Raw genomic sequence first — 72089 nt, 5'->3', positions numbered from 1 at the left:
AATTTTTTTTTGAATAAAAAAACCCAAGAAATCGGATAAACCTTACATTTTAACCATTTTTTACCTTTTCAGCCGGTAATCCCTTATGTGGCATGTCAAGTTGGAAGGTGATGCTGATGTGTCATCTGATTTGGCATGCCTTGTCAGCATAAATCAATTTTCTTTAAAAATGATGAATTTTTTATTTTTGTAAGGAATAAAGGGAAGACAGCAGAGAGGTTTCAAACTCGGGACCTCTCCTACCAAACAAACGCATCTAACCAATTAAGCGATGTCACATATATTTTATATTCTTTACATGAATATATAATCTTTATTTATTTTCATTAAAGTTCTACAAAAGATTTTTTCTAGGAGAAAAAGAAGCCAAGGGGAATAGAACCAAGGACCTACCCCTCACAAATAGACCTGACAATTCGTGTTATGAAAACGTGTCAGCCATAAATTTGACACGATACGATTACACAATGAAAAATAAGTTTTATCTCAATTTTCTAAATGTATTCATGTCGTGTATTCGTGTCTCTCACAGATTCGTGTATTCGTGTCTGAATTGTCAGGTTTACTCACAAAGCACGTCTGCAACCAACTAAGCTAGAACCATTTTGTAATTTACTCTCTTCATAGTGGTATATATTAGGGATGAGCAAAAGGACCCCCGGCCGGAACCGGCCCGAACCGGACCGGACCGGGGAACCGGCTTCGGCCAAAATCAAGAACTGAACCGGCCCGGCGGTTCTCCCGGTTCCGATTCTATCGGTTCCCGGTTCCTACCGGTTCTTGTCATGTCTTCAAATGTTGGAAGTGCTCCTTGAAAAATAGCATCATACGGTTCCGGTTTTTGCCGGTTCTACCGGTTCCGGTTAAATCGGTTCCGGTTCCCACCGGTTCCCGGTTCCAAAAATCCACAAAAATAACGTACCGGTCCCGGCCCGACCGGTTCCATCGGGTTCCGGTTCCGGTGCCGGTTCCGGTTCCGGTACCAGTTCCGGCCAGTTCCCCGGTCCATATGCTCATCCCTAGTATATATCTATAAAACTCTGAAGAAAATAACTACATTTATTTATTATTATTATTATTATTATTATTATTATTATTATAACGCAAACATATATATAGTGATTATATGTATTTTGTAAAACTAAAAACGTGTATATATATATATATATATATATATATATATATATATATATATATATATATATAATTGTACAAATACACATAGGTATGTATATATACATTTTTAAGTACGTTATTATACATCTAAAATATATTTATATGTAAAAAGTTTATAAATGTGTGCATTTTTAATAAAAATAATTATAATATATTCATTAATAATAATAGAAAATAAAAATAATAAATGTAATTGTTTTTTCGAAGTTTTGATATATATAACTGTTATGGAAACAAAGACACGAGTGGGTTTCAGACTAGTTGGTTGCGGTGGGATTTTGTTAGAGAAATGACTTGAGTTCGAATCTTCTAATCCTCAGTTTCCTTCAATAATTAAGATTTTTCTTAGAATGCTAAGGGAAAAGATAAAGAATGTATACATTTCTGAAGGATATAGAGCAGATAAAATATCTAGCTTTAGTGGTTAGGTGCGTGTGTTTAGAGTGGGAGTGCTCGTGTTTGAACCATCGGACCCCCATTTCTTGCAAAAAATTCTATTTTTTAAGTGTGATGAATTCCGCTGACGTGGCATGCCACCATTTGCCACGTCGGATTTTTCTTCCAGCTTAACATGCCACGTAAGCGATTACCGGCTGAAAAGGTAAAAAAGGGTTAAAATATAAGGTTTATCCGGTTTCTTGGGTTTTTTTATTCAAAAAAAAATATATTTAGGACTTGAATGTAATTTTTTCCAAAATAATGGGACTTTTCTGAATTTTTTTTCATTATTTATTTGCTACTGAACTATTGAAACTATTCACATTTTACCCTTATGACCGGTAACAACTGCTCATAAGGGTAAAATGTGAACAGTTTTAATAGTTCAATGGAAAATAAATAATGAAAAAAAAGTTTAGTGACTAAATGTCAACAAAGTTGAAATTTCATTTCCCTCTCAAATTATCCTAGTATTATTCCCCGAAAAAGGTATAAGAAAACGAATATTTTCATCACGCTCCTTAAGTTGTTCATAACTATTTCTAGTTATTAAGAGCTACTCAAAAAACTACTTTATTTTTAGTTCGTAAAGTTATATCAGTTTAGTTTGACCTTAGACACCTAATCTAACATTATTGGCTACCAATATGGTGTTTTGATTCTATCTGAATATCGATGGTCAACTTTATGTTTGAGCCAACGCAAGTTAGCTTAAAATATTTATGAAGGCAACATCCTTAATGTAAATCCAATAGTTATTGATAATAGATTTAAAATCGATTGTAACACCCAGAATCAGAAAGACCAAGAAAAGAAAGGAAATGCTCTAAGTCAATAGTCAACTCGTCGAGTCCAGGGAGGAACTCGACGAGTCGGAGCGGGATCTGTGGCATAAAGTAAGTGACCGACTCGGTAAGTCGGCTAATAGACTCGGCGAGTCTGGTCTGGATGAGGAAAACCATAATCCCGAGGGTTATGCCCTATTTAAAGAACATCACATCCCTTCCATAGCCTCTCTACTTCCCTTTTGAGATCCAGAAACCCTAAATCGTGAGTGAGAGTCCTTGGGAGCAATTTGGAGCTTAGATAAGGGAGTTTTGTGAAGAGATATTGAAGATCAAGAAGCTTGGAGCAAGGGGCTTTGTAGAGAGTTGGATTATTCTTCAGTGGGAGGTTATCCTTGAGGTAATAAGTTGTTGCTTTGGCTTTATTGCAATTAGATCTATTCTTGAATGAGATTTTGGGGCTATTTTGGTAAGATTGAGATCTATTTTGGGTTTGGGACTTAGATCTGAGGTTGCTACTTCAGATCTAGGGTTGTGATGGTCCAGAATGTCTTAAAGCTGAAGTCAATAAGTTATTGGTGAAGCCCCTTTGTCTTAAACCCTAGCCCTACAGTGTTTTGGGCCTTTAGCTCCTTGGTTTCACGTAAAGGTTGCAACTTTATGTGGGGGATAGACTGTAGAAGAGTGGATCTATGGATTGGAGCCCCTGCATGGCTCAAAAAGCCATTGTATGGACTGAGAACTGGAGAGACTCGGCGAGTCACATGGGTGTACTCGACGAGTTGTATGAACTTGTGCATGGACTCGGCGAGTCTGTTGAAGATTTCCTAGGACACGACGAGTCTGTTCTTGGACTCGACGAGTCAGATCGCAGAACCCCCAACTACTTCTGGATAAGATGCAGATCAGTGAGTTGTGTAACACTCGTGTTTCTAGCCTAGGCATTTATATTGATTTGATAGTCTAGGTTAACCTTTGTAACTCATTTTGAAGAAATGAAAAAGAATTATGTGAATATTATGTGAATTATGTGTTTATGCTTAATTATTAGCGTTTAATTAATTAAGAATAAAAATAAGCGTCAAAATTAAAGTATGAGATAAGCCCGATATCTTTACATAAAGTTGTAGTGGTCAAAACAAGGATTTCGGAGATATAAAGAATACCAAAATCCGAGTTATAACGAAGAAGTTATGACATGTCGAAGTTTTGCGACAAAACCGACACGGTGCTGAATGTCGTAAAAAGTGAGTTTTTGATAAACTACTTTGTAGCCTTAGTGATCTAAAAGAAAGTCGTAGTATTCGTAGAACCGAGAAGTTCGATAAAAAGAACGCCCAAATCTGACTTCGTATGAGGAAGTTATGATTTTTCGAAGTTTCAGCTTAGCAGTAGACAGCTAAAAACTCGAATTTTAGATCGAGCGATTTTTAGCCGACACAACCTAAACGAGAATTGCAGGTATCGTCATTAGAGCACAACGGTAAAAAGTCTGACGAAAATGGACGTCGGATGAAGAAGTTATGAATTTTTAACGGATTTCCTGTCCCGGTCTGTTAAAAATAAAAATATAAAATTTAAAGTCAAATTTAGCCGACGAAGTCTAAACGGAAGTTGTAGAGCATAATTTTAGCTACGCGTGCATATAAAGAACGTTAAAAATAGAGCTCGTATGCGAAAGTTATGGATTTTAGAAGTTTTGGCGCGAAAATCGAGAAAATTCGCATAGTCACACTTTGCCACGTCACCTTCGTTGAAAGAGTGTCATGTGTCCTGCTGGGTCACCAAGCTGCTAACTCACCGAGCTGCTGAGTCATGCGAAGCCACGCGTCGGATCCTGATTCGACTAAGGAGGAGGCGCAATCCGAAGCAGCCAACTCTCCGGCCGAAGCTTCGCCCTGCTGCCGCGTGTTCCGAGCCTTGCATAGCCTAGCTCCGAACCTCGCATCTGCACCAGTAGACCGCGGTCCAATCAGAAGCTGCCACCGAGCCTCTCGCACGCGCAACCCTCGTGCGAGCCACCCCCCCTGCGAAGCCTCTCAGCCGTCGGATCAGAAGCCTCTCAGCCCTTGGATCAGGACTTCGGACCCTATAAATAGAAGGGTACCTGCGAAGGCTCTCGGTTACTTTTGGAATTTTGCCATATTTAGCCCCTTTCTTCATATTTTCTTCATCTTAAAATCCCCCAAAGCCCCGGTATCGATTGTAAAGCCCAAAATACTCCACGAAGTGCCCGAGAAGCCCGAAAAATTTATCTTTTCGGTTTCGAAGCCCGACTTTTACAAAGCCCGGTTTCTCAATAAAACTCTCAGTTTTATTAGAAGCGATCGTTTTAGGAAACGAATTGCTGCTCGATTATCACCAAATCAAGTGAGTGTATAGTCACTTTCATTTTACACATAGATATGAAGTATTTACCTTATAATACATGCTATGTGTAAGTATATTAATTGTTTATTTAAGGTGACTGTTGAGTTGATATTTTATTCAAGTTTTAAACTGTATAGGTATTTTTATCTACAAATATGTTAGGTAGAACATGGGTAGATAGTGATGTGTGATAAAATAAAATTGATGAGAGGCCTCAATGTGTTTTGAGATCCAGTCGTCTAGCGGAGTTTGGATGACGACCACGGACTTTCTAGACAGTCCAGTGGGAAACATTAGCAGGTCTGCAACCTGTAGGTGTTAATGAACTGAGAGTGTTCATTCGTTGTACTCCATCCCCTTCATGGTTGCCTTTAGGACATGTATGGCTGAGGAAACCCCTTAGCAGTAGTGTCCATCCCGATGATATTCTTTAGGCTAGGTCCCTTGTGAAAAGTGTTTAGGGACGTAAAGTGAGGATAACGGGAATGAGTAATTAGGGTTATTGTTGATTGGTGAACTTAATAAGTTTATTATTATTGTGGGTTGAAAACCCTATATGCTCACCAGGCTCCCAGGCCTGACCCATTCAGCTTTCTATGTTACAGGTAGTGGACCCTGAGCATAGTCGGAGGACGATGAGAGATTTTTGGATTATAGGCCAATAGTTGTAAATAACTGTTGAAAGGCTTATAATGTCTTGTTTATGCTTTTGATCTGTATCGGAACATGACATCCCGAGGTTTTGATATATATATGGAAAAGATATACCTTCTTAATGAAGGGTTTTGATAAGCTTTTATCATATTTTGTTTGGGGACCAATTCCGCAACATCTTTTAAAAAGATTTCTCTGATTTTATTTTAGAAAGCATAAATTAAATCGGTCTTTTTTGGCCGAGAAATTAGGGGATGTCACAGTTGGTATCAGAGCATTAGTTTAAGCGAACTAAGAAATTATAGAATTTCTAGACTTGAACTTAGAATGCTAAGTGATGATTGTGAGATGAGTGTCTACCATATTTTAGTCACAAGCACTAGTTTATTTTAGGGAAGATGCCTAAATGCTCTTATGTGCTAAATGCTATGTGTTTGCCATGTGTGCCATTATTTGTTCAGATCTATGGTCTGTTGCCGACCGGATCTGGAATGTAACGACCGAAAAATTCCAACCAATTTAGATTTTTCAGAAACAACCCAATTTCATTAAATTATTACAAAAAGGTTTTCAGTACAATTTATTTAGAGTATTCCCAGAATCACATCACAACATAAACATGAGGAGCGGTACGATCACGCCTTCGCCTTGCCACGGTCTCCTGAAGAACCTGAAAAACATTAAACCACAATTGTAAGCCCGAAAGCTTAGTGAGATATCCCCAAAATACAAACCACATATACCATACACGCATAACATGTTGTATCATATCCGATCACAGAACAGCCATGCACTTCGGGTCTACTGTGTGACTGGTCCACCGCACCGGCCAACAGTCCACCTGGTCCACCCTCCGAGTCTAGCCATATACATCGAGTCTACAGTGTGATTGGTCCGCCCGCACCGGGCCTTCAATCCACCTGGTCCAATCTCTGAGTCTACAGTATGACTGGTCCGCCCGCATCGGGGCTTCAGTCGGCCTGGTCCACTCTCCGAGCCTCGGCACGTCTGGTCCGCCCTCTTGGGGCCTATAGCCTATCCGGACCGCTCGCTGGGCTATCGGGACAACCGGCGCGCCCTGGGTATCTTGGCCTACAGCACAAAGCAGGACCCGCCTCAACCCAACCCCAGTCCAACAACCATGTGCACATAAACATACAATCATATAACAATTCACAGTCAACGAGCCGATCTAACAGATCACATAACATATCATCATCCTAACCAGGATACCGACCTAACCGGTCACTAGCATAACATCACCCTACATAACAGGATACCGACCTTAACCAGGTCTCTAACATATACCATCCTAGCTACCAGGATGCAACATATCAAAGCAATAACATAACAACAAATACCCGGATCTTAATCCGATAAAAGGCCGGCCTTGGTGCCTTAGACCCTGTTGATATAGTGAGGATAACTCACCTCGAAATTGTCGACTGAACAGATAAACCCAAGCTGCTCTAACCACTGATACCATCTCCAACACTGGCCAACACCAAGACTCTGAACTCAAAACAAAAGCTAACAATTACCAAAATGCCCCTGGAATCCACTGGTTAACCCTTGGTCAAAGACAAGTCAAAGTCAACCCATGACTGACTCTACTCGCCGAGTCAACCCGATGACTCGCCGAGTCCCCATGCTCAGAACTTCCCCCATCTGCGACTTAACTCGCCGAGTCACCCCAAGACTCGCCGAGTCCAGCAACTCTGAGTCCTTTCTCACTCGACTCACCGAGTCATCCCTTAACTCACCGAGTCACAGCTCAACCAGAAGAAACTTGGACCTCACGACCAGACTCTTCGAGTCCAAGAACAGACTCGCCGAGTCTAAGGCTATCTTCAACCTACTCGCCGAATTGTTCTTCCAACTCGCCGAGTTCCAGTCCATCTTCAAGCAACTCGCCGAGTGCCTCTAGATCTCATCCCATACAGAAGCCTTCCAGGCCATGCAATTGATCCAAAACGTAGATCTACCCTCCTACAACCCATCCATCACGTAAAGAGGCAAACTATACGTGAATCCAAGGAGATCTAGGCATTTTACACTCTAGGGCTAGGGTTTGGGACAAGATGGCTTCACCAAATACTCAAGAATAGGGACTTTAATGCACTCTAGACCTTCTCCATTCCAGATCCGAGGTACCAACCTCAGATCTATCCTTCAAACTCAAAATACCACAAGCTAAACCTCCCATACATCCCAAAAATGATGAATCTAGAAGAATAATAGCCCAAGAACGAGATTATACCTCAAAAGGAAGCCCCAACAGCAAAGAAATCCGAATCTTAGCAAAGCCCCTTGCTCCAAGCCTCCTAACTCCCAAGATCTTTCTCCAAAATATCTTTTCCAAGGCTCAAATGCACACAAAACCTTCACAATCGTGCTTCTAGGGTTTTCTAGACTTCAAGGGAGGGTAGAGAGCCTGGGGAGAGGGTATAATGTCCTTTATATAGGGCTCATCCTCCGAAATTAGGATTTTCTCCACCTAGCACCAACTCGCCGAGTCCAACCGCCGACTCGCCGAGTTGGCCACTTAACACGCGACCAAAATCGCGACCCTACTCGCCGAGTCCACTCGTGGACTCGCCGAGTTGCCCTTTCCAATTTACAATTTTATCCCTTCAACTTTACTCTTGATATTCCGGGATGTTACAATTCTCCCCCACTTAAATTAGGCTTCGTCCTCGAAGCCTGCGGCAACTCAACTCCAGAAATACTCTCGCATTGCATCACCTGGCATTAACCAGACCAAGTTCCTCAAAGCACAACCATCGAAACCCGAAACTCACTTTCTCCTTTCTTGCGGTGTCCTGACCACCGTCTCAAGTCGGCCACCGGCTTTACGCTCTGATAATCACACCCATCATGCTCCACACTTATCAACCGAGTACCACTCCATGGCACTTTTCTCGATCCTGATCACAACAATCACTTGACTCTTACGAGCTAGATATAACCCTGAACCACCGGGTTCCCGATCCGAGTCCAACTTTATCCACACCCTGCTGACAGAATGACACATTCTTCAGCCTCAGAGCAACTCCCATGAGTTCTCCTCTTGTAATCGCATGCACATGCTGAACTAGCCCTAGCACTCTCGGGTTGGGAAAACCCATCACACTGACGACACCTCCAAACATCCCCCAGGATGAACCACCACTACATACACAATTCCTTGATCAGAATCAAACTGGGAGTCCAAGACTCCATCCCTGCATCCCTTCTGAGCCTCTTGGCTCTACACCCGCGGAACTCCTTCCGCGACCTCAGCAGACATCCAATCCGGATGTGATCCCATACCACTGCCGCAATCACGCTGCTCAATGACCATAATCGGACCACTCCAATCATAACTTTGCGCTGCTGCTTTCACTTCTGTGAATTTACACTCCCTCTTGGAGCTACATTCCTCTCTCTTTCCTTACCAAGGAAATCCACTTGGCCGCCTTGTCACTACGACAAGTGCCACGGTACTCGCCCAACGCTACACCACTCCTTTATAGCATAACCGCTATTCATGCAACACACATGTTCTGAATCTGCTAGCAAGGACTCTCGAGTCCATGCACTATCTCCATTAATCAAGATCAATACCCGGAGCCAGACCTTCTAATGCTAACACATCGCAACATATTCAATCCACTTCCTCGAACCGATCTAACAATACCTGCAGAGTCTTCAGCATGACCGGACCGCCTTACCAGGCCTTCAATCAATCTGGACCACTCTCAGAACCTTCAGCCAATCTGGACCGCCCTCCAGGGCCTTCAGTCTGGTTGGACCGTCCTCCGAGCCTTCGGTCTGACTGGTACGCCTACCGGCCTTCAGTTTATCCGGACTGCTCAACTAGCATTCATCATCCCGGGTTATCTCTTCGGGAAATCCTCCCATGCATACTATTCTAGCCCTCTAAGGGTTCCGAACTCTATCTCCATCATACATACTCGATCTCGGCCTGCTCCCAGGCCCTCCACAATCGAATGCCCTAGGTCTATATCCTGCCCCCCACGCCTGCCACTTACTCATACCAGCCTATACGCTTGACTGACAGAACCACTGCTGAAACCCAAGCAGCTAAACAACCTCTCATGTCCATCGACCTTCCGGAGAATTTCTAATTCTCCCCCACTTAGAGAACTGACTATCAACCACCGTTCGCTATCACCGACCTCCCAAAACAACCCTGCACAAAACCAACACCTACACGCGGACTGATTCCCACTCGCACTAGCAACCTTCACGAAAATCACATTTCCACACTGATCATCCCGCTCGAAAGAAACTCAATCTTCAGCTAACCACTCCTCAGACTGCAGATGCTACCCGACATTCAGACCAACGCTAGATTTTCCACTAATAATCCCCATGAATGATAACCAACGAAATTCCCATCACTAACCCATAACCATACCATAACCCTCAAAGAACAACGAATACCACACCGAAAACCACACAATGAGACTAGAAGATAAACAATACTCCACGAATATCACAAGATAACAAGACATCAAGAAAGAAACATACCCGCAGCTGCATCCGGCACTGTTCTGACCTCCTCTGCTGTAAGCTGAAAAGCACGACCCTGAGCCCTTGGGGGCTCCGCTCCACCCTGACCTCCACCCGTGATCCTCAAAGTGGCCGGTGCTGGAGCCTGCACCGGTCCTGCAGCAAGCTGTGGACAGTTGACCCTCAAGTGCCCAACCTGATGACAATGATAACAAATCCTCAGATCCCGAACCGGCGCTGACTGCCGACAATCCCTCGCATAGTACCCCTCCGTCCCGCACTTGCGGCATGCACCACCGGACCTACAAACTCCGGTGTGACCCCTTCCACACTTTCCACAACCGTGGCTGCTCTGATCTCCCACCCTAGAATCAACGGTCTTGGACCGTTTCGGCGCCGTCTGCGACTGCACCGGGGCCTGCCTCAGCTCACGCAACTGCAACGCAATCTCTAACTCACGCCGCCTGGCGGCCTCCTGCAACTCCAACAAAGTCTCGCACCTCTGCGTAGACACAAACTGTCTGATATCTCTCTTGAGCATACTCAGATATCGGGACATCTGAGCCTACTCCGAAGCGAATTCAGGGCAAAACATCGCCCTCTCAGTGAACAGCCCGGTGATCTCCGTCACCGACTCCGAATCCTGCTTTAGTTCAAGGAATTCCTGAGCCAATCTCTCCCTCTCAACCCGTGAAACATAACGAGTGCTAAACATCTCTCTGAACCGATCCCATGAAACCGCATCCCTCTACGCATCCGAATATGACCACGTGGTCAATCTCCACCAATCCTTCGCCCCGAGCCTCAACAGGTTCAGAGCACACCTCACCCTCTGATCAGCAGGGCATGAACACGTGAAGAAACACCCCTCCACGTCCGACAACCATCTCATAGCAACGATCGGGTCCTAAAATCCATCAAAGGTAGGAGGCTTCGTATTATCGAAGTCCCGATACTGAAAACCCCGACCAGCTCCTCCCCCTGCCGCTGCTACAGCCGCTGTAGCCGCCGCGGCAGCCGTCTCAGTGAGAGCCGCATAGCGCTCATCAAAATACTCAACCATGGCGGTCTTGATCGACCCAAACAGTTCCGGCAACTCAGCCCGGAACAACGCAGCAACCTCATCATGCAGGATCTCACGAATCCTCGCAGCCAACTCGCACGTGCTCATCTGACCAATAACCTCGGGCGGTACTGACCCGCCCGGAACTCCCTCTCCTGCTACTGATCCTGGCCCGGATCCACTCCCAACATGCCTCGGAATCTCCATACTGAAAAACCCCACACAATCTCAGACACTTCCCACTAACCCGGGAACCAACTCTCAACCCAACCCTAGAGGTCATGGTTTCCCTGATACGCGTATGGGTCCTGTGCTTTCAGTAGTACGGGCCCATACTATCTTCCACACTTACCCATATTTGTACGAAGTACTACCACAACACCCTAGTGTAAAATATACAAAACAAGTGCTCAACCCTCACTACTAGAGGAACACTGGAAATCTCTCACAAGGAAACCCTAGACTAACAGGCATCATAAATCAGACAACATTATCATGAAATCCTAAAGATCCCTAGCATAGCACTAGCATGCTGTTCTATCAAAGCTCAAAAACAAATATCATGTATGGTATTTTGGGGTTACTTACTGGCTCCGGCTGATCGTACCTCCGCGTCCTCCTTTACTCATTTTGAAAACCATTTTAAATTCTCTTTTGAAAACCCTCCTCGATTTGAGACCGGAGTCACACGAGTGTTCCTCCAATTCACTCAAACCAAGGCTCTGATACCAACTTGTAACGACCGAAAAATTCCAACCAATTTAAATTTTTCAAAAACAACCCGATTTCATTAAATTATTACAAAAAGGTTTTCAGTACAATTTATTTAGAGTATTCCCAGAATCACATCACAACATAAACATGAGGAGCGGTACGATCACGCCTTCGCCTTGCCACGGTCTCTTGAAGAACCTGAAAAACATTAAACCACAACTGTAAGACCGAAAGCTTAGTGAGATATCCCTAAAATACCAACCACATATACCATACATGCATAACATGCCATATCATATCCAATCAAAGAACAGCCATGCACTTCGGGTCTACTGTGTGACTGGTCCACCGCACCGGCCAACAGTCCACCTGGTCCACTCTCCGAGTCTAGCCATATACATCGAGTCCACAGTGTGATTAGTCCGTCTGCACCGGGCCTTCAATCCACCTGGTCCACTCTCTGAGTCTACAGTATGACTGGTCCACCCGCAACGGGCCTTCAGTCGGCCTAGTCCACTCTCCGAGCCTCGGCACGTCTGGTCCGCCCTCTTGGGGCCTACAGCCTATCCGGACCGCCCGCTGGGACTTCGGGACAACCGGTCCGCCCTGGGTATCTTGGCCTACAACACAAAGTAGGACCCGCCTCAACCCAACCCCAGTCCAACAACCATGTGCACATAAACATACAATCATATAACAATTCACAGTCAACAAGCCGATCTAACAGATCACATAACATATCATCACCCTACATAACAGGATACCGACCTTAACCAGGTCTCTAACATATACCATCCTAGCAACCAGGATGCAACATATCAAAGCAATAACATAACAACAAATACCCGGATCTTAATCCGATAAAGGGCCGACCTTGGTGCCTTAGACCCCGTTGATATAGTGAGGATAACTCACCTCGAAATTGTCGACTGAACAGATAAACCCAAGCTGCTCCAACCACTGATACCATCTCCAACACTGGCCAACACCAAGACTCTGAACTCAAAACAAAAGCTAACAATTACCAAAATGCCCCTGGAATCCACTGGTTAACCCTTGGTCAAAGACAAGTCAAAGTCAACCCGTGACTGACTCTACTCGCCGAGTTAACCCGATGACTCGCCGAGTCCCCATGCTCAGAACTTCCCCCATCCGCGACTTAACTCGCCGAGTCACCCCAAGACTCGTCAAGTCCAGCAACTCTGAGTCCTTTCTCACTCGACTCACCGAGTCATCCCTTGACTCACCGAGTCACAACTCAACCAGAAGAAACTTGGACCTCACGACCAGACTCGCCGAGTCCAAGAACAAACTCGCCGAGTCTAAGGCTATCTTCAACCTACTCGCTGAATTGTTCTTCCAACTCTCCGAGTTCCAGTCCATCTTCAAGCAACTCACCGAGTGCCTCTAGATCTCATCCCATACAGAAGCCTTCCAGGCCATGCAATTGATCCAAAACGTAGATCTACCATCCTACAACTCATCCATCACGTAAAGTGGCAAACTTTACGTGAATCCAAGGAGATCTAGGCATTTTACACTCTAGGGGCTAGGGTTTGGGACAAGATGGCTTTACCGAATACTCAAGAACAGGGACTTTAATGCACTCTAGACCTTCTCCATTCCAGATCTGAGGTACCAACCTCAGATCTATCCTTCAAACTCAAAATACCACAAGCTAAACCTCCCACACATCCCAAAAATGATGAATCTAGAAGAATAACAGCCCAAGAACGAGATTATACATCAAAAGGAAGCCCCAACAGCAAAGAAATCTGAATCTTAGCAAAGCCCCTTGCTCCAAGCCTCCTAACTCCCAAGATCTTTCTCCAAAATCTCTTTTCCAAGGATCAAATGCACACAAAACCTTCACAATCATGCTTCTAGGGTTTTCTGGACTTCAAGGGAGGGTAGAGAGGCTGGGGAGAGGGTATAATGTCCTTTATATAGGGCTCATCCTCCGAAATTAGGGTTTTCTCCACCCAGAACCAACTCGCCGAGTCCAGCCGTCGACTCGCCGAGTTGGCCACTTAACACGCAACCAAAATCGCGACCCTACTCACCGAGTCCACTCGTGGACTCACCGAGTTGCCCTTTCCAATTTACACTTTTAGCCCTTCAACTTTACTCTTGTTATTCCGGGATGTTACATGGAAACCTTATGTGTGTAGGATTCTAAGCGTATGATTACGAGATTAGAACTAACATGTAAACGTTTCGGAGTGATAAGGGAATTGACATGTCTAACAAGGATAAAGACCTAAATTCGCCTTATTCGTTATATAGATTGTAATGGCAAGATCTCGTATTGGAGCTGCAAATGCAAACGGAAACAGGGATCAACAGCCTCAACCTCAAGTAGTTGAGCAAGTACCTGTTGTAGGAGCGGCACCTGAGCCAATGACGATGGTTGGGGTACAAGCAATGATACATATGATGTTAGATCGCCAAATGGAGGAGACAAGGCGATTACTATAACAACATAAGGAAGAGACTACGATGCCTGTTGAACAGCCCGTATTGAATGAAGGGCAATCAGCAGCAGGAGCCAACCCACCAATAGTTAGACAAAACAACCAGGATGGAGGAGTTGATGGACGCGGATGCAAATACAAGGATTTCATGGCATCTAAACCGCCGTGTCTATCTGGAAGTCCGACACCGGTCAAAGTCATGAATTGGACCTCCGAAATGGAGACGATGTTTGAAAGTTGCGAGTGCAACAACAAACAAAAGACCGCACTTGCAATCCCTCTGTTAAAGTCTGGTGTGTTGAGCTGGTGGAAGTTACTAGCTGATTCGATGCCCAAGGGTGAATCTAGTAAGATGTCTTGGGAAGGTTTTGTGGTACAATTGAAATTGCAGTACTGCTCTGAGCAGGATCTTCTGGAAATCAACAATGAGTTCCAGAATTTAAAGAAAGGAAAGATGAGCGTTACTGAATACGCTGCTAGTTTTATGGAAAAGATGAAGCTTGTTCCTCATCTAGTTCCAACTGAACTCTCTAAGGTCAACAAGTTTGCCCTCGGATTACCAGCGGACTTTGGTCCGATGGTTAAGCAAGCAACCACTTTGAAAGCCGCCATCTGGGCTGCTAAGAATGTCGAGGTTCAGATCAAAGAGAAGGGTCTGGAGAGGGCATAAGCAGGTGAAAAGAGAAATTTTGAAGGAACTTCGGGTTCCAATAAGAAAAGCAAATTTTCTAAGTCCAAGAAGTTTGGAGGAGGAGGAGGTGAAGTGAAATGGTGTGAGAAGTGCAAGAAAAAGCACTCTGGGAGACGTAGTGAGGAGGTGACTTGCTTCAAATGTGGAAAGACTGGGCATTATGCCAACGTGTGTATGTCCGACAAGAGGGTATGTTTTGAGTGCCATGAAGTAGGGCATGTTCTTAAAGACTGTCCAAAGAGGAAGGATGACGCAAAGCCCAATCTACCACCAAAGCCGAAGGCGAGAGACTTTTAGACGACACTTGAAGCTGCAAAAGAAGAAGTCGATGTCGCGTCAGGTACCTTTCTCGTAAACGAATTTCCTGCCCAAATTTTGTTTGATTCTGGAGCCAATTACTCCTTTATATCGCATGAATTTGGTAGAAAGCTAGCTTTGTCTGTAGATAGGCTAGTTAATGCCTTATTAGTCGAGATTGCTAGTGGCAAGTTTGTACCTGTTAGCCATTGTATGAAAAACATCCTCATTGACTTGGATGGGAATAAGTTCCACGAGGAATTATTGCCTATCGAGTTAAATGGATTCGACATAGTTTTAGGAATGGATTGGCTTAGCGCCAACGATGCAGAAATATTATGTAGAAAGAAGATAGTAAAAGTAAACCCGCCAGGGAAAGAGTCGTTTATGGTGTATGGAGACAAACGCAGCGTAAATTCTGGAATCATTTCCCTAATGAAAGCCAGAAAGTGTTTGGCCAAAGGATGTACATCATATCTACCGTTCGTGATCGATGCTAAGATGGAAAAGAAGGAGGACTGTGAGATACTTTACCACCCTGGTAAAGCAAATGTTGTTGCTGATGCTCTTAGTTGGAAGGTAAACCTTGAAAAGAAAAGGCCAAGAGCGTTGAGAGTTGAAGTTGTCTCGACAATTGTGGAAAGTATAAAGAAAGCTCAAGAGGAAGCTTTGGTGAAAAATGACCGAAAGGAAGAACGTTTGGGCAAAACGTTAGTGTTCGGTACAAACAACCAAGAATTGAAGATACTCCAAGATAGGATTTGGGTACCTAAGACAGGCGGAGTAAGAGATCTTCTGATGAAAGAAGCTCACAAGACCATGTACTCAATTCATCCCGGCAGTACAAAAATGTATAGGGATCTAAAACCCTATTATTGGTGGCCGACGATGAAGCTCGATGTTGCTAAGTATGTGGCCGAGTGTGTAACTTGTGCTAGGGTTAAGGCACAACATCAGAAACCGTATGGGAGTTTAGAACCTTTACCCGTACCCATGGGTAAATGAGAAGACATCACCATGGATTTTGTGACTAAACTGCCCAGAACAAGGAACGGTCACGACATGATTTGGGTGGTCGTTGATCACTTCACTAAGAGTGCGCATTTCATAGCAGCCAAAGAGAAGTGGTCTATGGATAAACTTGCGAATTCTTACGTGAAGGAAATTATGAGGCTTCACGGTGTTCCGTTAATGATTGTGTCTGATCGTGATAGCTGTTTTACCTCGAGATTTTGGAGGAGTCTACAAGAGGAATTGGGTACCAAGTTGTGTTTGAGTACAACTTACCATCCGCAAACCGATGGTCAGAGCGAGCGAACGATTCAAACATTGGAGGATATGCTGAGAGCATGTACCCAAGAATTCCAAGGTAACTGGGATGAACACTTACCTCTAGTAGAATTTTCCTATAATAATAGTTTTCACTCAAGCATTAAGATGGCACCTTATCACGCTTTTTATGGGGAAAAGTGTCGAATGCCATCATGTTGGTTTGAAGCTGGGGAAAAGCAGTTTATGGGACCTGAAATAGTCCATCAGACTGCCGAAAAGTTGAAAGTGATAAGGGAAAGAATGTTAGCCGCTCAAGATCGACAAAAGAGTTATGCTGACACGAAAAGACAACCGATAACCTTTGAAGTTGGAGATTCGGTTTTACTTAAAGTCTCGCCGTGGAAGGGACTTATAAGATTTGGGAAACGAGGAAAGTTGAGTCCAAGGTTTATTGGACCGTTTAAAGTTCTTCAGAAGATCGGGAATCAAGCTTATAAGCTAGAGTTACCGGAAGAACTGGAGGGTATTCATAACACCTTCCATGTGTGTTACTTGAGAAAGTTCACGGGAGATGTACCTGACATAATTCCGATTTCTGATTTAAGGTTGGATGAAAACAAGAGGTTGATCGAAGAACCTGAGGCAATCGTTGACCGTAAGACTATGAAGTTACGACGCAAGATGGTCGATTTAGTGCTTGTGCGCTGGAAACATACGAATGGACCAAATATCACTTGGGAAACGGAGAGTGACATGATGAGTTGCTACCCGCATTTGTTTGGTGATATGTGATTCTAGGGACGGAATCATCCTAAGGGGGAGAGAATTGTAACACTCGTGTTTCTAGCCTAGGCATTTATTGAGTTGATAGTCTAGGTTAACCTTTGTAACTCATTTTGAAGAAATGAAAAAGAATTATGTGAATATTATGTGAATTATGTGTTTATGCTTAATTATTAGCGTTTAATTAATTAAGAATAAAAATAAGCGTCAAAATTAAAGTATGAGATAAGCCCGATATCTTTACATAAAGTTGTAGTGGTCAAAACAAGGATTTCGGGGATATAAAGAATACCAAAATCCGAGTTATAACGAAGAAGTTATGACTTGTCGAAGTTTCGCGACAAAACCAACATGGCGCTGAATGTCGTAAAAAGTGAGTTTTTGATAAACTACTTTTTAGCCTTAGTGATCTAAACAAAAGTCGTAGCATTCGTTAAACCGAGAAGTTCGATAAAAAGAACGCCCAAATCTGACTTCGTGTGAGGAAGTTATGATTTTTCGAAGTTTCAGCTTAGCAGTAGACAGCTAAAAACTCGAATTTTAGATCAAGCGATTTTTAGCCGACACAACCTAAACGAGAATTGAAGGTCTCGTCATTAGGAACACAACGGTAAAAAGTCTGATAAAAACGGACGTCGGATGAAGAAGTTATGAATTTTTAACGGATTTCCTGTCCTGGTCTGTTAAAAATAATAATATGAAATTTAAAGTCAAAATTAGCCGACGAAGTCTAAACGGAAGTTGTAGAGCGTAATTTTAGCTACGCGTGCATATAAAGAATGTCAAAAATGGATCTCGTATGCAAAAGTTATGGATTTTAGAAGTTTTGGCGCGAAAATCGAGAAAATTCGCATAGTCACACTTTGCCACGTCACCTTCGCTGAAAGAGTGCCTCGTGTCCTGCTAAGTCACCAAGCTGCTGAGTCATGTGAAGCCACGCGTCGGATCCTGATTCGACCGAGGAGGAGGCCCAATCTGAAGCAGCCAGCTCTCCGGCCGAAGCTTCGCCATGCTGCCGCATGTTCCGAGCCTCGCATAGCCTAGCTCTGAACCTCACATGTGCACCAGTAGACCGCGGTCCAATCAGAAGCTGCCACCGAAGCCTTTCAGCCGTTGGATCAGAAGCCTCTCAGCCCTTGGATCAGGACTTCGGACCCTATAAATAGAAGGGTACCTGCGAAGGCTCTCGGTTACTTTTGGAATTTTGCCATATTTAGCCCCTTTCTTCATATTTTCTTCATCTTAGAATCCCCAAAGCCCCGGTATCGATTGTAAAGCCCGGAATACTCCACGAAGTGCCCGAGAAGCCGGAAAATTTATCTTTTCGGTTTCGAAGCCCGACTTTTACAAAGCCCGATTTCTCAATAAAACTCTCGGTTTTATTAGAAATGATCGTTTTTGGAAACGAATTGCTGCCCGATTATCACTAAATCAAGTGAGTGTATAGTCACTTTCATTTTACACATAGATATGAAGTATTTACCTTATAATGCATGCTATGTGTAAGTATATTAATTGTTTATTTGAGGTGACTGTTGAGTTGATATTTTATACAAGTTTTAAACTATATAAGTATTTTTATCTACAAATATGTTGGGTAGAACATGGATAGATAGTGATGTGTGATAAAATAAAATTGATGAGAGGCCTCGATGTGTTTTAAGATCCAGTCATCTAGCGGAGTTTGGATGACGACCACGGACTTTCGAGACAGTCCAGTGGGAAACATTAGCAGGTCCGCAACCTGTAGGTGTTAATGAACTGAGAGTGTTCATTCGTTGTACTCCATCCCCCTCATTGTTGCCTTTAGGACATGTATGGCTGAGGAAACCCCTTAGCAGTAGTGTCCATCCCGATGATATTCTTTAGGTTAGGTCCCTTGTGAAAAGTGTTTAGGGACGTAAAGTGAGGATAACGGGAATGGGTAATCAGGGTTATTGTTGATTGGTGAACTTAATAAGTTTATTATTATTGTGGGCTGAAAACCCTATATGCTCACCAGGCTCCCAAGCCTGACCCACTCAGCTTTTTATGTTACATGTGGTGGACCCCGAGCATAGTCGGAGGACGATGAGAGATTTTTGGATTATAGGCGAATAGTTGTAAATAACTGTTGAAAGGCTTATAATGTCTTGTTTATGCTTTTGATCTGTATCGAAACATGACATCCCGAGGTTTCGATATATATATGGAAAACATATACCTTCTTAATGAAGGGTTTTGATAAACTCGGCGAGTCTATGGGTTGACTTTGACCAGGACTTTGACTTTGACCAGAGTTGACTTCTATAGTTCAGTTTGGAACTAAGTGTTATGTTGATACTAGTAGCTAGTGGAGCTAGTGGAGCAGCAGTTCAGAGTGTTGTCGGTCAGCAGCCAGAGGTTTATCAACAAAGTTCAGTAGTGCAAGGTGAGTCTCCTCACTGTTTGTATGGGTTTACGGCCACAATGCCGGCCCATGTAGTTATGTATGATAGGAAGGGCCGGGGGTTAGCCCTAGGCATTATGCATGAAAGACCAGGAGGCGGCTCCTGGCACACAATATGTTATAATGTATGATAGGAAGACCTGGGGGTTAGCCCTAGGCAATATGTAAGAAAGACCAGGAGGTGGCTCCTAGCGTACTGCATGCTATTGTGTATGGAAGACCAGGAGGTGGCTCCTGTCACACTATATACGGAGTAGCCTAGTAGAGTAGTATGTATAGTTGTCTTTGTGATACTTGCATGAAACACCAGGGGGTGGCCCTTGGAACTTGTCTGTAAGACCTAGGGAGTGGCCCCAGGCTTGACCAGGAAGACCACGTGTGGCCCGTGGCATAACCACAAGACTATGTTTGGCACATAGCACCTTAGCAAGACTATGTTTGGCACATAGCATCTTACTTGATTATAGATATGTTGGTTATGTATGGCTCTTGGCTATGTATGGCATGTATGGATCAGTTGGTTTGTATGGTATGTGGTATCTGGGGAACTCACTAAGCTTCGTGCTTACGGTTTTCAATTTTTTGTTTCAGGTATTTTGTTTTCAAGGAAAGGAGTCGGCTCGATCGCAGCGCATCACACTATGTTTTCCGCACATGAGAACTCTGGGATTAAACTATGATATGGTTTTATGATAATATGTTTTGATTACTGACACTTTGGTTTGTCATGAGATATTATATTGGATGTTTTTGTACTGATGGTTTTATGTAATATCTTATTTAAAAATGAAATTTTAGCCTTGAATTTTGGGATGTTAAAAGTTGGTATCAGAGCCTTGGTTTGAGGGATTCGGACATACCCTTAGGTGTGTCTGAACTCAAACTAAGGGCTTGGTATGAAAGTTTTCAAAAGGAAAACCATTTTATAAAAATGTGTTTGAAAAGAATCTGGAAATAGAAAAGAACTTTGAGAAGAACAAAGTGTGTGATGCGTGCAATCAACCGAGCTCAAGTAAGTTTACCCCAGGATAGCCATACAAGTTTATATCATGTTTATCAGTTTCAGTAGAACTATTGGGTTATGAGCATTCTAACACACCTAAGTGTACATGCAACCCTAAATACCTTGGATCTATGTTTTCTCTATTATACATGCAAATATGAACATCCAAGGTATTATCCTAATCTAGCATACAAAACTATCAATATAACAAGATAGAATACATACCTCTTTGATGTAGAATGTCTTCATGAAGCTTGAGTGCCAAGTGCCCCAAGTGTGACACCTCAAATGGTTCACACAACACCAAATACACTTGGAATAACTTAGAGAGAATTCTACACTTCATGAAATCGGCTAGCCCTCTCTAGAATAATAATAGTGCCGATTTTGCCAAGAATAATATCTTTATATAGTGTTACAATTAGGGCAAACCCTAATTGTCATGACTTTCCATTTCCTTGGATCCATGGGTTCAAATACACCATGGAGCATCCATGGAGCATCATATGGGTTTTGGCCCAACTAGATAATCCATGGAGCATTAGCCCACTATACAAGTATGGATGATTTACACAATCAACCCATATATTTAATTAGTCTTCTTTTGATCACTTAATTAATCCTAGATTAATTCTTGATCAATACTAATTAAATAATCTCATTATTCTTATTATTAATATACTAGAACTTATAATATATTAATAACCATAAGTGTCTTATTTCTCTCATTTAGTCTATCCAAGTGCATGATGCCATGCAACCCAAATGGACCATGCCGGGTCGGGTCAAGTCTTACCAATTATAGTTATGGACTTAGACATTAATCCAACAGTCTCCCACTTGGATAAGTCTAAAACTATTATTGCGTATGACTTCAGGAACCAACTGGCAATCATAGCTCTCAAAAGCTTCTGTCAAACTCTGACCTTGTCGATGAACTCTGACCTTTGTCAATGACTTGTCCATTAGATAAGGGATCATATATTCCTCCATTCTAGATATCATATGGACTGAGACATGGATTATAATCATTCTCTCTGTCCATTTGTTGTTTCCCGATTTCCGATTTATGACGACTGACTAATTGAACAAATCAAATCAGTCCTGGCCCGGCCGAGCACTTCCATTTGTCATCATCAAATCATCGAGGGGCCCACAGATATCGCTTTTATCCCGAAGGTAAAAGGAACGGATAAACTTCGACTCATATGGCTTGTTCTACTACTTGTTGAATCATACACAAAGGCACATTTTATAACACCGAGTTACCGTGTGCAGTTTCGTGCAATCAATGTACTATCAACTCATAGTAACAACTCATATCTCTAGGTTTGAAGAATATAAGATATTATCGTCTCATGATCACTCGTGATAAAATCCATGAAGTGATTCCAATGAGCGCGGGTTGAATCCAATACTCAGAACTTATGAGCACTCATGAGTGTTGTAGCCCTTTGTCCAACACCTTAGACCTCTACAAGCCAACCCATGACAGTCTTAATTCATATCTACTTCCAACATATGACCGACTGTGGATGATTTGAATAACTTAGTCATTCCGGAAGAATAACCCAGTTTATTCGGGAAGTCAAAACATGCAAAATGAAACACAATAATAATTGAATCCAATATGGTATCAACCCTTTGAACATAAATAAAACACCTTTTATTTATCACCATATGATTACACATTATTCATTGTATACTGTTTCAGCTATCAACTTTATTCTTGAATTTAAAACAATAGTTGTCCCATGCTCCAAGCATGTACACTATGTTTTCTTAAACACTAGTCATGCCACACACCAAGTATGCATACTATGTTTGTCTATGATCTTTACTTTGTGAACTAGATCAATTGAACATAACTTCAATGATCCTTACCGCAAATGCAAGAATTCCAAATTCATGCCATTTACTAAAATATGTTAGATTCTAAACTTATATGCATTGAACCTCTTGTAACGATTATGCACAAACTCACAAAGACTTGGAAACAATCATTACAGAGTATTCCAAAGGAGATCAACTCCTTGGAAACATCCTTCTTGCATTAAGTTTCCTTAATCTTACACAGATTGAAAATTCTAATTTTGAAACATTTCCAGATTCCATTTTGACTATCACTTCTGAACAAGAGTTGCCTCCTTCCAGATTATGTCAATATGGTCCTTCCAGAATTATCACTATACTTCCAACTGTCCTTGAGTAACCAATCTTTGGTAAACCTTAGATTGTCCTTGACAATTGTTTAATTCTTTTAGTCATATCCAGTTCTAAACCTTTTCCCTCCTTAATGCCCCAGGCATTTGGAAAATTTTAGAAAGGATGAATATAGCACATGTAATCGATCCTATATCCGAAGCATATGGGACACGATTCATGATGTCTCACATAAAGACTAAACTAGTCTTTTGCTATAACATTTCCATTTCTATTTGCCAAGTTCTCATAATTCAGATTATGAAAAGGGATGCCGTAATCATAATCGAATTTTAGAACGCAAATAATGGACCCATATACAGAATTTCCTTATGTTGAGCCATTCCAACATGAAATTCATATATATATCCTTGACTAAATGATTAAAACCTCATGATCTAAGCTTATAGATTTGAGATGAGGTATAATTTCCTCTCCCTTAATTATAGCAAAACAACTTTTCCAACCCCTGCAACCTCACGAATTGAAACTTTTTGTTTTCTATAATTAACATTGCTAACTTGCAATACTTATCATAATTATCATGCTCCCACTAACATGATGATTATTAGCATAACACTTATGCTCCCACTAGCTCTGACATGTATTCAGAAATCAGCTGATTTTCTTCCAAATTTCAGATTTCTGATACTAGATTGTTTTGATAAAACTTTATCAAAAGCATACACCTTCCCTTAGTTAGCACACTTGTGTGTCTAAACAATTATGAAGAGGGATGCCGTAATCATAATGGTTAGACCTTTTTGCCACTTCTCACAAGTCCAGGTTAGTGTGCCGGTAAACCACACACGCTCCACTAACGACTTTGAGAATGCAAATATCACAATTGCTATCTAGCTAAAATCTACTTAGTGAAAGTGTTTCCTCACCATCATTTTCATGAATCGGAGAGAAACCTTATGACACTTAGATTTATATGGTGTATGAGTTCCTACCCATATGAATTTGTCAAAACCATAATCACAAGACAAAGATAATGACAAATCCAAAACCATATGGATTGAACTCAATCTTAATTTCTTGCCACCTGGCAGCTCAAGGGCCTGCCATTGCTTCCAAGTTGTTATGCAACCAATTGAGAACTCTAAGAACTCATATGCAAAGCCAACTTTAACTGGAATGGGCACAAACTATGTCATCACGATAGGTTATAAACCTCAAGTCGTGTGCTAGTGAAGAACTTCAGGTTCTATTCTTGATTAGTTCTTGAGACTTTCAAGACCTTTAAAACTCCCACTGTCCTCTTGACCTATAAGACTCCCTTGTCAAACATCCAAGAGATAGTGTGGATTCTAACCAAGACAAACACTTCACACAATTGGCCTATGTTGGTCTTTGTTTTATCCAAAACATCACAACTTACCAATTTCAAGTGTACAAGAGTAAAAAACTTTTACTCTTACATTTGACAAGTGTTTTAAACCTTCTTTGAGACATCTCACTCAAGTTACAATCTTGGAGTATGACTCTAAGACTTGTATTGGAACGAAGTATGACTCATCTTCTTGATTTAACCACTTCACCAATTCATAGCTCCTCTTCTTAGCTATAAGAAAGCACTTAGAGGATGAATTGTGATAAGGTCTCTAAATCATTAAGATGATCATAAAGACTGATACTAAAGTACTCTCCCATCTTTTCAGATTTGAGAAACTTTTATCCTTCTGCCTAAGTTGATTCTTCTTATTCGCTCTGCCTTACATTGGAACCTTTTCCAAAGTCTCAGAGTTACACTTAAGCTTGTAAGTATAATCATGTTTACTGAGCTTTAGTAAACTATGACGAATAGTCTTATCAATCTTTTGTGGTGGACTTAATCAGTGCACAAGAATGTGTACTCGATCCCTTAGTTCTTTACTTGACTCACACATCCATGTGACCGAGTAATTAGTCTTAATTTTCCAATACTTGAAATTTCTCATTCATCATGCTATACAACTTGCATGATTCCAAGTTCCGGTCCAAATGAAACTTGGGTGATGAGAATCTTTCCTTATTTGGTAAATATAGACATTACCACAAATGAAAGAATCAACTTCATATTTCCACTCTTGCTCTTAATGGAATCACATAAGCAACAATTTTTCCTCAAATGCCATTGTAAGGTTATTTTAAAATAAATAAAATAAAAATTTTCTTTTATTTTAAACTTTGCGGAAAACTTATCCTGACAATCCATATGAAAAATTGTTATTACCTATTCCTAAGCAATATCTCATAACTCCTAAGAGGTAGCTCAAGAATCCGATCTTCAAACTATGCGATAGAAATCCATCTACGCCATCAGATTCAGCATATTCTTTCTTTAAGTTTCTTCACTTTTCTTTGATTCTTAAAACATCACCATGTGACCCAGTCACATCATATATCAAGAATCTCAGAATAGAAACTTAACAGAGTTAGATAGTGGACTTTACCTGAAGTAGAGCCAAACTTATTGACTTTAACATCCTTAGGTAAATTTTGGCAGCTTCGCAACCAATGCCCCTTTCTTTGGCAATACAAACATATGGACCCTTTGATAATGGTACACGAGACTATCACAGACTTAGCTTTTCTCTTTACCATTTGGTCAACCGAGTTGACTATGGCCGATCCCTTTCCATCGGGAAGAGAGAGCTTTACTGGATATCCAATGTCATCATTGTCAATGTCCATAAAGTTTTAGGAAGTTGATCTTAGCAAATAGATAAGATCATTAAGGGTCTTGTCATAGTCTGTTTCATAGGTGGTCCAAAAGAACTCACTATGTGACTTAGAAAGTGATTGAACCACCAACTTTCTCAAGACTTTGACACCCAACTCTCCCGGCTTGTCAATATGTGACTACATCTCCAAGATGTGATCACACCTAGACCTTGCCTTGCCAATAGGGCTCGAGTGACCTTAAACTTTTCAAGAACTTGTGGGTTAGGGAGAATGGTTTGAGGAGGAGAAAGAAGTATGATATCCATGGGACATCATCTTCATTAGGAAACCTTGTTTCAAGAGATTTGGGAAGATCATAAATGTCTAAACCAGACATGTTTTTGGGAGATATTCAAGATAGTTGATTTTAAAGTCCTTAATATGACACCCAATATGAAATATTAAGGCTAGGACCCAACAAACTATTTTATAACTTAGAAGAGGTATGCCGTAATCCAAGCTATAAAACATTTGAAGGTAGGTGAATGACGATTCACGAATTTCCACCAAGATAAACGAAATGTATTATTAGGTTTTAATTGGTTTTGAAACTCCTAGAACTTTGAGATTCATTGAACTGTTCAAAGGCATGTTTTAATCTCGAGTGTGCCCTTCAGGTTTTGTGACTGGGATGCCGAGGATCACAAAACAAGGTGTGAAGTAACCATGCAAATTACTTGGTACCCTTAAGTGTTTACCCCTTAATCGATGTGCCGGTTAACCACACACGCTCCATTGATACTATGATAAACATTAAGTTACCCTTTGCCTTCCTTGTTAAATACGCGTTAGTGTGCCGGTTAACCACACACGCTCCACTAACCGACTTAAACAAAGTGCAAAGTGTAATTTCATGGATTAGCACCTTATTCACATTTTTCCTAAGTAACTAAGATTGGGTATTATTAAGAGTTTAGTTACTTAGTATTTATCATTAATACTTTTAATGAAGGGAGAATTTATAAGTCCTTGTCTTACCCGTTCGGCTAACGACCCTCCACCGGTCAAGCAAGCGGTGGGTGAGAGTGGACACCCATTAAGTTGCCATTTTATAGGCAACAACCTTATACCCACCTTATAGACCGGCTTCGTGAATGAGGCGTACTAGCGGTAAGACTGACTTTACTCTTATACATATATATATTATTAACTTATAATATTATAAAGTATAAGGGTTGAATTTTAACTTTTAAAATTCTAAGGGCTAACTTGGAATTAAAGTATTCATAAGGAAAACTTTTCAAATTCAAAAACTTGAGGGCAAGTTTTGAAACTATTCAAAACTAATTAATTCCATAACTTATGTGTTTAAAGTAGTTTTAATCCAAAAACTCTTCAAGTTCCATAACTTGAGGACAAGTTATGGAAGACTTTAAACTAATAAAAGAATTAACTTTTCTTTATTTTATAACTTATGGATTTAATTATGGTTACATATTTTATTTATTTATTTATTAATGAAGTGACTCTTGAACCTCCATAACTTAAGGACAAGACCCTTCAACTTTTGTAACCATTGCCAACTTTTATGAGTTTTATGAAACTTAAATGGGACTTTTCAAATAACTTGAGGACAAGTTACAAAAACACATTTTAGAATCAACTCTTAGATTAATTTGGATTGAAAACAACTATTTCACTCAACTTATCTATTAATCTAAGCAACTCATAAGAACAAGATAATTCAAATCAAACTTTTTCATGTAATTAGTCTAAACCTTAAACTAATACAAAACATGAATCTATTGACAATTATCTTTGAAAATGGATTAGCATGAACATTACCACACCAAAAACAAGTTTATAAGTTCAAAAACAACTTAGGGTAATGTTCCTAGTCCATTTCTAGCCAAAAACCTCGAATATATGCTGTCTGGGGCTCCTACTCGGCGAGTGGCATCAACCTACTCGGCGAGTAGGATGATTTTACTCATGGACTCGGCGAGTTCATCAGTGGACTCGGCGAGTCCAGTGCCCAGAAAGCCAGAAAATCGAGTTTTTCAGCATTTTTCAGCAATTTGCATCAAGTATAAGAGAAAGCAAGCCTAGGCTCTGATACCACTGTTGGGTTATGAGCATTCTAACACACCTAAGTGTACATGCAACCCTAAATACCTTGGATCTATGTTTTCTCTATTATACATGCAAATATGAACATCCAAGGTATTATCCTAATCTAGCATACAAAACTATCAATATAACAAGATAGAATACATACCTCTTTGATGTAGAATGTCTTCATGAAGCTTGAGTGCCAAGTGCCCCAAGTGTGACACCTCAAATGGTTCACACAACACCAAATACACTTGGAATAACTTAGAGAGAATTCTACACTTCATGAAATCGGCTAGCCCTCTCTAGAATAATAATAGTGCCGATTTTGCCAAGAATAATATCTTTATATAGTGTTACAATTAGGGCAAACCCTAATTGTCATGACTTTCCATTTCCTTGGATCCATGGGTTCAAATACACCATGGAGCATCCATGGAGCATCATATGGGTTTTGGCCCAACTAGATAATCCATGGAGCATTAGCCCACTATACAAGTATGGATGATTTACACAATCAACCCATATATTTAATTAGTCTTCTTTTGATCACTTAAGTAATCCTAGATTAATTCTTGATCAATACTAATTAAATAATCTCATTATTCTTATTATTAATATACTAGAACTTATAATATATTAATAACCATAAGTGTCTTATTTCTCTCATTTAGTCTATCCAAGTGCATGATGCCATGCAACCCAAATGGACCATGCCGGGTCGGGTCAAGTCTTACCAATTATAGTTATGGACTTAGACATTAATCCAACAAGAACAACATCCTAGAATAGGACTAAGGATCTAGGAATGATGCCTTATGTGCCTGCTTTATGTGCTTCAGCTTATGAGGATTGCATGCTAGTACCGAGTAGACCGTAATAGGATAGCATGTTTAGGTTATGCCTGATTATATGAGCTTAGCATTGCATGCTAGTACATATTCTTGTTGTGTGGATAGAATTATTTGAATATGTTCTGGTTAGATTTCCCCTTTTGTCTGAATGCTACTTGCTTAGTGCTTTGTGGGACTCTGAGTGATGAGAGTTAGCCATTAGGTGAATACGCCAAGTCACATGTGAGCAGGGTTAAATAATCTCAGAGTGTTGGATTTGGCCCAATTTCGCAGCTCTCGTATGAGTCTAACCGTTTTAGGGAAGAGTCCTTTACCCAAAGGATTATCTAAGCCTCGTCACATGTGATGGTATTCAGGTAGTGGCTAATTGGAATTATAAAGATGCCTTCAGTAGCTGAGGACTGGGTGCGGGTTGGAGGTTACCCTAGGGCAAGCCTAGGATGAGAGTAGTGCTGGAAGTAGTGTTGGTAGTAGTGAAAGGGACTTGGTGAAGTTGAAGCAACCCTTGAGGAAAGTACGGATAGATGTGGAAGGTAGTATGGTCCCGTACTACTGGAAGCAGAGGATCCGTACTCAAGTCAAGGAGGGCCGAGATGGAACCAGGAATCTTGGATAATGTGTGAGACCTCTCGGGGTATGTTTTGATCCGGACATTTACGTGTTTATTTCCAATATGGTGACCACGCGACATGGAGCAGGAGGCTCAGGATCTGGGTCAGGATCGGGTGCGGGATCCGAGCAAGTTGATGATGGGTTACGCGAGTTCATCGCGTCTGAGATTACGAGAGGCATCCTTGAGGCGACCCCGGTCATTTTCGGGTCGATCAAGGAAGGGATCATTGAGCTGATGGAGGATCGCCTCCGAGCTTTCAGGAGTGATTTGGCGTCTGGCCAGGCGATTACGCGCACACTGTCCTTCAAGGACTTAAGAGGGAGTGGTGCGTCGGATTGTCACTGGGTGAAGGACCCTATTGCTGCTAGGAGATGGATCGCAGACATTGAGTCTGCACAGTTGACGAGCTTCATGCCCGGAGGGGTCGAAGGTCCGCTTTGCGGCGGGATGTTTGAGAGACAGAGCCAGAGACTGGTGGGAGTCTGTTGGTGATTCCTTGGGAGCCTCAGCCATTGAGGCTATGACCTGGCCCGACTTTGTGACCAAGTTTAGGGCGAATTTTGCACCGGCGGTGGAGCTTCAGCAGTTGGCCAGAGAGTTCTTAGACATGAGACAGATGACAGAGTCGGTGGCGGATATTACCACCAAGTTTCGGGAAATGGCCTTATTGATGCCTCAGTATGCAGGGGATGATGAGATGCAGAGGACCCGCTATCATGACATGTTGAGAGCGGATATTCGGATCATGTCAGCTTCTTGGCATGCCCGACCTTGGACTGTATAATTGCCAGGGCGCGGGAAAGGGAGATTGATTTGGAGCACATTGCGAAGTGGAAGTCGGATCAGATGTATACTTTGGAGGGTCCCGAGAAGAGACCCAAGACTTCAGATCAGCGGTTAGCAGACCAGCAGAGTCGAAGTTAGTGCAGCACGTGCGGGAAATGGCATGAGGGAGTTTGTCGTTCCAGGGGTTCAGACTGCTACAAGTGTGGCAGTGATGGTCACATCAGTAGGGACTGCCCACGGGGGGCAAGCCCATTATGTTTTCACTGCAATCAGGTGGGTCACAAGAAGGTCGACTGCCTGACGGTGAGGGGAGGAGCAGGGAGTGCGTCTGCCCCGACAACTTCGAGGATTATGAATGGGTGAGAGGGTAGGGCCTCGCAGTGACAGATGAGGGAGATTTGGATAACATCAGGGAATGTTGCAGGTATGTATCTATGGCTATTTTCGATTCTATGAGTATTAGGGTTGTTCTTACCCCTAACTCTGGTGAGAGTATGTATGAGTTGTCTCTCTGCTTGTATTCGGATTGTACTTTCAGAATTGTCTTATGCCAATTGCATACCAGGAACTATTAGTAGCTAGTGTAGGGTCATCTCTCCCTTCGGGTTCGAAGTGTCCAGTATTATCTCGATTATGACCAAAAGCGGTTCAGGAGCGTTGCGTGGAGGTCGGTGGGCAGGGTCCAGGGAGTAGCCCTCCACCATTATCAGGGTTTGTTGGCTCTGGTCTTGGTACTTGGGATAGCTTTTGGAAGCATAAAGGGAAGTGGTCTATCATTGATGGGGTTGCTCTGAGCATTAGTTATTCAGACCTTAAGGGCATTAGTTGGAGCCCAGGGGATTATCAGTATCGGGGATGCAGGAGGTGTTCATCTAGTATTCGGTAATCATACGGTATTTGGAATGGGCTAGTGAGGGATTGCTAGTGACATCAAGGCGATGGTAGTTACCATGCCTATTGTGAAAGGGAGGAAGGAATGGAAATCCTCGGGTTTTCACGTGCAGTAAAGACTTAGCTGAAGCTAAGTGAGGGAGAAACAATCATGTTATTGGCACAACAACAGTTTTGGAACTAGGAGAAGTTTTGCTCTCCTGTCAAGAAGAAAGACGGCTCAGGTGGTTGTATGAATTGAGGAAAGTGTGAACTGGAAGTTCGGAAAACTTGCCAATTGTGATATCGCATTCTCAGGCTGCCCGATAGCAGATTGCAGAAGAATCGGTTGGGAGTTCCAGATAGGTCATGAGTATAGCTTGGGGGTACTAGATTGTGCTTGCATGCTCGACTATGGGTTAGTCGTAGCATCCACTAGTAGCTAGTCGGTGTGGAAAGGTGTTGTCAGACTACCGGATGGCCGTAGCATTCACCAATGGTCAGATAGAAGAGGAGTGTGGTAAGACTGTGGGGCGGTCCATAGAAATGGTTAGCAGATAGCGTCGAAGTGTGGTGCCACTGCGGTGTGGCCCGTAGCAATCGTATGTGAGTATAGTAAGACTGCGGTGTGGCCCTTAGCATTAGTTTAGTATGACTATGGTATGGCCCGTAGCAATCGTATGTGAGTATAGTAAGACTGCGGTGTGGCCCGTAGCATTAGTTTAGTAAGACTGTGGTGTGGCCCGTAGCAATCGTATGTGGGTATAGTTAGGCTATGGTGTGGCCCGTAGCACTGGTTGAGCTAGACTACAGGGTGGCCCGTAGCTTTAGTTGGCTGGCAGCGCAGAAGTGTTGTAAGACCATGTGGGTGGCCCGTAGCATTCACTAGTTGGCAGAGCAAGTATAGTAAGACTACGAGGTGGCCCATAGCATTCGTTGGTCCCTATTCGCTAGTGCGAATATATAAGGTGTGTGATTCATTGGCAGAGTTTTCAGATAGTTAAGCTCAGGGCGGGGCAGCCACCCGGATGTTAGTGGGCCACATTATGTTTGGGTCTGGAAGACGGTAGGTCATCGGAGACCAGGAGTGGCGTAATACTGCGGGTAAGCCATGGCTTTCATCAGTAGCTTGGTTCGTGGAGAGTGGGCGAGGGGCCCGTATCTCCGAGGTAGCATGGGGGAAACCAGTATTCCGGGTAATGGTAGATCAGTTGGGATCAGGGCGGCCTCGTTTCATTCGTTAGGTGGATGGGAGTCAATAGGACTTCAAGCATAAATGATGGTAAGGGATTCGGTGTGAAAAGCCGTGAGCTGATCGGATGATGCTAAGCTGCTCATCGCAGGATCAAATGATCTCAGAGTAAAGGATTTGGGTCAGTGGCGCCGTTCTTGTCTGAGCCTTAAACGTAGCAGAGAGGGATCTGCTACCCGAAGGATTGTCAGAATTCTCATGATTGGGTGGAGCCTTCAGTATTGAGGCATTGCATGGGGGTTATTCTGTGAGTATTGGTATGATGGCCGACACTGGGAGTGGCCGAGATTGCGGTTTCAGCAGAGGATCGATCCTCGGAGGAAATTGGGAAGGTTGTTGCTTGTGGAAAGTACCTTAGAAAGGCCAATGACAGTGTAGGGTAAAAGGGGTAATCCCCTTGCGAATCAAGAGTAAGTGTAACAGGAGTATCGATATCATTACCGGTTGGATAAAAGTGTTGTACTCAAAGGTAGTAAGGAAACGGATTATTCTGAAGATGACATCTTCAAGGCTTGGATCAGATGGGCGGAGTATGTACCTAGTGGTAAAGTGGTGACCAGATGGTAAGGTAGTTGGTCGTGGCAGACTTCGAGGACGAAGTCTAGTTTAAGTGGGGGAGTGTCGTAACACCCATAATCAGAAAGACCAAGAAAGGAAAGGAAAGGCTCTAAGTCAATAGTCAACTCGTCGAGTCCAGGGAGGAACTCGACGAGTCGGAGTAGGATCCGGGGCATAAAGTAAGTGACCGACTCGGCGAGTCGGCTAGTGGACTCGACGAGTCTGGTCTGCATGAGGAAAACCCTAATCCTGGAGGTTGTTCCCTATTTAAAGAACATCACATCCCTTCCCTAGCCTCTCTACTTCCCTTTTGAGATCCAGAAACCCTAAATCGTGAGTGAGAGTCCTTGGGAGCAATTTGGAGCTTAGATAAGGGAGTTTTGTGAAGATATATTGAAGATCAAGAAGCTTGGAGCAAGGGGCTTTGTAGAGTGTTGGATTATTCTTCAGTGGGATGTCATCCTTGAGGTAATAAGCTGTTGCTTTGGCTTTATTGCAATTAGATCTATTCTTGAATGAGATTTTCGGGCTATTTTGGTAAGATTGAGATCTATTTCGGGTTTGGGACTTATATATGAGGTTGTTACTTCAGATCTAGGGTTGTGATGGTCCAGAATGTCTTAAAGCTAAAGTCAATAAGTTATTGGTGAAGCCCCTTTGTCTTAAACCCTAGCCTTAGAGTGTTTTGGGCCTTTAGCTCCTTGGTTTCACGTAAAGGTTGCAACTTTATGTGGGGGATAGACTGTAGAAGAGTGGATCTATGGATTGGAGCCCCTGCATAGCTCGAAAAGCCACTGTATGGATTGAGAACTGGAGAGACTCGGCGAGTCACATGGATGTACTCAACGAGTTGTATGAACTTGTGCATGGAATCGGCGAGTTGGAAGAACAACACGGCGAGTCTATTGAAGATTCCCTAGGACTCGGCGAGTCTGTTCTTGGACTCGACGAGTCAGATCGCAGAACCCCCAACCTCTTCTGGATAAGACGCAGATCAGTGAGTTGAGTGGTGACTCAGTGAGTTGGACAGGATGGGACTCAGATATCGTTGAACTGGACGAGTCTTGGGGTGACTCGGTGAGTTGGGTCGTATTTTGAGAGCTTCTGAGTTTAAGGACTCGGCGAGTCTATGGGTTGACTTTTACCAAGTCTTTGACTTTGACCAGAGTTGACTTCTATAGTTCAGTTTGGAACTAAGTGTTATGTTGATACTAGTAGCTAGTGGAGCTAGTGGAGCAGCAGTTCAGAGTGTTGTCGGTCAGCAGCCAGAGGTTTATCAACAAAGTTCAGTAGTGCAAGGTGAGTCTCCTCACTGTTTGTATGGGTTTACGGCCACAATGTCGGCCCATGTAGTTATGTATGATAGGAAAACCTGGGGGTTAGCCCTAGGCATTATGCATGAAAGACCAGGAGGCGGCTCCTGGCACACAGTATGTTATAATGTATGATAGGAAGACCTGGGGGTTAGCCCTAGGCAATATGTAAGAAAGACCAGGAGGTGGCTCTTGGCGCACTTCATGCTATTGTGTATGGAAGACCAGGAGGTGGCTCCTGTCACACTATATGCGGAGTAGCCTAGTAGAGTAGTATGTATAGTTGTCTTTGTGATACTTGCATGAAAGACCAGGGGGTGGCACTTGGCACTTGTCTGTAAGACCTAGGGAGTGGCCCCAGGCTTGACCTGGAAGACCACGTGCGACCCGTGGCATAACCACAAGACTATATTTGGCACATAACACCTTAGCAAGACTATGTTTGGCACATAGCACCTTACTTGATTATGGATATGTTGGTTATGTATGGCTCTTGGCTATGTATGGCATGTATGGATCAGTTGGTTTGTATGGTATGTGGTATCTGGGGAACTTACTAAGCTTCGTGCTTAAGGTTTTCAGTTTTGGTTTCAGGTATTTAGTTTTCAAGGAAAGGAGTCGGCTCGATCGCAGCGCATCACACTATGTTTTACGCATATGAGATCTTTGGGATTACACTCTGATATGGTTTTATGATAATATGTTTTGATTACTGACACTTTGGTTTGTCATGAGATATTATAATGAATGTTTTTGTACTGATGGTTTTATGTAATATCTTATTTAAAAATGAAATTTTTAGCCTTGAATTTTGGGATGTTACATCGATGTTGCTTCTTAGTTTCATTAAAGAATCAACTTATTTTCCTCTCTCAGATGTTGGTGGTTAATTCGTTGGGCAGTTTCATTTTATATTTGACTCTGTGTGTTTCCTGTACAAAACTGGTCATGAAAGCTATGTTGTGTATGTTTAAAGTAAAAATACCATATTGTTCTTTATCGTTTTTTATTCTTTAATGAAAATAAGATGCTTTAAATTCATAGAAAAATTAATACTATACCATGAAAATAAGTGCCCTAATTGTGATCTCGGTTTGCCTATTTGTTTGTGGATGGTATGGTATAGAAAATCTATGGCGTACACCATATCTTTGTAACACATTTGCTAGTTGTTCATTAGCAAAGTGGGTTCACCTATCACTTATTAATGCCTTTGGTACTCCAAACCTAGAAAATAATCTTTTTAGAAACTTCACAACGACCCTTGCATCATTTGTCGGTAATGCTTGTGCTTCTACCGACTTTGAAACATAGTCTACCACCACAAGTATGTATTTGTGTCCTCTAGATGATGGTAATGGCCCCATGAAATCCACACCCCCAACATCAAATACTTCACATACATGGATGTTCCTTTGAGGCATTTCATTCCTTGTAGAAATATTCCCCGACCTTTGACAAGCATCACACTCTCTCACATAGGTGGCAGGATCCTTGAAGATTGTAGGCCAATAAAACCCCGCATCAAACACCTTTTTAGTTGTGTATTGTACCCCATGATTTCCTCCTGCTGGCCCATTATGGCAATGCTCTAGAATGTCACGAATCTCCTTTCCAAATACACATCTTCTAATGATTCCATCTGCATAACTCCTAAAAAGACAGGGCTAATCCCAGTAATAATATTTGATTTCTGAAAAGAGCTTCTTTTCTGTTGGTGAGTGAGCCCTTTTGGAAGAAATTTTCCTTCCAGGAAGTTTGCAATGTCAGCATACCATGGTTCTTCCCCCATTATCACCATCAAGTACTCCTCTAGGAAGCTATCCCCAATACCCTTGTTATCCATAGCGTCCCTTTCTATATTTTCTAATCTCCATAGATGTTCGACTGCTACATTCTCCATCCCTTTCTTGTCCTTGATCTCGATGTAAAATTCTTGAAGTAAAAGCACCCATCAGATTAATCTAGGCTTCACATCCTACTTTGCAACAAATACTTGATAGCATAATGGTCAGTAAAAACAGTAGTTTTAGACAAAATAAGGTAAGGCCAAAACTTGTCAAAGGCATAGACCACCACCAATAATTCCTTTTCAGTTGTGGTATAATTCTCTTGGTCCAGATTTAAGGTCTTGCTCGCATAGTAAATGGGTTGAAAGTGTTTGTCAACCCTTTGACCAAGTACAATTCCTAAGGCAAAATCATTTGCATCACACATTATTTCAAAAGGTAAGTTCCAATTCGGGGCGATAATGATCGGGGCATTAGTTAATTTTTCTTTCAAAATCTAAAAAAGCATGTAAACATTCTCTAGAAAAATTAAAAGGTACCTCTTTCACAAGTAGTTGAGTCAAAGGTCTTGTCATTTTAGAAAATCCTTTTACAAAACAACGGTAAAAACCCGTGTGACCTAAAAAACTCCTAAGGCCATTCACATTGGTTGTTGGGGGTAATTTAGCAATAGTGTCGATTTTTGCTCGATCCACCTCAATCCCCGATTTGGATACTTTATGGCCTAAAACAATGACTTCTCTCGCCATGAAATGACATTTTTCCCAATTCAATACTAAATTGGTATTTTTCATACCTAGAAAGCATCAAATCAAGGTTAGTAAGACAATCATTAAAAGAAGATCCAAATACGGAAAAGTCGTCCATAAATACTTCCATAAATGTTTCCACCATGTCGTGGAATATTGTCGTCATGTATCGTTGAAAGGTCGTCGGCACATTGCATAACCCAAAGGGTATGCGTTGACATACAAATGTTCCACTTGGACAAATGAAAGTCATCTTCTCTTGATCATTTGGGTCAATAGGAATCTGGAAATAACCTGAAAATTCATCTAAGAAATAATAGTAGCAATGGCCAGATAATCGCTCAAGCATTTGATTAATAAATGGAAGAGGGAAGTGGTCTTTGTTGGATTAGTGTCTAAGTCCATAACTATTTTGGTATGTACTTGACCCGATGGTGCATGGTCCTTTTGGGTTGTCTTCACCAAAGCAACTTGATAGGATGAATTATGGAGAGAAAGGATTAAATATGATTTATTAATATATTATGAGAATAATATATTAAAGGAGAAATCATATTGTTTAATTAATATTAGTCAAGAATTAATTGGTAATTAGTTTTGTGACTAAAAGAGATTAATTAAACTAAAGGGACTGGAATTGTAATTATAAGATAATTGCAATTTGGGCTACGGATTGTCTTAAATTAAGGAGTGGACAAATTCTATAGGGAAACCCATAAGGAAATCGTCCAAGGCCTTAATTAATGGACTCCATGGGTTGCTTAGGGCTTAAGCATCCAATTTAGGGTTTCCTTGTTAGATAACCCTAATAGCCTCCTATATATATAGATCCCTTATGACCTAAAAACGTGGCTAAGACTTCTCTAGGGTTTGTGGACGTTTTTGGGCAGCCTCCATCCTCTCTCCTCTTCATCCTCTTGCTTATGGTGTTTGTGAACCATTAGAGGAGTGACATTTGTGACTCTAAGCTTTCTAAAGTCAATACAAGGAGGAATTAGGATTGTTATTGCTACATAACAATCAAGGTAATAGCTTAAACCCATTCTCATCTTAATATGATTACTTGTATGCTTGAATTAGGGTTTATAGTCTTGGATAACTTGCATGTACAATAGAGAAACCTAGATCCAAGCATTAGGGTTTGTATGAGCACATAGGATGTTCTTATAGCCAAAACCCATCAGTGGTATCAGAGACTTGATTGGTTTCTATTGTATCGATGCCTTGTTAATTTGTTCATGCTTGAAAAAATCGTTTTTTGCCTCCTGCCTGATGTACTCGGCGAGTCCCATTGTGGACTCGGCGAGTAGGCCCCTACTCGGCGAGTCCATAAGGGGACTCGGCGAGTTTAGCTATCAGACAGGCGGATTTTCGGGATTTTTTTACCTATTTTGACTTCGGATAATTGCCATAATTGTTTAAACTTAATAAAATTCGAATTTTGTTAATCCCTTATGATTATCCTTGTCAAAATAAAAGATTTTGGTCATCTAATTAGATAATTGTTACCTTATTTGATATATGTTAAGGTATGGAAATTATTTGATCATTATCTTGCAAGAATTTGAACTAGATCTAATTAGATAACCACCAATTATAGTTAATTGCCTTATTTGAATTATGTGATCTAGAATATTCTTGACAAAGTTTGGAAAAGTTTCAAATTAATCCCTTTAGGTTTTATAGTTTAAATTAGAACTCAAAAGTTTAGTTTTGAAATTTAAATAGTTGAAACCCTAATGTTTTGAAAAAGGTTTCAAAACTTGCCCTCAAGTTTTGGAATTTAAATTTTTTGGATTAATAGTTTAATTTGATGTATATTTAAATTCTAAACCCTAATGTTTTGAAATGTTTCAAAACTTGCCCTCAAGTTTTGGAATTTAAAAGTTGATTAAAAGTTTAATTAGGAATGTTAAATTCTAAAACCCTAGTATTGTTTTGAAAAAGTTCAAATCACACCCTTATGGTTTTATTAATTAATTAAGGTGTATAATTAAAAGAGGTTTAATAAATCCATAAAAGTTTTGGTTTAAAATTTAATTGAATTAAAGGTATAATTATTAAATTTGACCACCTAATATTTTAAAACTGTAAAATACACCCTATACTATATATAACATTAAAAATCTAACACTATATATATGTATGAGTAAAAGTTAGTCTTACCGTTAGTAGACCTCATTCACGAAGCTGGTCTATGAGGGGTGTTTAAGGAAATTGCCTATAAAATGGCGATTGAATGGGTATCCACTCTTACCCACCGCACTCTTGACTAGTGGAGGGTCGTTAGCCGAATGGGTAGGATAGGAAAAAACCTTCCATTATAAGTATAATGAAGTACAAAAGTAACTAAATGTTTTACAAATTCCCAATCTTAGTTACTTAGGCAAAAGTGAATTGATGCAATTCCATGAAATTACACTTTGTGCCCTTGCGAAGACGTTAGTGGAGCGTGTGTGGTTAACCGGCACACAAAATGGCTCTAAGCAAAGGTAGCAAATGGTGACTCGATGTTTGTCATAGTTCGGTGGAGCGTGTGTTGTTTACCGGCACATCGAATAAGTGACCGTAACATGTGAGGGCACCATGTATGTTTGCATGGTTATTCACACCCTCTTTGTGATCCTCGGCATCCCAGTCACAAACAAGAGGGGCATATCGAGATTTAAACATGCCATTGAAATGTTCAATGAATCTCAAAGGATCTAGGAGTTTTCATAGATTTAAAAACTTTAATTTCTTTTTCGTTTTTCGTGGTGGAAATTAGTGAATCGTCATTCACTTACCTTCAAATATTCTGCAATTAGGGTTACGGCATCCCTCTCCCGAGTTGTAGAATATTGTGTTGGGTCCTGGCCTTAGTATCTCATTTGGGTGATTTACTAAGGACTCAATCAATCAACTAACTTGAATTCGTTTTCTCCCGTTTTGTAGATGTCAAAGTTTGACAACTATGGTCTTCCCAAATCCCGTGGAACAAGCTTTCCACATGAAGATGATATTCCACGATTCGATCGAGGAACAAGAGATCATGCTTCACTTCCTCTACCTCCTCCAATTATTCTCCCTAACCCACAAGTTCGAAGGCTTGAAAAGTTCAAGCTCACTCAAGCCCTTTTGGCGAGTAAACATAAAGAAGGAAAGTCAGTGTGTGCACACGTCCTAGGGATGAAGTCACACATTGATAGGTTAAGAATGTTGGGATCCGTTGTCTGTGAGGAGATGGTTGTTGATTGGGTTCTTCGGTCACTTCCTAAATCATATCATGAGTTTGTAAGAGAGTACTATATGATGAACTGCGACGTGACCCTTATAGATCTCACCTATATGCTTATTGTTGCTGAATCAGCAATGGTTTGGCGCAATAGAAAAGCAAAGTTGATTGGTGAATCTGCCTTCAAGAACTCTATGGATATAGACAATGGCAACAAAAGACATGCTATGATCGAAAAGTTTGATCATAAGAGAAAGGCAATGTCTGAACTAGTTTCTTGTCCTGTTCCAAAAGAGTCAATTTGCTTTTATTGCCAAGAGAAGGGGCATTGGAGACGAAGCTGCCCTGTTTACCTAAGAGATCTAAGAGATGGGAGAGTCAAAACGTATGGCTTTGCTTTAGGTAAAAATCCATTAACTAACTCTTTTAAGCTCCTATTCTAGATTTTTAATACATAATGTGATAAGATTACAATTGATGTTTTGTAGGATTGAAGAAAAGAAAGGAAGCTTAAGGGAAGAAGTGAGCAGAATCTAACCGTGAAGAAATGGATTTCGATCGCATTACTTGAAGATTAGATTCTTGAGCTACCACTTAGAGTTAGAATAAGATTGCTAAGAAATATGTATTAGCATAGTTTTTCAAAGAATTGCATTGTAAGGACAAATTTTTCCGCAATAAATTAAATTTTGATTTTTATATTATTTATTTATCCTTGCAATGGCGTATATGAAAAATTGATGTTAGAATGCTTCTATTATTAGCAATAATGGATTTGATTCTTAATTATGGAAATGTCCGAATATAGAAAGTTTCTCATCGCCCAAGTTTCAATTGGAAAGAAACTTGGAATCATGCAACTTGGTTGCACGATGAATGAGAAATTTCATATTTGGAAATTAGACTAATTCATTGACAAAGTGTCAAGTGAAGGACTAGGAGATCGAGTACACAAGTTGTGTGTTGATCAAAGTCCACCATAAGAGTAAAAAAAAGATATTCGTCATGATTTACTAAAGGTTTAGTAAATATGATTATGCTTATAAGATTAATTGTAATTCTGAATTGATTGAAAATGTTTAAATCAATAGCAGAACGAATAAGAAGAATCAATTAGGCAGAAAGATAAAAGTTTCTCCATTCTAAGAAGAAGGGAGAGTACCTTTTGTGCTTTATGATAAGTCTTAATGATTAAGAACCATATCTCAATTAATCCTCTAAGTGAGTCTTAGTACAATTGCATGTCTAAGAAGAGGAATCAAGAATTGAAGAAATGGTTAAATCAATAAGTCAATCATACTTCGTTCTCAAAGTTAAGATTGTGACATTGAGTGATAATTGTTAAGAAGGTTTATAACAATCATCAAATGTGGAAAGTTGTGATGTCTTGGATAAGACAAAGACCAACTAAGACCAATTTATGAAGTGTTTTGATAAAAACTACACTAACTCTTGAATATTTGTTTGTCAAGAAATGTTTATTGACAAGAGAATCTTATATGTCAAGGAGTCAGTGGGAGTCTTATTGGTCTTGAAAGGTTTCAAGAACAAATCAAATAAACCTTATCGATCATCACTAGCACACGAGTTGAGGTTTACAACCTATCGTGTTGACATTATTTTGTTTCTGTGCCAATCCAATCGAGTTAATTATACATGTGAGTCCTATGAGTTCTCATTTGAATGCATAAAAGGCAAGGACCTTGATCAATGGAAAGTACATTGATAAGAAAAGGTGAGTTGCTTAACTACTTGGAAGACATGGTAGGTAGCTGTGCTACCATAAGGCAAGAAATCGAGATTAAGAAAGTTCGATCCATATGAGTTTGAATTTGTCGTAAACTTTGGTTTTAACAAATTCACATGGATAGGAACACATACACCTTTTAAATCTAAGTGTCATAAGATTTCCTCCTTCATGAAAATGATTGTGAGGAAATGCTTTCACTAAGAAAGATTTTAAGAAGATAGTGATTGTAAAATTGCATTCTCGAATTCGATTATGGTTACGGTATCCCTTTCCATGATTTGAATTGAGAGGTTTGGCAATTAGTCTTAATTGTTTAGACACACATATGAACTATCTAAGGCAAAGGTGTATAAGTTCAAGAAGCCTTGATAAAAGATTATCAAAGCACTAAGTATTAGAAACATGAACTTAAGAAATTCAATAAGCATTGTTTTTTTGAAAGTTAAGCTGTTTCTGAATACATGTCAAAGCTAGTGGGAGCATAAGTGTTATGTTTATAATAATCATTATGATAGTAGGAGCATAAATGTTATGATTGTATGATTATTAAGGCACGTATTGCAAGTTGGCAATATTAATTATAGAAAACAATAGTTATACCTTGCAAAGTCGTAAGGGTTGTAAAGTTGTTTTGCTATAATTAAGGGAGAGAATATTATGCTTCATTTCAAATCTAAAGGCTTAGGTTGTGGAATGTTAATAACTTAGTCAAAGAAACATAGTGTGTTCTTAAAATTTCGATTATGATTACGGCATTCCTTTTCACAATTCGAATTTTGAGAACATAGCAAATAAAACATTATGGAAAAAGATTGATAAAGTATCAAATCTTTATGTAAGACATTATGCATCGTGTCCCATACGCTTCGGGTATAGGATCGATTGCAAATGCTTTAATATTTGACCATTCTAAAATTTTCCAAATGTCTAGCGCATTTAGACAGAAAAAGGACTAGAATCAGTTTTGACTAAAATAATTAAACAACTATCAAAGGACAATCCAAAGTTCGACGAGGATTGGTTGCTTGTGAGTAGTTGGAAGCTTGGTATTAGATGGACCATATCGACATTATTATGAATAGAAAAGATTCTATTAAGAATGAGTTGTCATATGGAAACTATGGAAATGTTTCCATATTGGATGGACCATATCGACATCATTACGAATAGATAAGATTCTATTAAGAATGAATTGGCATATGGAAAATATGGAAACGTGTCCATATTGGGAATAGAATATTGAAAATCTATGTCTAGATTAGAAACTTTTATACAAAAGGATGTTCAAAGGAATGTACTTTGAGTGAGAGACATCATATCTAAGGAATTGTATTGTAACAATCTCCGATAGAGGACTTTGTAATATCGTTGGCAATAGTCTTTGTGACTTTTTGTGCTATGAAATTACGAAAAGGATCATTGCATAAAATGTTAGAATCTAACATATTCTATAAGTGGCAAGAATTTGATATTCTTTCACTTATGAAAAAGGATTAGGAGTTGTGAAATGAGAATGATTGGAAATGTATCCAAGTTGATCTATTTCACAAAGTATGAACCATAGGTAAACATTGTGTGCATGCAAGGAGCATGGGACAAGTGTAATAATTCAAGTAAGAAGTTGATTACCCGAAACGACAAATAATGAGTAATCGATACGGTGATAAATAAAAGGTGTTTTATTTATACTCAAAGGTTTGAGGCCATATGGAATTAGTATTATTCTTGTGTTCCACATTTGCATGTTTTGACTTCCTGAATAATTTAATTGGTTAAGTACAGTTAAATTATTCGAATGGGCCACAGTCATTCATATGTTGGAAGTAGGTATGAATGAAGACTGTCGTGAATTGGTGTCTGGATTGTCTAAAGAGCATTAGACATAAGCAAATGTTTGCTGCAACGTTCATGAGTGCTTACGATTATGATTTGAGCATTGGATTAAACCCACGCTCACTTGGATCACTCCATGAATTGTATCACGAGTGATTGGTGAGACGATAACATCTAATATTCTTGAAACCGAGATGTGTGAGTTGTATCTTGCAAATCGGTTGCACATTGATAATATGTAAACGCACCTGTAACTTGGTGTTATAAAACATATTGTTGTGTGTGATTCGGTGAGTAAGTGCAAGCGAGCATTGAATCAAAGTTTATCCGTTCCTTTTATCCAAAGTAGGATAAAAGCAATATCTTTGGGCCCCTCGATGATTTAGTGATGACAAACGTAAATGCTCGGCCGGGCTAGGGCTAATTTGATTTGTTCAATTAGTTAGTCGTCATAAATTGGGAATCGAGATATAGTACAAAAAGAATGATTAGAAATCATGTCTCATACGATATCTAGAATGGAGGAATATATGATCCCTTATCTAAGGACACGCGTATCTGATAGGATCAGAGTTGACAGCGGCTTTGGAAAGCTACGATTGAAGATTAGGATCTGAAGTCATACGCATAATAGTTATTAGACTTATCTAAGTGGGAGACTGTTGGATTAGTGTCTAAGTCCATAACTATTTTGGTATGTACTTGACCCGATGGTGCATGGTCCTTTTGGGTTGCCTTCACCAAAGCAACTTGATAGGATGAATTATGGAGAGAAAGGATTAAATATGATTTATTAATATATTATGAGAATAATATATTAAAGGAGAAATCATATTGTTTAATTAATATTAGTCAAGAATTAATTGGTAATTAGTTTTGTGACTAAAAGAGATTAATTAAACTAAAGGGACTGGAATTGTAATTATAAGATAATTGCAATTTGGGCTATGGATTGTATTAAATTAAGGAGTGGACGAATTCTATGGGGAAACCCATAAGGAAATCGTCCAAGGCCTTAATTAATGGACTCCATGGGTTGCTTAGGGCTTAAGCATCCAATTTAGGGTTTCCTTGTTAGATAACCCTAATAGCCTCCTATATATATAGATCCCTTATGACCTAAAAACGTGGCTAAGACTTCTCTAGGGTTTGTGGACGTTTTTGGGCAGCCTCCATCCTCTCTCCTCTTCATCCTCTTGCTTATGGTGTTTGTGAACCATTAGAGGAGTGACATTTGTGACTCTAAGCTTTCTAAAGTCAATACAAGGAGGAATTAGGATTGTTATTGCTACATAACAATCAAGGTAATAGCTTAAACCCATTCTCATCTTAATATGATTACTTGTATGCTTGAATTAGGGTTTATAGTCTTGGATAACTTGCATGTACAATAGAGAAACCTAGATCCAAGCATTAGGGTTTGTATGAGCACATAGGATGTTCTTATAGCCAAAACCCATCAGTCTTTGCAAGTGGCATCGTTTAGCTTTCGATAATCGATGCACACCTGCCAACCGGTTACCGTTTGTGTAGGTATGAGCTCATTCTTCTCGTTTGTCATGACTGTCTTCCCTCCTTTCTTTGGCACTACTTGAACCAGGCTAACCCATGTACTATCGGAAATCAAGTATATGATCCAGACATCTAATAGCTTGACAACTTCTTTCTTTACCATTTCTTGCATGTTTGGGTTCAACTGCCTTGGATGTTGCACTACTGGCTTCACGCCTTCTTCAAGGTTGATCTTGTGAGATCAATAAGAAGGACTAATTCTTTTTATGTCAGTAATTTTCCATGTGATGGCATTCTTTCTTTTCTTCAACACCTTTACGAGATCTTCTTTTTCAGTTGGTGTAAGGTGAGAAGCTATAATCACGGGGTTTTGATCACCCTCATCTAAAAATGCATGTTCTAAGTGTTCCGGCAAAGTTTTCAGCTCTAATTTCATGTTTTTAACACTGAACATGTTGATTCTAGTGACGGAACTCGTCGAGTTGTGGCCATTCTTCTCGTCAGATCGCGACTTTTCGTCCCAAATCGCCGAGTTTATCTCTGAAACTCATCAAGTTGAGTTTTCAGCATTTATGGTTAGTTCGTCGTATTCGCTTTCTTCGAGGAGCATTTTTATCTCCTTTATGTCTCTTTCAGCATCAAAGTCGTCTTCTGAAGCAATGGTGGATTTAGTCGACTTGTCTTATTTCCATTCCTCCAATAATTCTTCCAAAATGTCCACCGAGAAGGCCGTGTCGTCACTGAATTTAGAGTGCTGCATGGCTTGATCTACTCCAAAAGTAACTGAATCTTCTCCTACCCGAGGGGTAAGTTTGGATTCCCTTATGTCTACTATGGCGCATGCGGTGTTTAGGAGGGGTCTTCCAAGAATGATCGACACTTGATAGTCTTCTTCCATATCTAGCACTATGAAATCCGCAGGAAATACGAACTTATCAACTTTCACTAATAGGTCCTCACATATCCCCCTTGGAAATGTCACCGTCTTGTTCGCCAGATGAACTGCCATTAGAATCGATCTCGGCTCCGGAAGGTTCAACTTCTTAAAGAATGAGTATGGCATAAGATTCACACTTGCCCCCGAATTGGCCAATGCATAACTAGTAGCTAAATTCCCGAATTGGCATGGAAAAGTCAAACTACCCGGGTCACCCATCTTCTTTGGAAATTTACTCAATATTGCGGCTGAACAATTTTCATTAAGAACCAAATTAGATGCCTCCTCCATCTTGTTCCTATTTTTTTAGTAGGTCCTTCAAGAATTTGGCATACTTGGGCATTTGTGTAACCTCCTTGATGAAAGGAATGTTAATTTGAAGGTTTTGATGCGCTCCAGGAACTTTTTATAGTCTTCATTCTGTTTATCCTGTCTAGCTCGGCTCGGAAATGGAAATGGAGGTTGATACAGCTTAACATGAGGTTTATTTTACTCATCAGGTGAAAAACTCATCGAGTTCTATTCTGGAACTCGTCGAGTTTTGTCTACTGTTGGCAAATTGGGTTTTCTTTCTCTTCTTCTTGCACGTCCATACAATCTTCATTCTGGATCGGGGTCGGAGGAGTGACTATTTTTCCACTCCTAGTAGTCATAATGATTATGTGTGCGCCTTTCGGGTTATGCTCGGCGTTGCTAGGAAGTCCACCAGGTGTTCTTTTGTTGAATTGTTTCGCTAGCTGCCCGAGTTGTTTATCTATGGTAAGGATTGAGGCATGTTGATTTCGAAGTAGCGCTTCTTGATCTTTCATCATGTTTTGTTTCTCCCTTATAGAAGCATCGGCTTCATCATGTCTTTTTCTCAGATGCACTCGCAAAATGTGCAAGCATGGCTTCAAAATCCGTCTTCTTCTCTTGCACCGACTCTTCCTTTTGATAGAACCCTCTCACCTTTTGCCTATACTTTTCCTCTTTTGCCTTATTATACTCATCATATGGTAGCCATTCTTTTTTCGTTTCCTCCGATCGTCATCAAACCTATCACCATTCGAATAACAAACTTGTGCTTTCCAGTTCCCGTTCTCGTCAAGGTCACAATCTTTAGTAAGGTGGGGCCTGCTAATATTTTCACATCCCGCTTGGATGACATGGATGGATTGGTCCATCTTTGTCATCCTACGATCCATGCTCTCTAACTTAGCCATCACTGTTTCCATGTCATTGGAAACTAAGCTCATCACACCTCTAGTTGAGTCGTTCCTTGGGTTATGATATTCTCTAGAGTGTTTAGAGAATTCTTCAATCAATTCTTTTATAACTACAGTTGCCTTCTTCGTGAGTGGTCCTTGGGAGTCAAGGAGTTGCCTGGTTGTCACATTCACTCCATCATAGAATATAGAGAGTTCTTGCTGAAAGTTTAGGTCATTATGAGGGCAGTTCCTCAACAAACCTTTGTATCTTTTCAACGCCTCATAGAGTGAGTCTCCTCCTTGTTGTTCGAAGTTTGCAATGGCTTTCTTCAACTTTGTTATTTTTTAGGGAGGGCTGAATTGATCAATGAACTCTTCGCGCATCTTAGCCCGTGTTATGATGGATCCTGGAGGTAGTGATTTTAGCTTATCTTTCGCGGCTACCTTAAACGTAACCAGTAGCATACGAAGTAGAACAGTCTCGCAAGGCACATAAGGGATGTTGAAGTAGTCGGCTATGTCATTGACCTCACCGATATGCTTGTATGTGTCTTTGTGATCCTTCGCATAGAATGGGATGTCCTTTATTTGGGTGAGTATGTGACCTTTTAGCTCAAAGTTCACAGTTGCTAGAATCGCAGGTTGCACGAGTCCTGGCTCGGTATCGTCACACATTCTCCTATTGTATTCTCCCATGGGTATGTCTGCAATGTCGGCCATCTCTCTTTCTAGCTCGGGTTCACTTTCTTCTTTAAATTCAGGTGTTTCAGGCTCGAAATCTGACACCTACTCATCTTTACCGCTTGATTCTCCTATTGCCTTGTCCTTCTTTTTGTGAATAATTGATTCCGGATCATCTACGGGTGGCACTACTGTAGAGCTGGAACTCCTAGTCATAAACTTCCTGAAACAAAACAGAAAAACACGTGTAAAATGAACAAAACGAAGTAAAAATGAGTCCAACGCAAAAACAGAAAAACTAAAAACAAAATTTTAAAACAGAAAAACTAGTAACTTTATGCAAGATAAATCTCGCACAAACGATCGATAACACTTGCAATTAAAAATAACTATTTGTTCCCAGGCAACCACATCAAAAACTTGATACGTGTGAAATGTACTAGTTGTAATCCTACTAACTTAGACGCAAAAACAAACACACGAAAGTTAGTGTGCCTATCGATTAGCAATATAGTTCAAGCAAGTAGGGTATCGAACAAAGGGAACGGTAACAATTAAAATAAATACTAGTATTACCTAATAAAACAAGTAATAAAAGGGGGGGGGGGGGGTTCTCTAGTTTTTCAAGAATAGAAACTTAAGCAATCAATAAACACTTAAATAAAAGACAATTAACAAATAAATAGAATGAAAAACAACTAGATTCAATAAGATAAAAGAGACTTCCATTTAGATTTCGATTCACTTATTCATATGGTTGATTTTGTGGCAAGTGCAATGGATTAATATATCAATGATTACCAATTTCTAATGTTATTGGGTTCATGTTCACTATTACTAATCCTTTAGCAAACAAGGTAATTCAAGCAGTGGAAAATTGATTAAACTAACAAGTTTCCTAGTGTTCAGTTCGAATCAAGTAAGACTTGTAGTATTAGTTAACTAAATTTGTTAATTCAATCAACTCATATATGGTTGTTCATCACGAATGCTCACACAATAACATACTTATTTTCTAGTTAACCCTGGGTTCAGGTTCACTAACACTAGGCATACAATCTTGTTTTCACAAAACTATATGGTTCAAGCAATTAGAAAGATATTCATACAACTTATTAACGTTACCATAAACGGACACGTTAAATGTAACGGAAAGCATAACAGAGATGCTATTGCGCCATAACCTTGGCCAAGACCCAGTCTCGGCGTGAGTGAGCCAGACCGGGGTGACAGTTCATTTTCCTTCACGAGGGAAGAATATTCCCCGTGATATTCTCATTCACTCATGACCAATCAGGATGTGACAAGAAGCTTAGGTGACGCCCAAAACTGACGTCACCAGGCAGTTAGTTAACGTGGGCATGATTCTCCCAGTTAAAGGAGGTCACGTCTTACACTCATTGGACAAGGTCCCCACAATCCATTATAAACAGGTATAAAAGGATCTCTTCCGCCTCAAGGGAGGGATCCATCTTCTCTCTCACGAATATTACCCTAAACTTCTACCTCTCAGAAAACTAACATGATCGTCATAGTGATGTCCCAGGAGAACACCTGGACATCCTTTAACGATTCTTCTGGGTTGTGTTCTCGCGAAAGCTTCCAGGACAGATACATCATCCGACATCCAAACCGTTGCAGAGCATGTCACAACATTTGGTTCCATACAGACGTATCCTCGGAGTGATACAACCAATAGACAATGTTGGTTCTCCGTAAAAGGGGGATCTAAAACCAACAACATATGGGACAGCAATAGAAGATCTGTTAAGAATACCGATGACGTTAAAAAACGACCACCACCACGAGTGTAGCACACAGGCCCCAATCCAGGTGCTAATGGCACGGGTCTCGCCGGTTACAGAAGAAATAGCAGAGCCACTACTATAGAGCAGTTTCTGGCAATTGTCGCTGGATGTTTCATTGCCTCAGATGGCGATATCACATCTCGATCTATTGCAGACAAATCCTTATAATGGCATAGAGGTACTCACTATCTCTAACTCTCGTAATAGGAACACACCTCACTACGTGAAAGACGAGATAGAGGCACTCTCGAGAAACCTACTCAACATTAGTTTCTCGAGCAGCGTTCCCAGACCATCGAACTGGGACCCACGAGATCCACTCCTTATATCTGGATTCATTCGTAACACGAAATTCCATCGAATATACATTAAAAATGGTAGTTTCTCTGATATATATACTCTATGAGCATTGTTTCTGGCAACTACCAGATGCCTGGAAGGAGTGACTATAGCCCCCAACCGGCGGTCCATTAGTAGGATTCACCAGGCATAGCTTGTGGCCATTGGGCACTATTCGGCTGCCCTTAATGTTGGTCAGCCATGATGCGGGGGACCGAATCACAAGAATAATGAAATTCTCTATGATCCGGTACCAGCATAACTCAACATTCTGCTCAGACGATCGTCAATCTCCTTACTGCACCTCATACCATCGACGATCCATGGCATCATTAAATTTAGCACACGCCAGGGATCGGCGACGGTCCTTGCCGTAAACACCAGGGCACAACATTGCCACCAGATCATAGCCGCCCCGGAGCTTGTGCGAGCACCAAAGAAGTCCAAGGAAGGATGTTCCACCGAACAACACCAGATAAACATGGAATATCCAGAACAGCTCGTGTGGATCGGTGCTCACTTATCAGACGGGACCAGGGCATGGCTGGTAGCACTCCTCAAGCAACATTCCGCCATTTTCACCTGGAAACCAACATATCTGACAGGCATTGATCGACGGGTTATAGAACACAACCTTAATATCACGCCTGGAAGCAATCTGGTTAAACAAAAAAAAAGAGGGGCCAGGAAACAAAACGAAACAAGGCCATAAACGCAGAGGTGGCCGATCTGGTGAAGGCTGACATCCTCAGGGAAGTAATGTTCCCAACATGGATCGCAAACCCCTTCATGGTAAAGAAATCCAATGGGTCATGGAGAATTTACATTGATTACTTGAAACGTAACAAAGCTTGACCAAAGGATTGTTATCCTCTCCCAGAGATTGATCAGAAGGTCCAATCGCTCAAAGGCTTTCAGCTCAAATGTTTCCTTGACGCGTACAAGGGATACCATCAAGTACAGATGAAACAATAGGATGAAGCGAAAACTACCTTCCACACCGAAAAGGGCACCTTCTGTTACCAGAAAATGTCGTTTGGACTAAAAAATGTGGGTGCTACTTATCAAAGGCATGGATAAAGTATTTGTTGATCAAATTGGTAGGAATATCGAAGTCTATGTCGATGACATGGTAGTTTAGAGCCGCAATGAAGAAGCACTACTCCACGATGTGGAAGAAACTTTCCAAACGATAGCCAAAGCGAAGATGAAATTAAACCCAACTAAGTGTATCTTTGGAGTAGAGGAAGGGAAATTCCTTGTGTATCAGATATCCAAGGAAGGAATGCTGCCCAATCCCACCAAAATCCAGGAGTTCCTCGAGTCGAAAACTCCTCACAACCTCAACGGTGTATAGGAGATCAACGGAAGGTTGACGGTATTGGGAAGATTCATCGCCAAATCCGCAGAAAAAGCACTCCCTCTATACCAAACACTTAAAGGGTGCATAGACAAAAAGTAGTTCGACTAAACAGAAAAAGCGGATGCGGCATTGCAACAACCGAAAGATGCTCTACACCAACTACCGACTCTCGCCTGCCCGCTACCAGGGGAAACGCTATAGATACATCAAGCAGCTTTCGAAGAAGCTATCTCCTCTGTGTTAGTGGTAGATAGGGAAGGAAAGAAGGTTTACAAGGGCCAGAGGTCAATTACACGGCCTTAGAAAAACTAGTCCTCACCCTGGTATACGTTGTCAGACAGCTACGGAGGTATTTTCAAGCCCACAAGGTGGATGTTCTGACTAGTTATCCGATAAAGCAGGTGTTGCTAAGGCCAGAAAAGTATGGGCGCCTGGCCAAGTGGGCTATAGAATTAGGCGAGCATGATATCCATTGCCACCCTCGGACTAGCATCAAGGCCCAGACCCTCGCAGACTTCCTGGTTGAAATTCCAGATACCATTAAGGGAGTGCCGACGACGATCTTCGTCGACCCACTTGAGCCTGAATTCGGAAAAGAACTCTAGAAACTATACACCGACGACGCAGTAAGCAAGGAAGTTTTAGGCGTAGGCCTGATCCTACGAAGTCCCAAGGGTGAAGAGATCACTTATGCGCTTCGATTCAACTTCCAAGTATCAAACAACGAGGCAGAGTACAAAGCACTCTTAGCAGGTCTGAGTCTAGCCGAGGAGGTTGGTGCAAAACAACTAGCGGTCCTCAGTGATTTGTTACTTGTCACAAACCAAATAAACAAACTAGGGTATATTGGCCAGACGTGTACAATGACGCCTCAGCCCTAACCAAGAGATGCAAAGAGTGCCAAGCATTCGCTCATTTCCAAAATCAATCGGCCATGCCTTTAACTAGTTCCATCAGCCCCTGGCCTTTCCACAAATTTTTCACATTTTAAAAACATATTTTCATTCATAAACATTATAAAATCTCATCGTTCCACATATCAATCCATATAACACAACCCAAGATCATAATGTATAAAAACTCCTCATGTATGTACTGATCATGCCGGCGCCTTCCCGCGATCCTCACTGGTACCTGAAACACATAACACCAAACATTGTAAGCATAAATGCTTAGTGAGTTCCCCAAAATACCACATGCAACACATATTAGCCACTCAAGGCTATAACTCTGTATGACCCTCTGGTCAAAGTTTCTCAGTGGGACCCTCCAGTCCGATAACTTTGTGGACCCTCTGGTCCTAACTCTGTGGACCATTCGGTCCTAACTCTGTAAACTCTGAATCACATATAGCACAAAATCACATAGATATCACATCATGTAATAGAATACAACATACTCTGTCACATAACTCTAATTACCACTCTAGGTAAAGTATAGTGAGAAGACTCACCTCAGGTAACTTAGTAATTCTCGAACTCGGTAAAATCTGGTCTAACCCCCGCCTAATCACATGGAATAAGCACTCTAATGAATACAACCCTCAAGGCTAGACTAATACCTCTCTTAGTACTCTCAGAAGGGTAAAAGACCATTTTACCCCTCTCATGGCTCAAAGACCCTAACATTGACCAAACCCTAAAAGTCAACAAAAGTCAACGGTCAAACTTTGACCAGACTCGTCGAGTGCACTCATGTGACTCGGCGAGTACATGCGTGTCCTCTTCGCCCATGGTCCTCACTCGACTCGCTGAGTCAACCCTACACTCAACGGGTTATCACAGGTCGCGAATCGCGGGGCAACCCGACTCGACTCGTCGAGTCCCTTATGGGCTCGGCGAGTTCCTCCCATGACAACACTCATCTGACCTCCTGAGGTCAGATCTGCTTCTCTAATCTATATATATGACTTCCCCATGACCAATAAACACGTAAAGGTCGAATCTTGCTACACATGCATTGCTCCCAAGGCTTATTTTGGTGAAATCCCTTCTAACATGGCAACCTATGTCCATTTCCTCCATAGAACCACAAAAAGCATAATGGTTCAGGCTCTCTGGACCTCAAGCCAAAAAGTGGGGGGTTAGAAAACCCTAAATTCAATTCCCTTAAGCAAAACAGAAGGATAAGATCGAATAGCTACCTCAAAATTGAAGATCCAGCTAAAAACCCACTGAAATGCAATCCTCTTGACCTTGCTGGAAACACTTTCTCCTTGCAAAATCACACCAAAAATGATCACAATAGCTCAACCTCTCTCACAACTCAGTCAAGCTCTCTAGGGTTTCTCTCTTAGGACTAGTAGCCGCAAATGGAGGCCATAAAGGCCTTTAAATAGGGCACAGACCCCGAGAATTAGGGTTTCAATCCACACCGCGGACTCGTCGAGTCCACCCTTTCCGACTCTTCGAGTCCGTTCATTAATCCAATCAGCAATTGTGGTCCTACTCGACGAGTCTACGACTCAACTCGTCGAGTCCCTCTCTTTTTCTCAAAAATAAATGATAAAATATAATACCTGGAATTCCAGGTGTTACAATTATCCTCCACTAGAATCATACTTCTCCCTCGAAGTCTTACTCCACAAACAACTCTGGATGCTGCTCGCGCATCTCTAACTCCGGCTCCCAAGTCAGCTCGGACCCTCTCCGATGTTCCCACTGGACCTGCACCAGGGGCACCTCCTTGTTCCTCAGAACCTTGATCTGCCGATACACAATTGCAACTGGCCTTTCAACATAATTCAGGATGGCATCCACCTGAATATCCTCCAACGGTACCACCGTCGTCTCTTCAGATATACACTTCCTCAACTGAGACACGTGGAAGGTATCATGGATCTGACTCAACTCCACAGGTAGCTCCAAATGATATGCTACACTGCCTACCTTCGCGGTCACCCTGAACGGACCGATGTACCGAGGCCCCAGCTTGCCCCTCTTCCTGAATCGGATCACTCCTTTCCAAGGAGATACCTTCAGGAGTACAAAATCCCCCACCTGGAACTCAAGCTCGGATCGTCGCCTATCCGCATAACTCTTCTGGCGACTCTGAGCTGTCAACAACCTCTGTCTGACCTGTTATATCTGCTCAGTCGTTTGAAGCACTAACTCAGTGCTGCCCATCACTCGCTGCCCGGCCTCTCCCCAGCATATGGGAGTCTGACACCTCCTCTCGTACAACAACTCAAAGGGAGGCATGCCGATACTTGAATGGTGGCTGTTGTTATAAGAAAACTCAGCCAACGACAAATACGTGTCCCAACTTCCTCCGAAGTCCATCACACATGCTCTCAGCATGTCTTCGAGCGTTTGAATCGTCCGCTCACTCTGATCGTCCGTCTGTGGGTGGTATGCGGTACTAAAATGCAGTCTTGTACCCAACTCCTCATGGAATTTCTTCCAGAATCTGGAAGTGAAACACACATCTCGATCTGACACGATCGAGATCAGCACTCCATGTCGCGATACCACCTCTCTCACATATAACTCTGCCCGCCTCTCAGCAGAAAAGTTCTCACTGATAGCAAGAAAGTGAGCGCTCTTCATTAGCCGATCAACAATCACCCAAATTGCATCGACTCCCCTCGCAGTCCTTGGCAATTTGGTGATAAAATCCATGGAAATTTATTCCCACTTCCACTCGGGAACTTCAAGTGGCTACAACTTTCCATGCGGACGCTGGTGTTGGGCCTTCACTCTGCGACAGGTCAAGCCCCTCTCTACGAACCACGCGATATCCCTCTTCATACAGGGCCACCGATACTCCCTCTTCAGGTCCAAATACATCTTAGTGGCCCCAGGGTGGATCAAGAACCTCGATCTATGCGCCTCCTCCATCAGAATGGTATGTGCCCCGCCTCCAAACAACACCCAAATCCGACCCTGAAAAGTCATAAGCCCACGGCTATCGCCAACGAACTCAAATATCTACCTGATCACCCGCTCTCTTTTGCGGTTCTCCGGTCTCATGGCCTCTATCTGGGCCTCCCGAATGGTGTCCAACACCGGGGTCATCACTGCCAATCTTAAACAAACATCTCGTAACGGGGCACTCTCCGCCCTACGACTCAGGGCATCGGCTACCATATTAGCCTTGTCCGGGTAGTACAGGATCTCACACTCATAATCCTTTACCACATCCAACCATCTCCTCTGGCGCATATTCAGGTTGGCTAATCCATCAGATACTACAAGCTCTTGTGGTCCGTGTATATGTGTAACATCCCCCTTTGGCACGTATCACAATATTGTCCGCTTTGGACCGCTCGGCACGAGGACTTCCCAGGGGGTCACCCATCCTGGTACTACTCCCGCCCGAGCACGCTTAACTGCAGAGTTCTTATAAGGAATGCTTAGTTCTCCCACAAGAACTCTGCAGTTAAGCGTGCTCGGGCGGGAGTAGTACCAGGATGGGTGACCCCCCGGGAAGTCCTCGTGCCGAGCGGTCCAAAGCGGACAATATTGTGATATGTGCTAGAGGGGGATGTTACAAATGGTATCAGAGCTAGGGCATGGGTCGATGTGTTCGACGGGGACGTCGAACCCTATAATGGGGGGTGAAAGTGGGTTAGATCTGATCCCACATCGGCTTGGAAGGAGAACGAAACCAGGGTGGATCTTCAGGTCCAAATACATCTTAGTGGCCCCAGGGTGGATCAAGAACCTCGATCTATGCGCCTCCTCCATCAGAATGGTACGTGCCCCGCCTCCAAACAACACCCAAATCCGACCCTGAAAAGTCACAAGCCCATGGCTATCGCCAACGAACTCAAATATCTACCTGATCACCCGCTCTTTTTTGCGGTTCTCCAGTCTCATGGCCTCTATCTGGGCCTCCTGAATGGTATCCAACACTGGGGTCATCACTGCCAATCTTAAACAAACATCTCGTAACGGGGCACTCTCCGCCCTACGACTCAGGGCATCAGCTACCATATTAGCCTTGTCCGGGTAGTACAGGATCTCACACTCATAATCCTTTACCACATCCAACCATCTCCTCTGGCGCATATTCAGGTTGGCTGATCCATCAGATACTACAAGCTCTTATGGTCCGTGTATATGTGTAACATCCCCCTCTGGCACGTATCACAATATTGTCCGCTTTGGACCGCTCGGCACGAGGACTTCCCAGGGGGTCACCCATCCTGGTACTACTCCCGCCCGAGCACGCTTAACTGCAGAGTTCTTATAAGGAATGCTTAGTTCTCCCACAAGAACTCTGTAGTTAAGCGTGCTCGGGCGGGAGTAGTACCAGGATGGGTGACCCCCTGGGAAGTCCTCGTGCCGAGCGGTCCAAAGCGGACAATATTGTGATACGTGCCAGAGGGGGATGTTACAAATGGTATCAGAGCTAGGGCATGGGTCGATGTGTTCGACGGGGACGTCGAACCCTATAATGGGGGGTGAAAGTGGGTTAGATCTGATCCCACATCGGCTTGGAAGGAGAACGAAACCTTTCCTTATAAAGGGGTGTGGATACCTTCTTTGTCACAACGCGTTTTAAAGCCGTGAGGGCAGCAGATCCCATAAGAACTCTGCAGTTAAGCGTGCTCGGGCGGGAGTAGTACCAGGATGGGTGGCCCCCTGGGAAGTCCTCGTGCCGAGTGGCCCAAAACGGACAATATTGTGATACGTGCCAGAGGGGGATGTTACAGGGTGGGTGGGGTAGGTGGGGGTGGGTGGGATGGACGTTGTGATATTAGTTAAAATAACAAAAAATGAAAACCGATAGAAAAATTCACATCTAAACGCGTTTTTTAATTTTCTGAAACACAAAATGAAAAACGAATACGATTTAACTAAACGCATTTTCTAAATTTTCCAATGAAAACGAAAAACGAAAATTGAAAACGGAAAACAGAAAACAGAAAATGAAAACTGGTTTTCCGCAACTAAACGCACCCTTAGTATTTTAACAACTTTAAAAGTTTATAAGTTTGATAATAACGTTTATTTAGATTTTTGTGTAAATAATTTATAAAGTATAAGAGAACGTGATAAACGATTTATATTTTTAAACACAATATTTCTTGTGTTTTACTTGTATTCCCCTCCCCCCCCCCCCCTAAAACATAGAAAAATTTTGGAAAAGTGTAGGGGTACGAACTCACCTTAAGTGTGATTGCGAGTACAATCTAGCTAGAAACTGACAGCGGTTCATGATCGTCGGGCTCGGGAAGCGACACGGCCTTCGGAAAACAAGAGAGATGAAAGACTTTTGGTGTAAGGAAGGAAATGGTCGAGATTTCTATTTATAGGTTGATTTTTGGTCTCTCGCTTCGTGAGCCTCACATGCTCATGTTGTGAGCTTCCATGAGTCACCCCGTAGACTTCTTAGGTGTTTTCTACCATCAATTAGTGGCGTTTTGACTCCTCACATCGTGAGAATTCAAGCTCACGTCGTGAGCCTTTAACGTAGACTTTTCGTGTGTCTTCTAGGATTGAAAAGTGGCGTTTGACTCCTCACGTTGTCAGTCCAGTCAGATTAGGGTTTCTGACACGCGTCATGTTCTCAGACAAATGTATCTTCGGAAGGTCATAACTTTTGCATACGAGCTCCATTTTTGACGTTTTTATATCCACACGTAGGTATTTCCGAGTACTAGAACTTTCTTTTAGACTTCAATAGCTAATTCTAAGTCTATTATAAATTCCACTTGTTATAAAGGCTATAGTGATAGAATTTATCATAACTACTTCATGCGAAGTCAGATTTAGACATTCTATATATTTTTGGGATCGTATAGACTTGTAGTATTGAATGAAAACTTCTTTTAAAGATTAAAGTAAATTGATTATAATAAGTGTTTTTTATATTTATGGGAATTATCTTTGACCTAAATTTGACTGGTGTTACAATCATGAACAATAATGGCCCAACAACCATCATGGTGACACAACATGGTTTAATCCTTGAGAAAAAACTACTTCTTAGCATCGTTGAATGATTTTGAGCATCATAGAGGACTTCATAGCATACTTGGTTCATCACAGACCAAGATGGTCAAACTTGCGCCATCATGGCACAACAATAACTCCTTGGCGCAACAGCATATCCAGATGGCACAACAAGGAATATAGATGGCGCAAGATCATCAAAATTTGAGCAACGACATCACCATGGCGCAACAGGAACATGCATGGCACAACAAGACCATGCATGGCACAACAACAAGCATGATGGCGCAGAGTAAACATGATGGCGCAAGAGAGAGCGTCATGGTGCAAAAGCATAACTCTTGGCCCATACCTTTATCATATGGCACAAAAAGGTTCCCTTGTTGCTCCATATCACTCCCAAGTGCTTTAAACTTCTTCCAGTTTCTCCAAACCCCCTTATGAATGATCCTTCCTTTGGCACTTGATCCGTTCCTTTGTCAGTCGATCCATTCCTTTCTCAGATGATCCGTTCCTTTGTCACATGCTCCATAAACCCCAAGTGCTCCATTTAGTTCCAAGTGCTCCAAATGTTCCATGAACTTGATCCAAATGCTCGAGTCACATTTAACAATCTCCACCTTGACTTGATTATCCTCTAAACTCCACCTCGAACAAGAACTTGTTCTCCCTTCCTGCCATTCGTCCCCGAAGGGACCTATCTCCTGTGAACATCAACCAAGTCCAAGCAAAGATTGAACTTCTTCGTGGGCAACGAATTTTTCAACATATTTTTTGGGTTGATCTTGGTATCAATCTTCAGTATTGAAAACTTGTCTCCTTCCATAATATCTCGAATGAAATTCAGCCTGACATCAATGTGCTTCGTCTTCTCGTGATACACAAGGTTCTTTGCAAGACTCAAAGCACTTTGACTATCACAATACAAGACAGGCTTCTCCACCTTCAGACCAAGACTCTGAATAATCCCTTGCAACCATATCTCCTCCTTTATTCCTTCCATCATGGACATGTACTCAGATTTAGTTGTAGAAAAAGCAATGGTATCATGTAACATTGACTTCCAACTGATGGCACATCCGAATAAAGTGAATATGTAGCACGCCCGTGACCTACGCTTCAATAAGTCACCACCATAATCAGAGTCAACATATACCACTAAGTGACTCTTCGTATTTTCTCCATACACCAAGCAAACATACGTCATTCCCTTCAAGTATCGCAAGATCCACTTTACAGCTTCCCAATGAGTCTTACCTAGATTACTCATAAACTTGTTAACCACACTAACTGCATGAGCAAAATCTGGTTTGGTACAGACCATAGCATACATGAGATTTCCAACAGAACTTGAGTATGGAACCCTGCTCATGTACTTCCTCTCTTCATTAGTAGTGGGTATAGTGCTTGGACCAAGTTTAAAGTGAGCCGTCAAAGGAGTTCCAACTGGCTTGGACTGATCACAATTGAAGGATTGCAGGACTTTCTCAATGTAATTTTGTAAAGAAACACATAACCACCCTGATCTTATGTCCCTTTGAATCTCCATCCCCAGTATCTTCTTTGTTTCTCCCAAATCCTTCATCTCAAACTCATTCTCCAGGGTCTCCTTAAAGTCATTTATTCCATCCATGTCCTTGGTTGCGATGAGCATATCATCAACGTATAGTAACAGATATATGTAGGAATCTGCTGACAATTCCTTAAAGTAAACACAATTGTCAAACCAGTTTCGAGTGTAGCCATTCGAGAACATGAATGAATCAAATCTCTTGCACCATTGTCTTGGAGACTGCTTCGACCCATATAGGGATTTCTTCAGCAAACATACATGATCCTTCTTAGAATCAAGAAACCCTTCTGGATGGGACATTATAATCTTCTCTTCTAAATTCCCATGAAGAAATGAAGTTTTCACATCGAGCTGCTCAAGCTCCAGATCCAATACACTCACCATGGCCAAAAGAACCCGAATTGTTTTATGCTTCACGACCGGTGAGAATACCTCATGATAATCAATTCCTTCTTTCTGATAAAATACTTTCACCACCAACCTTGCCTTAAACCTAGCTGGTTCAACTTTTGGTATCCCTTCCTTCTTTTAAAGATCCGTTTTCATCCCATTAGCTTTGCTCCCTATGGTAATGGAAGAAGACCCCATGTTTCATTCTTCTCTAAAGATTGCATTTCTTCATTCATGGCCATTAACCAGTCATTATGTTCTTTACTCGTCACAACCTCTTTATACAATTGAGGCTCCTCAGTGTCAATGTCTTCTCCAGTTGCTAAAGCAAAAGAAATGGAGTCAAGTTCACTTGAATTCACACATCCCATATATCTATTAGGTTTTTGAATGACCATCCTTTACCTTCTCTTTGCTATTTATTCATACCCATCATCCTTCCCGACATCAGTACCACTAGACAAAGATCCCATGGGTTGCTCTCGGGTTTCATCTGATGCGATTTGAGCATTCTAACACTCTTATGGTGTACATGCAACCCTAGAAACTTTGGATCTATGTTTTCTCTATTATACATGCAAACTTTTTATTTTCCAAGGATTTCATCCAAACAAGCATATCATGGGTTACAAGTAATATAAAACTTGGTAGGATGACATACCTTTTTCTTGTGGTTGATTGCTTGGAGCTTCAAGAACCTAGCACCAATAATGTGAATGCTTCAAGTGAAATCACAAATCACCAAACTACTTGGAAGACTTGGAGAGAATATGATGCACTCTTGAAATCGGACCACCCTTTTTATCTCACACACTAGTTCCATTTCAAGTGTCAAAGACCTCTTTATACAGTATGGTGGATTAGGGTTACATCCATGTAAACCCTAATACCCATGACCTTTCATTTCTATAGGATCCATGGGTTAAAAGCTCCATGGACTTCCATGCAAGCTTAGCCCATCCTAAATGAACATTGGCCCATTCTATATATAAGAGTCCATATTTAATTAGTTTCTTTTTTTATAACTAAATTAATTCCAAATTAATTCTTGATCAATAATAATTAAATAATATGATTTCATATTAATATATTATAACTTATAACATATTAATAAATCATAACTATACTATTCTCAAAAGACTATCCATACAAATTGTTCCAGTGAAGTGCAACCCAAATGGACCATGTCAAATCGGGTCAAGTACATACCAAATATAGTTATGGACTTAGACACCTTATCCAACATCATCTTGTCCAGGTTGTCCACTGCCGCCCTAATCTTTGTCACTTATCACAACTTTGTCTGAAGTTTGAGCTGCAAACTCCACCTTCTGGCTAGCACCCTGATCTTTGTTCCTTGCTTGACTTGTATCACCTCCTTCCTGGTTACCCATGGCAGATTCATCAAAGGTCATATCTCTGCTCATGATAAATTTAGGAGTTCTTCCTTCTTTTGTACACCACAATCGATAACCTTTTACTCCTGTCACATATCCTATAAATATGCACTTCATTGCCCTTGGCTCAAGTTTACCATCATTCACATGAGCATATGCGGGGCATCCAAATCTACGTAAATCAGAATAGTCAAAGGGTTTCCCAGACCATACTTCTTGAGGATTCTTCAAGTCAATAGCAGTTGATGGTGATCTGTTCACCAGATAACAAGCATTGTTAACTACTTCCGCCCAAAATTGCTTGGATAAGTTAGCAAATATATGCATGCACCTTGCACGTTGCATGAGTGTTTGGTTCATCTGTTATGCCAGTCCATTTGGATGTGGTGTGTGTCGTACAGTACAGTGCCTCGCTATACCATCTGCCTTGCAGAAAATGTCAAATGGAGCATTGCAGAACTCCACCCATTGTCAATCCTCAGAGTCTTGACCTGTTTTCCGGTCCTTTTCTCAACCATGGTCTTCCACTCCTTAAACTTCCCTAACACCTCATCTTTGGTCTTCAGAAAGTACAACCAAACCTTCATTGAATAGTCATCAATGAATGTCACAAAGTATGAGCATCCTCCTTGAGACTTCACTGGTGCATGACCCCACAGATCTAAGTGAGCATACTCCAAGATTTCCTTGCTTGTGTGTTGATCGGTACCGAACTTCACTTTGCGATGCTTTCCTTTAACGCAAGTTTCACAAAACTTTATCTTTCTGGTAGCCTCTCCACCAAGAAGTTCTTGTTTATTAGAACTTGCATGCCCTTCTCACTCATGTGCCTCAACCTACGATGCCACAACTTTGTCTTTTCATTACCTTCATTCAAGGATTGGGAGATAGCCACCGTTACCATAACCGTACTGCCTTCTAGGATATAGATCCCTCCATGATTCATCTTCCATTTCATTATAACAAGAGAACCTTTGGTCACTTTGACCCAGTCACCTTCACTATCATAGCTCATCCCATTATTAGCCAATGTACCAAAAGATATTAAATTCTTTCGAAGTTCTGGAACATACCAACATTCTAACTTCTTGGCCATGTCATCGTGCATCTTGATCTGCACCATGCCACTGCCTTTGATACTGCTCACACAATTATCACCCATCTTGACTGTGCCATCCCACTCTTTGAAGGAGTCGAACAAGTCACGATTATACGTCATGTGATAGGATGCTCCAAAATCCAAGACCCAAGCATCAGCAGAACTTGATGTGCATACAATCAGTACATCACCATCGTCCCCTTCATCAAAAATTTCCTGAACCACAACAGTAGTGTATTTGCTTCGTGATTCACTCTTGGACTTCCCAACCTTCATATGTGGACAATTTCACTTGAAGTGCCCCTTCTCCTTACAGTTATAACACTCGGCATTCGATGAAACTTTAGACTTCGATTTAGAACATGATCTCCCTCTGTTTCCCCCTTTCCTCTCTTCTATCCTCCTTTTCCTTGCAAATAAACCCGAACTCGACACCTCCTCTCCACCTGAAACTTTTCTTTTTAGTTCCTTGGACATTAAAGAGTCCTTCACATCATTCATAGTGATCGTTGTCCTACCATAGAGCATGGTATCAACAAAATTCTCATATAAGTTAGGAAGAGAACATAAGAGAATGAGCGCTTGATCTTCATCTTTAATCTTCACATCAACACCTTGTAGATCCAAGATAATGAAATTGAAGTTATCCAAATGATCTTTCACTTGGGTACTTTCAGGCATTCTGAGAGTGTACAACCTTTGCTTCTCATACAACCTGTTCGTCAGATAGTTGTTCTGGTACTTATCACAAAGTTTATCTCACTGCTTAAAAGCAATTGTTTGATCCACGACCTCCCTCAGTTCTTCATTTGTCAAGCTCAATAGAATGACACTATGTGCCTTCGTCAGAATGTCCGCCTTCTTCTCAGCCGCCATGTCCTTTGGCAGTTTTGCCTCTCCATCCAAGGACGTCGCACAGCCTTGTTGAACCAGAAGAGCCCTCATGTTCACCTTCCACAAAGTGAATTCATTTGAACCATTGAACTTCTCCAAATCAAACTTGTGAGTAGACATCTTCAATCACAGGAATACAAACCGTAACTTTGATACCACTTGTTAGGAAGTAAACCGGATAACTAGAAAAACTATAAGCACACGTTAGACACATTATTTATGTGGTTCGGTCAAGGTGATCCACGTCCACGAGCAGGAGGGGAGAATTATTTTATTTCAGATCTCTCAAACAGAGGTTACAAGTACAAACACACAAAGATTCGCCTATCACTCTAGAATTCAAGATATAAAATGAAAAAATGACCTAGCATGCATCCCTATTTATACTTGAGGGATCAGACCTAAAATTCTAAAGGGCCAAGCCCATTGGCCCATAGGCCCATAAAAGGTGTCAACCAATCATAATCTGCCATGCATCATCTTATGGAACATTCATCCATGTCATACAACTCATGAGCATCAACAACACACATGATGGAGCATCTTGTGCCATAGTGGAGCATCATGATGTATAAGTGGCACATCCTGAACACTAATGGCCCAACAACCATCATGGTGGCACAACATGGTGTAATCATTGAGCAATACCAACCTTGAACGATCTTGAGCATCATAGAGGACTTCATAACATACTTGTCTCATCAAGGACCAAGATAATCCAACTTGCGCCATCATGGCGCAACAGCAACTCCATGGCGTAACAACATCTCCATATGGCGCAACAGCATCTCTAGATGGCACAACAAGGAATATAGATGGAGCAAGAACATCAAACTTTGAGCAACAGCATCACCATGCGCAACAACAAGCCTCTTGGCGCAAGAGTGAACATGATGGCCCAAGAGTGACCATGATGGCGCAAGAGAGAGTGTCATGGCGTAAGAGCATAACTCTTGGCCCATCCCTTTATCATATGGCACAACAAGGTTCCCTTATTGCTCCATATCACTCCCAAGTACAACAAGGTTCCCTTGTTTCTCCATATCACTCCCAAGTGCTCCAAACTTCTTCCAGTTGCTTCAAACCCCCTTCTGAATGATCTGTTCCTTTGGCACTTGATCCATTCCTTTGTCAGTCAATCCATTCCTTTCTTTGATGATTTGTTCCTTTGTCACATGATCCATGAACCCTAAGTTCTCCATTTAGTTCCAATTGCTTCAAATGCTCCATGAACATGATCCAAACGATCGAGTCATGTTTAACAAAAACCAAAATTGGAACTGGGAAAATAGACATGGAATAAGTCCTAATAAACCCAAGAACTGATTTTAACAACGTAAGACGACCACCAATAGAGAGAAACTTTGCTTTCCAAGTAAAGTATCTTAGAGAAACGATCCAACAAACCCAACCAAGAAGAAAACATCGACATGTTCTAACGAACCACCACCCCTAGGTGCATAAAAGGCAAGGACAAAACCTCACACCAAATCACAAGAGTCGTAACCTCAACTTCAGGCATCGGAACCCCAAAACAAATCAACTTAATTTTCAATAAGTTGATTTCAAGATCCAAAGCCAGAAAGAAAAATCTAAGGATTCTAACGATCCTTTTAGCATTCTCAACATCCACGGATACAACAAGACATCATCATCATCATAGAATAAGTGAGATATCTCTTCCTCCATCCCATTGATTTTAATGCCACCAAAACAGCCTTCGCGCTTATGTATAACAAGATCCACATGAAGACCCTCCATATCCATAATGAAAAGAAAAAGAGAAAGCAGGTCTCCCTACCTCAACCCCTTTCTGGTAGGAAACTCTAGTGTAGGAAACCCATTAACTAGAAACGAAGCTCTAGCCGAAGACAAAAGCGCCCTAATCCACCTGCACTAAATATAACCAACGCCCATGATATTCATTACTTCAAAGAAATAATCCTAAGAAAGCGAATCATAAGCTTTCTCAAAATCCACTTGGAAAATCATGAGACGCTGAAGAGAAGATTTCTCCACGCAATAACCTCATTAGCATAAATGGACCATCCCAGATTTGGCAACCTTTAACAAAGGCCGACAACTCCAAACTAATTACACGACCAATCACTTGAGACAATACCATCCAAGTTGGATATATCTTATCGACAAGATAGTAACCATGTTTGTATTGTTCTCCGTTCACATTAAATGAACAACGGAATATTTATATTGGTAAAAAGATAATTTTTTTTTGAACTTTCAACAACCATATGAGAGAGAGAAATAGAGTTTCACATGTAAATAAACCCACCTCATCTTATTTTGGCGATACCTTATTGTCGAAGAAGATGATACACTGGCGGTACCAGTGGTACCTTCCCTTAGGCTAGACCGGAGTGGGAGGTGATAAGGTGCACATCATGCACGTTATGGTAGTGAACATCGCCCCAAGGGTGGCGCGGTGGACATGGTTGTTGTTGACCATGATGCGAGCTACAACTGATATATCCTCTCTCTCTCTCTCTCTCTCTCTCTCTCTCTCTCTCTCTCTCCTCCTCCTCCTCCTCTATGCGTGAAGACCATCCCAGTGGTGGCGGTCGAGGGGTGTTGTGCTGAGATGACCATCATTTTGACACCTTCACGTTGTTAGCACTCCGTATAGCCTTACCCGTCTCATCTTTTGGACGGCTCCACCACCTTAAGTCTAGAGATGGACATGATGGAAAATGTTTATTGAGTTATTAGTTGTCTTTTATATTTTTATCGTTTATAACGAGTAAAACCTGAAGATTACGAATGAAACGAGTCGAATGACAAAAAAATAAATAAATAAATAAATACATTTTGCTTACAATTTTACAAATCACTTTATTTAAAATTTATCATCATTTTATTAATATAGTTAGTAACCGTCTATATCTGATGCGTAAATTATTTATAATAAAGTTCAAAACGAGTCAACGAAATATGTTACGAATCAACTGGCTATACGATCCGTTATCTAACACATATTTACTTGGCCATTAATTTTGTCAATCCTCATATTTTTGTTTGTGTTATTTCTAATTTAAAAAAAAAAAAAAAAAAAAAAAAAAGAATTCTGGAAGAAGAAAATTTTAATACTTGCGTAAGTTAAAGTTCCATTTCACATCGATGCACTTTTTGGTGTTCAAAGTCAAAACAATGTACCAGTTAGTAATTACCATTTAGGGTCAAAATAACATGTAAATCTATATTGGATCTAAATTACAAATTTTGTCGATTATCAAAATAGATCGTAAATGGATTTAATGAGATTTTGCGATGGATTACCATATATTAAAGAAAATAGTCATTAAAGTGAAGCACTCATTCTTAGGCAAGACAAACTTTCCATATTTACTGTTTCTACTTAAGTATGAAACTTACGATCCCTTGGACCGGTTGAAACCAGAAAAAATCGGGATCGGACCGGATATTCATATTAGTGGGCCGTTTTCGGGTTTTGTTTTACCACTAAGCTGGTTTCAGGTTTGGCCCAGACTGTACTTAGAACGATATTTAACTTGGACCGGACCAGAAAACATTTTCACCTTAAATTCTTTTATAGATATCACTTACAAATATTTATTAGTAATATAACCATATATTTATGACATTTCCAAATAGAAAAAAAATGAATTTGAAGGATCTAAGTCATTATTATTCTCGTCATCTAATGATTATATACAACAAATAAGAAATTTTAATATGAAGTAAGTGAAATATTTAATTAAAAATGTATGATTAATTGATTATAATAATATTTTATTTTTTTCACCAAAATACTTTGTATTTTTTTTGAAGAACACAACATAAAATTAATAACATTTATTTCATTACAGTACATTGAGTAACATATAATTTTGTGAGAAATCAAATTTAAAAAAAATCAAATTAATATAATTTTACTTTTTACCTTTGCATTCATCTTCTTTTATGTATTTTTCAGTCAAATTGTCCAAACAACAAAGATACGAATAATGGATGTAAGCTAGTAAGATTATAATTTAAAATAGTATGCTAGAGTCTAGAAAATAACATGACCAACAAAACCCGAGACTGTAAACAACAAATATGTGAAACCCAATTTTGTGCCCGGAACAGGACTGGATCGAAATCGTAAAGAACACTGCCAAAGTTTAATTCGACCCAAAACCCAAAACCCGCTTTAGTACCCGAAACCGGACCGGACCGAACCCAGACCTGATACACCTAAAGACGGTCTGGTTTTCAGATAAAGTAATTCATGATTTTCGGTCTTCGGGCCGGTACGGGTCCGGCCCGTTGCTCATCCCTACTTCTACCCATTTCAATGAAATTTATAGGGTATGTTGATGATGCTATTGAATACTTGAATATGGAAATAGTTGTGACGAGTTTAACGGATTTATAATCTTTTTTGATAAATCATATTAAGCTGTTTTTATTTGTCTGCTATTTAAAAAAAAATATATAGACTTGTTCGATAGGCAGTTAGTTGTTTGTTTTCCCGTTAAGTTCTCATATCGTTCTATAACAACTCTTGACTTTGTATAATAATTTCCTCCACAAAAATCTCATTCAACACACATGATTAATTTATATAATAAATATATAGCTGTACTAAAAAATAACATATTTTAAGTATCATTAACTGTAAAAATTTAGTACACTGGTTTTTTATTGAAAATAAATCGTTATTTATGAATATCTGATAATATTAATTTCTATAAAGTTTGATGAATATGATTTCATCCATTATTTGCTACACTATTCTATACTTCTTAGAATTTAACATTATTTATATTTGATATTGTTATGACTTATCAATATTCTTTTAGTCTATTTAATTTAATATACATTTTTTAGAATTTGGATATATAATTTATTAAAAATGATGTAAATACTGTTGCAAGATTTATTATTTTACTGAAAAGTGTATGATAAAGTATTGATGGTTACATTCAACCCACAGAAGGTGGAGTCGAAATTTCGAGCTGAAAAAGATGCCGAAACGCGAAAGAATATACCGTAGAAGATACTTAATTACACTATTTGTTTGTTGCATATAAAATCTAAACATCAGCGCCCCCAATACTTCCATCACCTTCCGGAAGATCTTCAGAAAGACAAAAAGGTCTGTATCAGTTCATTATTTACTTCGAAAATTCCTTCAGTACGTCGTTTTCTTTGATTTCTTCTGATTCTACTGAAAATTTTAGTGTTCAATTCTTAATTCTTATTATTTTGTTGAGTATTGACATGCATGCATGCATGAATCACAAGCACACACTTCCTCTGTTTTTTTTTTTTCGTACATAAACTCGATTTCAATTAATGACGATTTTCTGTTATGTGGAGGATAATGATCTCTGTTAGAGATCTTAGTAATATATGCTAATCGTAACTGTACTGATTTGAAGATCAAACAGAACGTTGAAATTATATGGACTGAATTATACCTTTAGTGATCAGTTGGAGACTATTGATTGGTGTTATCGATGAATCATGCATAGAAATTTGATTTTAATTATTGGCGACTTTTGAGTTAATTCGAAGATGATTTTACAGGTCTTCGTAGTGCATGAAGAATCGTACCTTTACTGATCAATTGGAGACGATTGATTCATGAAACTAATGAATTCCGTGTGTGTGATTGCAGAGTTTGACGATATCTTGTTGAAGAATTAGGGTTTTTGGAAACCGGAGAAGTTTCCGGAAGTAATTAAGAAAAATGTCGACAGCTGGAAATTTGAAAGTTCTGAATGCTCTGGATGGCGCCAAAACTCAATGGTATCATTTCACAGCGATAGTGATCGCAGGGATGGGGTTTTTCACAGACGCCTACGATCTCTTCTGCATCTCTCTCGTAACCAAAATGCTTGGCCGCATTTACTACACAAAACCAGGCTCACCGAAGCCTGGAAGCTTACCGCCAAATGTCTCCGCCATGGTCAACGGTGTAGCCCTCACCGGAACCCTCGCCGGTCAACTATTCTTCGGGTGGCTCGGGGATAAGCTCGGAAGGAAGAAGGTGTATGGCATCACACTCATGCTAATGTGTCTTTGCTCTATAGCTTCCGGTTTATCCTTTGGGAGCTCTCCAAAATCAGTGTTGACCACTCTCTGCTTTTTCCGGTTCTGGCTCGGGTTCGGGATTGGCGGCGATTACCCGCTCTCTGCCACCATAATGTCAGAATATTCAAACAAAAAAACACGCGGTGGGTTTATCGCGGCGGTTTTCGCAATGCAAGGGTTTGGGATTTTAGGAGGTGGTGTGTTCGCGATTATAATTTCATCTGTGTTCAATTCAAGTTACAAAGCTCCAGCGTACGAAATCGATCCGTTGAAATCAACGGTTCCCGAAGCTGATTATGTCTGGAGGATCATCTTAATGGCTGGAGCTCTCCCGGCTCTCCTCACTTTCTATTCAAGATCGAAGATGCCGGAAACCGCCCGTTACACCGCTCTGGTGGCCAAGAACGCCACCAAAGCCGCTTCCGACATGTCTAAAGTGTTGAATGTTGAAATCGAATCCGATCAACAAAAAGTAAACGCAAAATCCGAGGAAGACTATGGGCTTTTTTCTAAAAAGTTCCTCAAACAACACGGGAAACACTTGCTTGGAACCACCACCACTTGGTTTCTACTCGACATCGCTTTCTACAGTCAAAATCTTTTCCAAAAAGACATATTCACCGCTATTGGGTGGATCCCACCAGCAAAAACAATGAACGCGATTGAAGAAGTGTACAGAATCGCAAGAGCTCAAACACTAATTGCGCTATGTAGTACTGTTCCCGGTTACTGGTTCACCGTGTTCTTGATCGATAGGATTGGAAGATTCACGATTCAGATAATCGGGTTCTCGATGATGACCATCTTCATGTTCGCGTTAGCTTTCCCTTACGACCACTGGACTCGTCCTGAAAACAACATCAAATTCGTTGTCATGTACTCCTTCACTTTCTTCTTTGCCAATTTCGGCCCGAACACCACTACGTTTGTGGTCCCGGCGGAGATTTTTCCGGCGAGGGTGAGGTCGACCTGCCATGGTATCTCAGCTGCATCGGGGAAGCTTGGGGCGATGGTGGGTGCTTTTGGGTTCTTGTATTTGGCTCAGAATCAAGATCCGGCCAAGACAGATGCGGGTTATCCACCGGGTATTGGAGTGAAAAACTCACTGATTGTGTTGGGAGTGGTTAACCTTTTGGGAACTTTGTGTACTTTGTTAGTCCCAGAATCAAAAGGGAAGTCGCTTGAGGAAATCACCGGTGAGTCCAAGAACGAAACCAATGATTCACGGGCTTAGGTAGAGTTGTATGTATCGGCCCATTAAGTACACCATTAATAACAATCCTCCTACCTTTTTAGTTTTATAAAGTGTAACTTGCGTGTGACTGACACATTAGTCCGATGAATGCAAAAGAGTACAACTACAAGCTGTTTTATTTTGTCATGTATACAAACTACATAAGACAACCAATATACATAAAAAAAAAAAAACACCACAAAACAACCATGCATATTTGTATAACGATGTGTTACAAACTACACAAAAAGATCCGATTAACACTAAAAGGCTAGCTTAAAAAGTGCATAAAGAAAAATCAGTAGACGCGTTCTCTAAGCACATCGAGCTCCATTTCTGTAGAATCAGTAGCCTGAATCTCATAGTGAACGCCATCTAAGTCGTGTCTGAGGCGGCCTTTAGATGTTGCATAAAGCATTTTGGCACGGATCCTAGACGATTCAGGTGACCTAAATCAAACAATATAAATTAAAGGATACAAACAATAAAATATGATCCTAAGTCTACATGTAACAAGAAAAGCTAACCAGGCGATGAAGAATATCTTGCTCTTTTGACAGTTATCGGAAGTCACAAAGTCAAAGTCATAGACGGCATATCTGCAATCGTTTTCTGGCAAAGCTGATGTGAAATCTTCGTAACTCTCAGCAGGGCTGCCTGTTTTTTCAACAACAACTTGGTTTTTCTTCTCGTCGATCTTAAAGATTACATATCGGTGAGCCTTTTTCCTTTGTAGTTCCAGAAACGTGCCCTTGCAGTGCTCAGCTACACCCATCCCAGAAGAAGCATTCGACTGTGAATCAAACACCGTATACGTAAGAACCTTAGAATCAGAAACAAAAATTAAAACAAGGCACCCGGCGGACATTTCGTCGAACACCATAAATATTACACAAATAGAAATAGCAATCCCGACAGTGATTTCGAACGGAATAGGAAGTCGAAATGCAGAATCGAGCATAATCTCGGAAGCACAATAACATAATAACAGATAATAGAAAATATTGGATCAATACGTACCCCTCCTCGGAATCTGAACGACATGACTGATCTTCGGTATACGCTCCCCAAATTGCAGTATCAAGAAGTCGGAGATCACCGCAAGGAAAAACAGGAATGACGATTTATAAGTGGAGAAGGTAGTGCATACGGAAAAGGATTCGGGAAGGAAGGTGGGATTCCGGTTCGAATCGATTTAGATCGGTGCGTTAACTCGACGCAACTTTGCCAACTTTTCCTTTCGTGCGTGCCTGTGTGGGTTCCGGACTTCCGGTTCTTAAACCGTTAAACGGCAACTAGTTTCTACAATCTCAATATTTCATTTTTTTTTTGTACATAAATAGCAAACCCTTTTGTATTTGTCACTAAGAAATAAATTACCTTTAATTCTTTGTTTGCAATGTTTACACAAATAATTTACACTTAACTTAATAGTTTATGAATAAAACTATATTTGCCCCAGCTATATAAGAAATTGACGAATAAATATGTTTTCACTAAAG

At 41.0% G+C, this 72089-nt stretch overlaps 2 protein-coding genes and 1 pseudogene across 3 annotated transcripts; 1 reads left to right on the top strand and 2 right to left on the bottom strand.

Moving 5' to 3' along the window:
• Nucleotides 1–45405: 45405 nt before the first annotated feature.
• On the bottom strand, nt 45406–45951 carry LOC145067458 (uncharacterized). The gene has a single exon (XM_079014596.1). It carries the CDS (start codon nt 45949–45951, stop codon nt 45406–45408), a length of 546 nt encoding a protein of 181 aa, XP_078870722.1.
• A 22344-nt stretch (nt 45952–68295) lies between these two features.
• On the top strand, nt 68296–70771 carry LOC145065484 (putative inorganic phosphate transporter 1-7 pseudogene; annotated as a pseudogene). The gene is made up of 2 exons (XR_013688435.1): nt 68296–68412; nt 68938–70771. The product of XR_013688435.1 is annotated as a putative inorganic phosphate transporter 1-7 pseudogene (transcript).
• An 8-nt stretch (nt 70772–70779) lies between these two features.
• Nucleotides 70780–71849, bottom strand: LOC145065485 (actin-depolymerizing factor-like). Its single transcript, XM_079012472.1, has 3 exons — nt 71608–71849; nt 71115–71380; nt 70780–71036 (listed from the first exon to the last, which is right to left on the bottom strand). Exons 1-3 carry the CDS (start codon nt 71629–71631, stop codon nt 70886–70888), a joined length of 441 nt encoding a protein of 146 aa, XP_078868598.1. The 5' UTR covers nt 71632–71849; the 3' UTR covers nt 70780–70885.
• Nucleotides 71850–72089: the final 240 nt, after the last annotated feature.

The sequence above is a fragment of the Lactuca serriola genome, chromosome 8 (assembly GCF_051521515.1).
Source record: "Lactuca serriola cultivar US96UC23 chromosome 8, Lser_US96UC23_V15, whole genome shotgun sequence".
Lineage (NCBI taxonomy): Eukaryota > Viridiplantae > Streptophyta > Magnoliopsida > Asterales > Asteraceae > Lactuca > Lactuca serriola.
The sequence above is the reverse complement of the archived record's forward strand: the minus strand, read 5'-3'. Positions and strand labels throughout refer to the sequence as shown.

Bases quoted from the DNA above. Each gene is read 5' to 3' on its own strand.
- LOC145067458 (XM_079014596.1), bottom strand. From the start codon at position 45,951: ATGGAGGAGGCATCTAATTTGGTTCTTAATGAAAATTGTTCAGCCGCA.
- LOC145065485 (XM_079012472.1), bottom strand. From the start codon at position 71,631: ATGTCGTTCAGATTCCGAGGAGGG. The intron at 71,381-71,607 runs GTACGTATTGAT...TTTGATTCACAG, and splicing joins CGTTCAGATTCCGAGGAGGG to TCGAATGCTTCTTCTGGGAT. The intron at 71,037-71,114 runs GTTAGCTTTTCT...TGTTTGATTTAG, and splicing joins AAGATATTCTTCATCGCCTG to GTCACCTGAATCGTCTAGGA.